The sequence below is a fragment of the Nesoenas mayeri genome, assembly GCF_963082525.1.
Source record: "Nesoenas mayeri genome assembly, chromosome: 5".
In the NCBI taxonomy this organism is placed as follows: domain Eukaryota; kingdom Metazoa; phylum Chordata; class Aves; order Columbiformes; family Columbidae; genus Nesoenas; species Nesoenas mayeri.
Window position 1 is genome coordinate 50104326 of NC_137548.1, and position 72089 is coordinate 50176414.

Below are 72089 nucleotides of genomic sequence, written 5' to 3' on the forward strand. Positions count from 1 at the left end.
AGTTGAAACAACTTGGCCAACGTCCCACTAGAAGACACAGCAGCTGGTTCCACCCTACAAGCATCCCTACTCACTAGCAGCAGTTATAAAAGAGCCCAAGATGGAGATGGCTTTGAAGGCACACACAAAGGCATGAGTCCAAGGGATTAGCATCCCTAAAGCCTGGCATACTTAGTCCAGTTCTTCCACACAGTAAAAACAGGCTCATCCTAAGACACAGCAAAAGGTCCTTACTCCAAAACTGGTGTGAGGTACCTTTGGATAGATGGGATGCAATGACACAAGACCCTGCTTCTAACAAACCCATTAAGAGCCTGAGCCAATCTGGTGCCCTGGAGGCCACTCAAGCCCAGCCCAATGCCAGAGCCCTGCTCCTTGGGTAGCTAAGCCTGCAGCTTACACGGGCAGGTGGTTGCTTGCGGAAGCTGTTTCTTGGGTGGCTTTGCTTACCTTTATGGCTCCTGGTGAAGCCAAGAAGTGACACAGCAGTACTGCTTGGGCTAGAAAGGTCTGCAGGAGTGAGCTGGCCTTTAGCCCAGAAGAGAAACCTGGTCTGCTCCTTCTTACCCAACCACACTGCAAGTGAGGAGGATGAAGCCAGCATTTATCCAGGGCTGCTCTCTAAAACTCAGCCTTTCATTCAGCTACCCCTGCCTTGCCTCTCACGTCTCTCTCCAGCAATGAGTCATTGCTGCCAGCTCCTGCAAACTTAACTCAGATGTTTGCCAAAGCCTTCAGCAAGCACCATGTGCTCATCTGTTTTGGAGGCATCATCTCTGCTAGCTTAGGAAAATGCTTCTGTGAAAGCCCCCACAGACCAAAGACATGAGAACTGTTCCAGCACCTAATCAGCATCTTAAAGACTTGTAAGCAATTTTGTCAGTTGACTGAGCTGTGAGGTCTCTGGAGCCCCAACCCCTCTGTAACAGGGTGTAGGGCACTTGAAAGATGTGGGAGAGAAAAGCTTATGCATCAGTTCCAAGGACCTGACCAGACCAAACCTCCTCAGCTATTCTGTCATTTAAGTACAGGTTCAAAGCTGGCACTCCTCCATCTCGGGAGATGCAGCCTCAACAGATAATCAGTATGATGTTGCCTGATGCCTTCTCAGTGGTGGTGTTCACACTTGCCCGAGACCCACAGCACAGTCCAGCCTTGCCATAACCAGCTGAAGAGATCATGGCAGCCAAACATGAGCTGATGTGCCCAAATATAGTAAAAAGCTTACCTCCATGGACTTCTGCAGCTTCCAGCTATGCAGCTGGAGCAGTTCTTCAGAATAACTGCATGTTCTGCTTAGGCAAGCTCATGCCACAGAAGCAGGACTGAGATGGGCAACAAACTCTTTGTCATAAGGAAAAAGATTGTGCACTGTCTGGAAAACACATCTTCCAGTTCAGGTACTTCTAGAACAAATGCACCTTAAATAACTGTTGGGAAAATCAACTAAATCTACTCCAAACCCAGCAATTCCTGCTCCAGACCTACATTCACTCTAATGGAACTGTAACCCTGATACCACTTTCAGACTCTAGAAGTTCAGCTAGCAAGCAGGGAACACATCATGAAGTCGTAGTGACATCCTGCCTGTCATGACAAGCAGTTTGTTATCCTGTACCCAAATTACCAGCACCAAGTCAGCAAGTGAAAATGCCAAGTCTAAAGTAACAGATCCACCTGAGAGAAGTGATACAATCTCTTTTTTGCTAACCCGAAAGATCAGATCAGAGCTGATATTCTGTGCATGGAAGATATGTCGTAATTCTCCTGAAGCCAACCTCCTAGAAAAAAGATGCAGTACTACATTAATACACAATTTATACACCATTTCAAGCTGTGGTGTCAAGCTTTTAGCACCTCCTTTTGCTCCCAACCTACCTACAACTTTCAGCATGGACTTGAACATTAACTTGAGTTGGGAGTTCCTTGTGACTGTCTTATTGCAGTAAAAAGCTAACCAATGGTGCTTCCAGCTCCTGAGATGGCCATGTTACTGGCGAGCACTGTTTGACAAAGAGTCCTAGCTGCCTCACTTCTGCTGGGTGCAATCCACAAAAGGAATGAAATTGGTCTGCAACCTGCCAGCCTCAGGCCACCACCTATCAGCCACATCTCCTAACATGCTAGCAATCTCCAGTTCCAGCTCCTGCCCACCTAACCAAATTTCTTAAGTGCTGTCCTGTTGTAGCACTGTCCTACCACCTGCACCCACCACTGTACCCTGGCTCCCAAAGAACTTTTAGGTCCATTTGCAGAACCCTAATGACTCCTAGCACATCTATGTCTGTCTTAGCCATACATAAAATAGGACTATAACCAGCCACCCCAGAAAAGAGACTGTCAATATCTGGAACCGCTTGAAGTGATCAAAGCTGTGAAGTTTCAACTAGACACTTCCACCAGGAAGAAAAGCCTGTGTTTAGCTAAACACAGATACCAACTGCTGAACCACTCATGAAACAGCTCATCTTCAGCACCCTTCTGTGCATCACAAGTGGCCCAAGGAAGCAACAGCATTTTGCAACTAGAAGACATTTGAACAAGATACAATAACACATGACTCTACCAGACCCAGATCTTTCATGAGCAGGCTGGAAAACCTCGCCCTGAGGGGTGCAGAAACCTCTCTGAAAGGGACATGCTGGTACTTTGGCTTCCTGCTCCTGACCAAAGTGCTGAAGTGTATTCTGGCCAGTGCTGCTCTAGCACACCCTCACCAAGATCTGCCAGGCTCTTGCAACTGTGAAGACCCCTCGCCCCTGGTGCTCCCCAGAGCTCCTCAGCTTGCTTGACCATGGCTCCTGGTCCTTGACTGCGTCTTCTGGCCCCCAACCAGAAATTAGAAGATACACTCAGTGGTTAGAGCCATCCAGAGACCAGTCCTTGAGAGAGCCCCAAACACAATGTTACTTCTCAACTGAAGACTTCTAACGGATAGAGCTATCCCATCCTTCACCAAGGGCCTGGTGAAGGATGGGATAAGCTCTATTACAGAAGAGAACCAGGTTTCTAAGTGCAGAAACACCACCAAGCAAAGGCCCCCATCAACACACTAACTCTTAAGGCTTTTAGTCATCTTCTAGAAGGACAAAGTAGTCCTGTGCTCTGCCCTGCCTGCTGTTGCACACAAGCAGCCAACTTAGGAACAAAACCCATGCTTCCAGGCTTCACAGTTGAAACAACATAGTTTGGGAGGTTTAGTGGAAGTCCAGCCCCACCATGTAACACCAGACTCGGCATCTTCAGCACTCCTCCAGCATGTAGACAGGCTCTGCTGCAAACAGCACACCCAGCTAAAGGCAGGGCAGCTCTTCCCTCAGGTAGCTTCTCCCACTCAAGCTGGAATCAGCCCTTCTCCTGCAGGAACTGATTGCCAGGCAGCTGCAGCCACAGTGGGGTCTGTGCCTTACAGCAGGTTGGAGCAGGCACATACAAAAAGCAAGCTGTTAGCACAAGTCCTCTCTTGCCCAGGCCGAAAACAAAGGCAGCAACTCCAAGCAGTAATTCTGCTGCTGCCTGGCATCATGGAGGATGAGATATGGGACAGGAGGCTGCCCACATGGATGCTGGGAACCCCTGGGTGGGCTGTGGCTTTGTGCCAGTGATGATCAGAGTTTCTGTACTGCTTTTGCCATCTGAGGCAGGTGACTCACATGCTGCCCTTGCTGCTCCCAACCCCTGCCAGACTTGGCTGGTGAACCTGGCTCCTCTTCAGGCCTGTGCTAGTCCATGCAGAACAGCTCCCTGCTGTACTCAGCTGGATCACCTTCCCCCTTTGATGCTCTTAATTCTGGATGCCAGCTACAATAGCTGTGCAATATCCTGGGAGAGAGGGAAAGGCAGTGAGCACCGAGCCACTCAACTGCAGTGAGCACAATGCCTCATCTTGGCTCTGTGCAAATAAAAGGCACGTGGGTGAAGCTGGTCAGACCCCAGGCAAAAATCCCAAAGGACCAGGGCTGAGCAAAGATGGGCTTCCCAACAGATTAGCCCTTATTCAAAACAGTCTTACCCACTCTAAACCCAAGAACTGGAAGTCCGAATCCTTTAGTCTTAGTTGTTGAGCAGCCAGACAGCTGTCTGCAGTGCAGGAGAGCCCTTCTACTATGTTCTCACCAGTAATTAAGCCATACACAGGGCAGACAAGGATTTCCATACCATTATACAGTGCTAACAGGCTTCAGTCCAAGGTATATGTGCTATGCAGGTGTTAGCATTAGCTAGGTGCTAGAGGGGTGCATAAAGGCCTAATTCTACATCTGGAGCACATAAACATTTGGGAGGTGCTATGCCAGAAACAGCTGCCTGGAAAAAAAAAAAAAAAAAAATCAAGGAAGCAACAAACTGGCACCAGCTGAGGTAAAGCCCGCTCTCAGATTTCCTCAATCCTTCTTGTCTTCCGGACATCACATCTGAGGCCATAAAAAAATCCTACATGGATGAGGTTGAAGGCAAAGCACCCAGAGGAACACTGAGAATAGGCCTGAACTGGTTGCACTTTTCCACCCCACCAAAACTTGGGGCCAGCAAAGAGTTTCAGGTCGGGGTTGGGGGGAGGGGACACAGGGACACGATGACAACTTACCAGAGGCAAAGACAGCTCTTTCCCTGAAGGATACCCCACCCTGATCGTCTTCATAGGCTACACCATGACCTTGGTCCCTGGAGAGCAAATCTCAGCACCCTTCCCTCCCAACCATCCCACCAGTGATCCTCCTGGAGAACCAGCAGCAGCACCCTCTGGAAGGAGGACACAGCCACCAAGACAGTTTGTTGAGACCATCAAATAATAATTTACTGTGATTCAATCTGTGGCTTTGTACAGTTGCTGGGGTGGAAGGAGGCCAAAGAAAGAGGGGACAGACAAAGAAAAAAAGAAAAAAAAGTCGTTTGCCACAGGCTTGGGTGAAGTGCGAGATAGTCCTTGGAGGTGCTCATGCTCCCCTGTCTTCCTCCTCTTCCTCTCCACCTCCCGCTTTACTCCTCCTCTGAATCCGTTTGCTTCTTCCTTTGCTTCACCTCTTTCCTTGTGCTCTGCACAGTGGAAACCACTCCAAGACACAGTCCAGTCAGCTGAAACCAGAACAGGACACTCATTAGCACCCATTTGCCATCAAAACCAGCAGGGGCTGTTTCCATTACCCACCCCTCACGTTTTGGAATGACCTTGCTAGTGCCCACAGAGGGAAAATAAAGGGCTATACAGGTCTTGGAGGGCTGGATGTGGCTCAACAAAGCACCTGCATGTGTGCTGAAGGGAATAAGCAAACCACCTGTGGAGCAATGGGTGAGCCTCTGCCCAGACCTTGTTGTGAGAAGGGGCACTGTTTGGTCCATCCTCCAGGGACAATGGGAACCACAAAGTGAGTCCAGGGTAAATGCAGCCGATCTCCCTGGCTCCCTGACCACATATCTGCCATTCTCCCCAAAACCTAGCATGTCCTTGCCTTGCTTTTCCTTTTGTACCCTGATGCTTCTCCCTCTCTGCTCTTGGCCACTACAGCTAGAATAAGCTAGCATGTCTTGCTTCCAGATTCTGCATGAGCAGAAAAGATGTGGGCAACTCACAGGGCATGCACTCTTAGCAGATCAGAGTGCTTCCAAGAGACTCCTTGCCATCTCCCTTCTTGTCCCTCTATTTGAAGGCAGTGCCCATGCCAGTGCTGGCCAGCAAGCTGTGACAGGGACTGGGCTCCTGGCAGTCAGTGTCAGGGAGCAGCAGTGTCTGCTGAGCCCATGCCATCAGCTGTGAGCCGGAGCAGGAAACGAGCCCCGAGCTCACATCCTCATCCGGAGGAAACATTCCTGAACATCTGGAGGACCTGAACATCTGGAAATCCTCCCTTAGCAGTGGTAAGTGTGCTTGGGCACAGCATTCAGCTTGGTCCCCAGGAGATACTGGGTGCATCAGCTGGGAGCAGAAGGGTGGGGGGGGTTGACTTTTTTTTTTCCTTATAGGAAGAAAACACTGCCAGCATTTTGGTTTTTTGTGTGTGTTTGTTTTCAGGGAACACATCAGCTGTGCTCACAGCCTTTGGCTCAAAAAGCAACAGAGGAAAACCAGCTGCCCACCTCCACCTTCAGTGAGACCCTCTTAGCACCATCTCTGGACAAAACACACTTCTCTTTAGGACTCCAGTAGTTGTCCAGGTGCTTGGGAGACTCCCCAAAAGATATTAAGGGCAATGTTCATGCAGGCTTTTCTCCCACGCCCTGGTCCCAGATGTCCTCAGACATACATCTCCCGGGTGCGCTCATCCCCAATTGCCTCTCTCTCTACATTTCTGCCAGAGAAGGAGCTGGTTACACTCAGATGTTCCCAGGTGCTTGGCTTAAGGCCACCCAGCTCATGCAGGGACATTGACAGGAGCTCTCCCTCACTATTATCCATCAGGATTGCATGATTTAAATAAGCTCATCATTTAGAAAAAAACAACCAAACAAAAAACCCAACAAATAAAAACAAAAACAAAACAAAACAAACCCCACAAACACACACAAAAAAAGAAGAAAAACAGGCAAGTGGAAGTGGACAATCTGAAAAACACTGTTCCTGGCTCCAGCACATACAATTTATAAAAGCAAAATATTCCCCTTATGGCTAACTCTCAACATTGCATCAGTTCTGAATATCCCAGGGGATATATCTAATGGGGAAAACTCTTCTGAGGAACTTTTCTGAGGACTTTCACAGTGAAATAGGTCTGCTCTGAAACTTTAGGACAAGGCAATTTACATGAGTGCATTAGGGGCTAAATGCTCAACCCAGCTCTTCATCTGAACTCTTCTAGGGCCAGTCTGGTGAATGTGTGGTGAGCCGCATACTTTGAACACCAGTTTAACTCCTCTTTCAGAGGGGCAGCATGGGAAGAAGCTTTCCCAGGGAAAGCACAACAAAACACCTATTTTTTTAATTCAGTTCTGTAGAATTTTGTTCCACAAAATGAGGGAGAAAAATAAACCGTCGTTTCCTCCTACACACTTCCTCAGAACAGTGGTAATTTTGACTTACCTATGTTTTGACAGAAAAATGCTATTTCAGTCAAAAAGGTGTTTCATTAAAAAATACCCATTGCTGAAATTGTTTCTGCTGCATCTGTTTGCAGATGCATACATTTGCAGTCACCTCCTGTCCCACTTCTAATATACCCCACTACACCCCAACTCCTGCTTCCAAAACTCACCGTAGTCACGATATCACACATTTACAGTTCATGCAGCCAGGGCCGCTCTCATCTGGGGGATTCAGCTTGCGCAGCTTGTGCTGACGGATCTCACGCACCAAGGTATAGAAGGCATCTTCAACGCCCTGGGAGAAAAGCATCGCTTGAAGCAACTGCCACTTGAGAGGGGACAGTAGAGAAAAGAGAGGGCTCTGCTCCCCAGATAGGTGTCCCTAGTGCTGTCTTTCATCAGTGAAGATTGCAGAGTTAAAGGCACAAAACCAAGTCGGGCAGACTAACAGGGATCTTAGTGTGGCCCCCAGAAAGTGAGACTGAATGAACAACCATAAGAGCAAGGAGCTCTTAAGTCCCTGAAATTCATCAGATTTCAGCAGCTTGAAGGGAGAGAAGAGAAACACCACCACTAGACCATTAAAGGTATCAGCTGCTCCATTTCCACCCTTGTGCTCTGGGAGCACATGGTCCCTTCCAGCACTGGTATATTCTGCCTGCAGGTCTGCCAAAACAGACCATGGATGAGGTTAGCCAAGTCCCCTGAGCTTAGCTGACTTGCAGTGACTACACAGGTTATTCTAGAGCCCTGGAGAAAGCCCTGAAAAGGCATCATGCCAGAGCATGAATTATGCACTTCTCTGGATTGGAGGCACAAGCACAGACAGTGGAGGATTTCCTTATTCAGCATTTAGCCTTGAGGAAGCAACTAACCCCGGCCCTCGCACCCATATGTCTGCGAGGTGGTATCTGCCCATTCCTGCCTCTCCTAGACAGCAATGAAGAAAAAAGAAGAAAAAGACTTTCTTTAAAACTGTCCTCCTACCTGTCTGGTTTTGGCAGACGTTTCTATGTAGGGGATCCCATAACTTCGGGACAGGTCCTGTGCTTGCCGGGTCTCCACTGTCCGGGCTGGTAGGTCACATTTATTCCCCACCAGTACCATAGGAACATCATCTGAGTCTTTCACCCTCTTGATTTGCTCCCTGCAAGAGTAAGAGGTGCCAAAGTGAAGGGAGAAAAGGCCTCAGGGGGAAGCTCTAGGACACTCCCCACCAGCTTCTTCATCAAGAATGAACAGCTATGCTTCATTCCTGCGAAGCATCTTGTGTTGGGCTTTCAGGAGAACATAAATTACCACAGCATATAAGTGAGTAAACAGCAAAATAGCTAGGGCACTTTTGGAAACAAAAACTAAACATACCTCTGCTCTTTAACTGCAACTGTTTACAAAACACAACTTGAAATTATGACAACCTATATTAAGACATGAACTTAAGATAGTTCAAGCTAAATAAATAGGAATACTCAAGCAGTTACCTGCATTATTTCCAACATTTTAGATCAAGTAATCCCCCTTAATGGGGATTTAAAAAAAAAATCACTTGCATCCAGAATTTGCTGAGCTGATGAACTAGCTTTTGGCAGCTGCAACCTTTTCTGCAGATGCATGGGCAGTATTTGCTTCCTTTTCAGTTTAGTTCAGGTCACTCAAAGTTGAGAAACCAATTGGGAAGCAAAAAAGCTGTAATGCTTGCTTCTTCCTTCTAACCTTAGATTTAAAACTGGGTAGGTGAGGATGAGATTTACCACTTCTAAAAATCTTAAAGGCCATCATGGCCATAAACAATCCATTGAATTCCCTCCTGATAGATGATAACTTCCTTTGCTTAATAAATCATTTAGCATCAGATGCAGACCAGCTTTTTCTTTTTTTCTTGCTCATGCATCCATAACATTTAACATGGTTTTGTTTAACTAAAAAAAGCATTATTAAAATGCTGATTTCTGCATTTTAATTGAAATCAAATTTCTATCCAAAAGCAGCTGAACATGTATCTCACACACACACACAAAAATCAGTCATCTTTTTTTAATCTAGTAGAACATAGAAATAAAGTCTGACTATATGTATGATATGCCATAAAGCCACTTAAATGTTCCATGTAACATCCTGATCAGCAAACAAAAGTACTAAATTTAGTGCATAGGCTACACTTAGCTGAAAAGAGATACCTCCTAATGATTACTAACCAGGGAGAGCCAGCATTTCTCTGGGGAATGTCATTTTAAAAGTGCAAACACAAAGAGTACAGGCAAAAAGATGAAAGCCAGTGATTTACATCATGAGTAAAACCAGGGCTTGAAATCAAGCCATCCTGTGAGTGAGTCACAGGCACCAGCCCCCAGCACAAGGATGAATGCTGCTGAATCCCCCAGGTGCTTTAGGAAAATCCCATCCTTTGTCCTCTGGTTCAGCTAAAACAAGCCAAATTAGTCCAACTCTATGGTTATTACACTGTTAGCCAAAGACTGAGACATCTCAACAGCTTGGTGCAGTGCCTCTGACTACAGGGCTAGGAAGGGCTGTGCCTGTGCTTGGAGCTACAGGATTATCTGTGACCCAAGTTTATGATGAGAGACTGGGGTACATGATTCCTTGGTGGGCAGTGGACAGAGTGGGGACAGGCAGAGCCATCTCTTGCACTCTCTGCAAGTGCCTCCCACCACAGCCAAGCCTCAAAAAAAGGACATAAAGTAGAGTGATTGCTCTCTAAGCTAACATCTGGGTAACCAGGGAAGACTCCTGTTGCATTTATATTATCTCCTTGGCTCTACAGATCCACAGGGATGATGGCAGCAGGGGGGAAAAGTGGGATGGATAACCTCGGTGAAGACAAAGCAGGATCATGCCAGGATGGGGTCCGTTTTCTGCCACTGTCCCTCCAGTACATCCTCTTGGGCAAGTCACCTTGCCAGGGCTCTTACTCTGCTCCTGCTCCGTCTTTGCCCTGGTTGAAACCAAACTCCAAAAGGCCAGGACTGCCTCTCCCCACAGGCATGCAGCCAGCAGACTGCAGCCTCTCTGCAACAGCTGCCAGAGGGGGAAGCAGCCCTCTCTGGCCTTCCCAGCCTCCTTTCCAAGCTCCGAGGCCCAGCAGAAGTTGCTGAGATCAATTGAACTAACAAAGCAATTCCATTACTTAGGGAGGGGAGTGAGGGGGGTCATAGAGGATCAGCTCTCTCTTTAGTCACTATAAACACTTAAACATTACATTACCTAGGCCCAAAGGCCACAAGCAATCCCTTCAGATGGGTTTTATTGGAGTCACTGACATTAGCCGTCTGCTCCAACTCTTCTCTGGGGAATGGCCACTTGAGCTAATTGTATTTGCTGGCAGCCAGTGCTTCCACTGCAGGGCCTGATCTAAAAGGGAGGGCAGAAGGGTGCAGCAGCAAGGCCCCCCCTTTGCACAGGGCAAGAGAGAAGGGGCACTTCCCAGGATACTGACCTGTACTGGTGAATATCTTCAAAGGACTTTGTGTTGTTGATGGCGAAGACACAGAGGAATCCTTCCCCGGTTCTCATGTACTGGTCTCTCATGGCACTATACTCCTCTTGCCCTGCAGTATCCAAGATGTCTAACAAGCAGGTCTCTCCATCAATGACAACCTGCTTTCTGTAGGAATCCTGCAGGCCAGGAAAGGGAGAGAAAGGGAGGAGGATGTATTAAGGGAGGGCTCAGGTCCAGCCAAGTGAAGGTATGCAGCAAGTGCATCCCTGGGAAAGATACCAGGTCATGCTCTGCCTTGGTTTATCTCCCATTAAATAGCTGACTCAAGCTGTTTCAAAAATGGGAGGGAAAAGAAAAAGAAGGAAAAGAAAAAGGAAAAAAGGAGCAGCTGTGCAGGTTTTCCCTTCACTGGCAGAGCCACAAAGGAGACAGCCCCTGCCTTGCTCTCCCTGTTACCAGCCCTGCCTCTGGCACACCAGGGGCAGCTTTGTCTCTACCATACCAAATAGCCATTGACAACTCTTTTCCTAAGTTTTACTTTGTCCTGGCTGATCTCTCCTGTTGCTGCCATGACTGGGTGCTGGAAGGGAACACCCAGGAAAGGCCTCTCCAGCCAGCCAGGGTTTCCAGCCACTATCGGTGATCTGTGGGGCTGGAAGATGTTTAAGATCACCTGGAAATCCAGCAACTCCAGTGCATCTCAGATCAGGCATTAGAGGTGATGTGCCACCAGTAAGGCTGCAAAATGGGCTTGATGGTAAACCTCTTCTTCTAGCATAAGAAAAAAAGATATATCACACTGTGAGGAGGGTGTTTCCCACAACCAGTCTGTGCCCAGGGGGCTCCAGGAGAGGTAAGGACTATCCATGCAGGTCCTTTCAAGTTCCCTGCAGCAGAGGTAATTGCAACTTAAGGCAGTTGTAAGAAGGCCTGGAAATCACCCAAGGTATCCCTGAAAAGGTTTCAGTTTCAAGGAAGGCTCTTCCAAGTACCGCTCCTTCCCATCATGCCTTTCCCCTATTTCTAATCTCATCAGCAGGGATGCTGCTGGGGCAACCTCTGCACAAAGAACAGATTGATCCCTCTCCAACAGCTGTCTCCCAGGTATAGCGCAGCATCCTTGACTCTCAGCAAGAGCGGGAAGTCAAAACGAAAGGTATAAAAAAAGGTGCAAGTCGGCAATATGACCACAACAATGTTTTGCAGCCACCCACAGAGGCTATGGTTGCAGTTTAAAATTAATTCTAACATCTGCTGCTCTTCCAACGATGACAACAATGTTATCAGATGAGCTTTGCAGGTTTGTAGACAAACAGCCAACAGAGCAAAGGTCACCCACAGGACCAGCAGCAGCATAGAAAGGAAATGAGGCCAACACGGCCTCCACCCTTTGGTTCACTACTACAACAACATCATCTACTGCGGCTAATTAAAATCTTACCTTACGGAGAGTGCTGCAAAAATCAGAGAAGATGTGATCTGCTCTGCCACAACCTCTCAGCCACGACTTCCCAAGAGGGGGACTGCTGACCCACCGAGAATAAGCATGGAGTGATGGGCTGGCTTCCAGCCAACTGCTCTGAAGGCAACTGGCAGGCTGCTCTGCAGGGATGTGCTCCAATTTCTAATCAATAATGTATCTGAAGCCTCCTTCGTGCAAGGTAGAAGAGCACTGCAGGGTCCCAGTGTCTGGCAGGGACCAGCAAAGGGAACCTCCATGCTTGCACTGCCCGGGAGAGCATCCTCCCACCCCTGCGCCCTGCCTTCCATCCATAGGACCAGCCTGTCGGCATGTGTGTTTGCAATTAATTGCCAAGTCTCCAACTACAGCAGGTCTCACCAGCAGCCAGCACACCTACAGAGAAGCGATCCCACACCTCAGCTCGGGTCATCAACAGGCCACCCCCCTAAGGCCAGCCAGCTCACTAAGGGAGCAAAGGCAGTAACAGTCTTGCAGAGGAAGCTTTGCACCCCGCTCCCCACAGGAAGGGGACAAGCTCTCCCCATCTTCACTTCGTATCCATTTTCAGCTGGGATGGCAGCTCAGCCATCCCTGCCATGCTGCCAGGTGACCTGGCTGCTGCTGCAGGTGTAGCTGCCACTGGCCCACATGTGCATCCACTGGCACCCTGCAACCTCAATGCTCCTCCATAGCCTCCCATGTCATACCCCAGCTTCTTGCACAAGAGAAAGTGGCTGGACCCAGCTGTGAAGTGCCAGGTAACAGAAACAATGTCCACTTGGGGTTCAGACTCAGAATCCCAGATGGATTCTGGGAGCACCCCAAGTGTGCTGGGGGACCAGGCCAAGAGGTCAGTTTTTTAAACGCTACAGTCAGGATATGATCAGAGGCTTGGGAAGCCTGTTACTAGCTGACTGCTAAAAGCTGGAAGACAAACTAAAGAATTTCTCAACACAGTCTGACTCTTTACTCCATCCCTGCTAATTCACCACAGGACACTACCACCAGCATACACTTTCTTGGTGACCTGGCCCTCTTGTTTACAAAATAAAGGCCTTGAGGCTCCTCGGCAGCCAAGAGCAGGCGTGCCAGTGTGTGCTGTAGCAGGTCAGCCAGCATTGAGTTATAAAACCAGACATTTGCACTAGTGAATCAGGAGAGCAGGAGAGGAGCAGGCACTGAGTTGGGGTCTTTGCCCCAGATGGGACAAACTCACTTCTCCACCACTCCTGCCCTGAGGAGCATCTTCTCAGTGTATCCCAACCCACTCCCCTTTGCAGCACAGCCTGCACTCAATCCATTTAAGTGATGGGTGAAATGCACATATATATTTTTTTCCTTTTATCCTACTCATTTCATCATTGCTGTGCTGTTTGTTAGCTGGTTGAACAGTCAGAGTCAGTTCTTGGGCACGATCCAAAGCAGCTTAGTCACAGGAGGGTGGTTTGTTGGTCACATTCTAATGGCTGGCAGGTAACTCTCTATGCATCCTAAATCCCCATAAAATGAAGCATAATTAAAAGGCGTCACCCTGGAATGAGTGAGAAGAGGGTGGGGGGTATGTGAGGCACAACCAAGATAGCATGCAAAGGGATCAGGGCTGGTGGGACTTGCAGGTAGAAAAGCACCAGGGGTAAGAGGGGTAAAGAACAGCTTGTGGCTGCTTTAGGAAGATGAGGGGAAGAGCAGAGTGGGGCTGGGGGGAGCAAGGGAGAAGAGCAGACTCCTGGGGCACAGCAGGAGCAGACAGGGTGAGGAGGGTGTGCTGGGAAATGCCATGCAAGGTTTACATTCCCCACTGCCTGTTTACATGGAGAAATTTCCCTGCAGGGTAATTGCAGGGGGCAGGCAGCTGGAACCAAAAAAAATAGGATTCCAAAACCCAAAACATCACTGGCTCAGAGCTGCCTCTGCCCACCCTAATGGTCAAGAGAGGACCCATCCATGCAGATGTCTCCACAGGGAGGCTGCTCTCCATCAGCAGCTCTTTTGCCAAAAAACAACCTGAAACGGGTTTCTGAGAAAAGCACATGATGCTACTGGTGCTGAGCAGGGAGAGGAGCTGGGCAGAGAAGGCAATGACATCCATAAGCAAGGTGCAACACTGAGACCTGGGAGCCCTTAAATTAAATTCCAGTCTCTGCCACGCACTTTATAGGCAACCTTGACCAAATGACGTAATAGCACGTGCTTTTAAGTGTTTTCTCTCCTTCCCATTGCAATACTATTTCTGCCTTTCTACCAAGTTCTCTCTTGCTTGTTTATTTAAGCTGTAAGCTCTTCAGGGTGGGGACTACACATACAACACCTACCAGAATAGATTTCTGATCCCAGCTGAGGCCTTTTAGCCATTATGATAATAATAACTGCAGCAACCACAGCTGCATTTATACACATCTGGTAGAGAATCCCTTAGGACTGCAGACAGGGATATTGCTGTCCAAAAGGCATTACAGAGCTGTAAATTGCCTTCCCAGGGCAGACTTACTCCTCATGCAGAACAGCGGCTGCTGCCCACATCTCCCCTGAACAAAGGTGTAAGTCATACAAGGGGTAATTATTAATAGCATCTCACTACCAAAAGTGAAAGCAGTCAGAGAACGGAATATGGTTTTAAAAAGTTAAAAAAAGGATATTATATGTATATAGATATTGAAGACCAGACCCCCTGCTCTGCACAACCTGGAAGATCACAGGGTCCCTGCCTGCTATTCTAGGCATGGTGCAGAGCTAGGCAGGCCAGTGCTACCATTCACACCAACTATGAGACTCACATATCAACCTTTTAACTCCTCATGATGGAGCAGAGGTAGCACTCTGGGAACCACAACAGTTCAGCTGCTCAGCACATCTCTCTCAAACTGCACAACATGCATAATACAACCAAGCTCTGATAAAACACATTTCATCAGTAAATCTCAAAACATCCTGCACAAGTCAATATATTTACTCTGATTTTACAAGAGGAAAAATGGAAGCATAGACTCAAAATGGCTCTACAGTCCCAAACCTTTAACCCCTCCCTACACTGTAGTCTCATCAGAAAGGAGGACTTCCATGCTGCACCTCAGCCCCTGCTCAGCTATACCCACTTCTGCTGCCACCCCCTCTGCTTGCTTCTGCTGCCTCCCTCACCATTTCTCTTCAGCAGACACCGCTGTCCTTCTGCAGGAGGCACAATTCGGTCACTGCAATCTCCTGAGCATGCATGTAGTGACTCAGAACAGTTCTGCAAAGCAGAGGAACGTCCCTGCTCAAGTTCAGACTTGAGACCAAGCTGAGCATGGTTGCAGGCAAGGTGGAGAAGAGCAAAAGAAAAACAAATAGACAGACAGACCCCACGCCCAGAGCTGCTTACCTCTATCGTGGGGTCATATTCATCAACAAAATGGTTCTGAATGAGCTGTATTGTCAAAGCACTCTTCCCAACACCACCAGCTCCAACCACCACCAGTTTATATTCAGTCATCTTCCAGCTGACCCCAGCTCAAGATTTCCAGGAGCACAACCACCTGCAAGGAGAAACACAGCCACCATGTTAGGAGGAGTCCTTCCCCATTGCCACCTGCTTCACAGTGGGTTTGAGCAGTCAGCGCCCCTTTTCCGGCTGGAAAAGACAGAAATCTGCAAAGCGTAGCCTCATTCCTAGGGTACTGAGCATTCCCAGTGACTCCTACACATCCCAGGAGCACCCAATGCTGCGAGGCAGAGACCTCAAGGTCTGGGATCCAGCATGTTGTAACAGAGAGACACATAATTCTGCAAGGCAGAGGTGAAGGGGCACACCCCTTAAGGATTTAATGGTCTTTTAAGTAGCTTGACTTCAGCAGGGATTGAGGATGGGACAAGGTAAATCCACTTTACTACTATTCTGCAAGGCAGAGCGCCACCCTCCCTCCTTGGGGTGAAAATCAGCAAGCCACCATCAAGGATGCAATGTGCTTTTAATGTAGCTTTATGAAATTGTCCATGAAATTGCTGCCACAGGGTATCCTGTTCCAGGACCATGCTAGTCTCTCATCTAAAGCTCACAGACATACCACCCTGGAGAACCTGGCCTGGAAACAGGAAGATGGTGGGATGGCCTGTGTGCCCCAAAAGTCAAGGGCTTTCTTAGCTTCTTCTCACTCAGCACACTGACTACTCTGGGAATCTGGCCTGAGAAAACTGCACTTATTTCAGTCTGTCACTCTGTACTGTGCCTCCAGGATCCACTGTCTTTCTTCTGCTTTTATGGCCTGCTAGTCTGGCGTCTCAAACATGAGACAGCCTCACCTAAAACCATGAAACTTGGTCTAGAAGTACAGCACAGAACTGCAGCATCCACAGCTATTTAACCTAATATTCTCCATTAGTACTGACGGTTACTTTAAAATGGCCAAAATAATCAATTGAACTGAATACAAAACTAAGTTTATCCTGTGATATGCTGCAGTCCTTCACCTTGATGGTCTGGACGCAAACTTCACACATTCCCCAAGCAAATCTCAAGAGGTAAGGGAGTGTTACTGATAACAGAGGTACAGGCTGTATAAATCAAAAGTAAACCCTAAAGTAACCAATTTAAGAGGTCTGGCTTTCCAGAAGTGCTCAGCACTGTCTCCAATTTGCCTTATCTCAAGCTGGCAACCCAAAATCATTAGATACATTTGAATGACTTGGCCAATGCAATTTGGATGTCAATGCCCATGGGAGCGGGGAAGAAGTCCTAGCCCCCCCAATACACTGTTACCTCCATGTCTTCCCCTTCAAAGCTGCACTAAACCTCAAGCCACAAGGCATGTTTGAGATGGCAGCACATCCACACCCTCTGCCTGTCCTCCAGCTAACTATGCCTCCTGCTGTGCTGGCCATTGCAACAGGGAGGAGGGCTGTGGCAGGAGTACCCTTGCTCCCACACGATGAAGCTGGCATGTCCCACAGGGGAGCAAGAGATGCCATCAAGAAAAGTGCTAACTGGAAATTATGACTAGGGTCAGGATGAACAAATCACATTTCTGCATCACTGTGTACTTGCCACTGCCCTTCAGCCAGAGAAAATTCATCCCTCCTCACATCCCCCCTCAAATTTCTGCTCCAACTCCAACAAGAAAGAGGAACTTTAACTCAGGAAGATTACAAAACCCTGAAGGTTTAAATAGAAATCCACCCTCATTGGACTGCAACCCCTGCCACTGAAAGTCACCCCAGGGTCAGATACCCATCTGTAGCTGTCATCTGCGAGCTCTGGGGAAGCTACCCAAAACACAGTGGGTAGGGGGAAGACAAGCTCACAGTACCCGTGGCCGGTCACCATTTGATGCAGCCTGCAACACCATTGCATGGGGATTAGATCTCCCTGCACCCCAACACTTAAATCACTCCACCATCCTTCCCATGCTCACCAGCCCCGCTCCCAAAACTCTGGAAGCTGGTACCCAGTCTGCATCTGATACATTTGCTAATGCAGCAAAGATCTAATAGAAAGGAGATCAGAACTTTCTGCCTTCAATCCCCACCTGACAACAATCTTAAACCACTCAGCCAGTTCAATCACCCACTTGAGCTGGGAGCAGTCAGACACAACTGCCTCTTGCCAAAATCATTTTCTGAGCTGCTGTCTCAGTAGCGGGAAGGAAAACAAAACTCATGCCCTTCTCAGCATCCAGGATCTTGGAGAAGGGCAAGGGAGGGGGTACAAAAGAGCAACCAGAGAACAAACATGATGCTAAGCAGGACCTTTGGTTACTGTGCCATTCTTTACTGCTGGAACAGCTGAAGGTCATTAAATATGGTGGAAAAGGGGTGATGATGCAAATACAAGGTGCAAATGATGCGATATGCTGAAACCCCTGAAAGTGCCACTGCTTCCCAGAAAAGTCCAATGTGCCTCTGTTCTGGCAGCCAAGGAAGAGATGCAGATTGAAAACAATGCTACAGGAGACAATCTAAGTGATCACTCTAATTGACTGTGTGCACATTGCTCTGCTCCACTAATGCATGGCCCCACATATATGAGTTTCTCACGTACACTGCTTCTCAGGGACAACAGATCCCCACCCCAGGCTTCTTATGTCTCTTGGATGGGAAGAGACAATTACTATGAGGCACAGTGACAGGCTGAAATGGGGACTGAGGAGCAAATGCTGACTAACCATTTCCATCAACACTGCTGGACAGGAGGGAATCACCCCTGCAGCAGAACAGCTTCATGGCTCAACACATAGGCATCTTGAGGGTCTAAAGAAACTCTGCAACTAGCTCCTCCTATCTTTCATACAGAGCAGGGAGATCAGCAGCCCCTAGCAAAACACACAGCAGCTGCAAATAAAGGCCTGCAGTGGCTGCAACAGACCTTGCTCTACATCTGGTGCTGATGATGGAACAGCTGCTGCAGTGATGCTCCAGGGGAACTGCACAAATGCTCAGGTCTATGAGACTTGCTAAGGCAGTAGAAAAAGCCTAGACTCAGTGTGGGGAGAAGATATGAGTCCTCAAGAAGGAGGTCCTCCCTTGAGACCACCCCAGTGGAAGGCACTGCTTGGCCTGTTCCTTCAGAAGACACCCAGGCCACACAGTCACACCAGCCTCCCTGGTCCACATTGCAGCAGGAGCTGGAGGCCTATGCTGGTTTAACTGAAAATGAGTTAATTTTCTTCATGCAGTTAGAAACCTTTCTTTTTCATAGCTAACCCAGTCATGATTTGAACTTAGTTTGAGAACAAGAGATAACACCCAGGGACAGAGTTAATGTTTTTAATTGCTCTGATCTGAGAGCTAAGGACGTTCTGAATGTTCTGCTCACAGGCATGAGGCATTGAGGAAGGAGGGCAGGGATGGGACAAAGCTTGACTGACATCCAAACTGATCAATAAGAGTATTCCATCCCATTAGCATCATGCTTCATATGAAAGGAGAGTCAGGATCTTCTGGTCTCGGAGCTGGGGAGTTCTGTTTGGGATGTTTAGTTTGGCCTTTTCCCATTTTGCAGAAGCCTCTGGGCCTTCCTGCCTTTTTTCTCTCTTCAGGATCAGCTGTTTGGGACCGGGTGCTGCTTCCTGAGACTGGCTGCTCAGTGTGGACAGAGTTCATGAGGAACTGCATTGAATATCCTTTATATTCAATTTCTGTTTTATATATATATATATATATATATATGTATATATATATATGTATATATATATATATATTTACTAGCAGCATATTAGTATTTTGTTATTTTATTTAACTGTATTCATCTCAATCCAAGTTCCTCCCTTCTCTTTTGATTCTCTCCCCTATTTGGGGGTAGGAAGGGGGTGAGTGAATGGCTGTCGTGATTGTATTGCTAGCTTGGTTTAAACCACGACAAGGCCAAGGCAGTCACCCACAGCAGCTTAAGGGTCTTCCCCTTGCTCCTGACCCCAGCTAAGCAGGGTCAGCGGAGGAGCAACCATACACCAGCAAGCCCTGCATGTCATCACCCCTGTCCAGAGCTTTGAGCTCTGATTCCTCTAGAGAAACACAGACCCATATCTCCCTGCTCCACACCCAACCAAGAGGAGGGGGGAGATGAGGGGTGTGAAAAAGCTATTGCTCCCCACCACCCATGGCCAGCACATAGACAATTTGCATACAAGAACTCTGCAACGTTGGTGTTTGCTCACTCACACCATACCTAGAAGATGCTGGTGCCTTAGCTAATTCTTCACCACCCTGCACACCACCCACACCCCAGCTATGGCAGGAGAGATTCTGCAGCTTACAGAGGATGGTGAGTTCAGCACACCCAACTGCTTCATACCATTGCTGTAAAATGTGTCCTTATGTAAAGCAGGAATGTGGGGTATGATGGACAGCTCTAGTCATGAGAGCTGCCTGAATTAATGTGTGCTAAAATCAATGTACAGGTGAGATTGCTTCCTTTTCCACAGGATCCATTATGCAAGCTCTTCACAAGGAGCATGAAGACTCAACTGCTCATCAGAGCACATGCAAATGCCACATCAGAGTGAGCCTGGCCAAAGGCTGTGGAGAAAGCAGGGATTTCTATATGGGCAAGCTTTGTTACAGGGTTGAGAAGCTGGTCTTACCCCTAAGCTGATCTTACTAACAGCATCTCATAGCTCCCCATCAGGCTCTTTGCTCCTGAACATAGGAGGAGCAAGGCTGACCATCGATGCACACACAGGTTTCAACACAGGGGTGACTGTTCCTCAATGCCACATGAACATCATCACCATATGGGCTGGTTCTAGGAACAGCCATCCCAAAGACAATGTTTCTGGCTCTCCTAAAAACTAGAGGCAGGGAAAAAAGTGACACAACTGGAGAAGAGATGGTAACAGATATCCCAATATTTCAGGCTCAGTCTGGGGATATACCAGATGGAGGTTTTTGGCCTGTTGGTTGTTGTGAAAGCTTTTCCTGATGCGAGGATTTCCAGAGGAGGACAAACAATAGTCTCTTTTTCTCAGCAGCTAACGCAGAGCCCAGACAGAGCTGATCACAAAATAACAGAGGGTAACACAAAAGCACAGCCTCCTAGTCCCATGCTGAGCAGGAACAGAATGGCTTCTTCCATCCTCTGCAAGCTCTTAAAGATCTGAAAGCCTGACCGAGGTCGCTGTCTGGTGTTTTCTCTGCCTATCCATAATTATCAGTACTCAACTGTTTCATGCCCCAAAAGCTGGGCAGGGCTGTCGAACAAATAGCTAGGTGAGACAGCAAGGAAGAGAGATGTTCAGGAGCACCATTCAGGAAGAGGAGGGCTGGGATCTGCATGCCAAGCCACTGCTGTATTTCCTGACCTCGTGGATTTTCTCCTGTAGTGAGAGGGCTCCTGGCATCCATTCAAAGCTGTCTAGGAAAGCTTCTGCATGGCAGCAGCAGCTGCTTCCAGCCCAGTGGCCAGAGCCATGCAGCTCCAGCAACAAGAAACATCTGCCAGCCTTGTGCAGGAAGACAGAAGACCAAGTGTCCAGCCCCAGTGGGCACCAGCATCCTACCTTTGTCTTGCAGCGAGGGGATAAAGGTACAGGTGAGGGCAGAAGGTACGTCTCCTTATCTTCTCCCCTGTTGGCACACACTGGGCAGCATGGAGGCATTGCCCACACAAGCAAGGACCAAGATGCTTGGTGCAAGTTTTCATGGGATGAAAACCTAAAGCAGGTGCAGGCATCAAAGTAGAGGTGCTACCCAGAGAACCAGCTGTGTCCTGCAAAGAACAACTTGGTGTTCTTCACTGTGTCTCTTTTCCAGTACAGAGTTTCATCTGCAGGGAGAGAGGTGATTTTGGGGACCTGACTGTGAAACCTCTAGAAACTCACTCAGCAGAAGCAGAGGTGAGGAACTCAAGGGGCTTGGCCCCATCAGTACATCACATCACCACAGTTTCAAGAAAAGCTCAGGTGTCAAGCGAAACAGATTTGCAGTGGGTTTCCAATGCATTCACCATGAGGGAGGTTCTGACACCCTTCCAACAGAATCACTGAAGGAGCTTTCTTTGTGTCTTCCCCTTCCTCAGGTCACCTTGTTTTTCCCTCAGGATGGACACCAAGTCAATTAAACAAGCCAACAGATGGATTTTTGTGCAGCACTGTCGTACTGACGCCAGCTACAACAGAAGTTTTACAGCTGTTCATTACAGAATGTTTACCCTCTACCTGTCCATTGAGAGTCTCTGCATTTAAAGGCATCAGAAGGCAGTCTCACCTCTGCAAATCTCTTTGGACATGTCTCAGACTGGACACCCTTTCACCCACAGGAACCAAGCCCTGTCCACAGGAACCATGTAACCCTTAGACCACAAATGCCACAGTGTTTGATTTTATTTCCCTTTGGCAGAGAAGCCCTGCAGTCCCCTAGAACAACAGTCATCTCAGCCCTTACTGGCAGTACACCATACATGCAAGTCAGAAATCCTACTCGGTGTTTTTAGAACACTGATAATGCAAACCTTGCTGGCTCATCCCAGTGACTGTCCAGGCTCCTCCATTTGCCCACACACAAGACTGTCACTAACATCACATAATACAGGCTCTGGAGGGACTGAAGGAACCTCTCCAGTGGCATGAAATGCCACCTTTCCTTTTCACTCAAGGGTCAAAATTCTGATGGCCTGCCCAGCCTGAAAGAGATTAGCAAAACAAGGCTGGCAAGCTGATGCTCTGTTACAAATCACAGCCTATCAAGTGCTTCATTGTAGTTTACTTCTTGCTATTTAAACTAACAAGGGGGCTGCAAATCTAACCCAACATGCTTGTTGCTGGCTTGCTTGCTGCATACTTGCAAACTCAGACAACGCAGCCCACAGATAAAAAAGAGAGAGGGATGCCAAAGATGGAATAAAAGTTGCAAATGGTGACTCTGCTTTGGAGAAATGACTTGGAGATAATAAATGCCTTCAGCTTGGGAAAAAAAAGAAAAAAGCCTAAGAGAAACAGAATGGCTTCTTCCAGCCTCTGCAAACTCTACAAGATCTGAAGGAAAAGGCAGCCTGTCCCAAGAGACAGACTACAAAAATATTGCTCTAGATGAAAAAAAAAAAAATAAAAGGGGTAAGGAATCTATGTGGGAGACTCAAAACACAGGAGAACACATTCAAGGAGAAACCTGGGAGGAAGAACAGCAGAAAGCTGCGGGTAGGTTCGAGGCACAGGCAGGTTTGGAAGGGAGGGATTGCCTCTCCAAGCCAGCCATAAACAGGTCCCAGCAGCAAGGTACAAGCCATGGTTTTGCACAAGGTCTTGAACACGCATGGGTGGGTCCTTGCACCAGGCCCAGGCCTTAATACAGCTTCCAGCTAAAGCACCTCTGGCAACACAACCTCTCTGCCAGAGAGTATCCAATCACAAAGTGCTTGTGAAGCCCCTGCTTGTCTTCCCTCTCCAGAATCATAAAAGCATTCTGTTGGGAAAGACCTTTAAGATCATCAAATCCAGCCATAAACTTAACACTACCGAGTCCAATTCTAACTACGTCCCTAAGAACCACATCTACACATCTTGTAAATACCTTCAGGGATGGTGACTCCACCACTTCCCTGGGCAGTCTGTTCCAGTGCCTGACAACCCTTTCCATGAAGAAATGTTTCCTAATATCCAATCTAAACCTCCCCTGGGGCAACTTGAGGCCATTTCCTCTCATCCTATTGCTTGTTGCTTGTGAGAAGAGACCAACACTCTCCATGCTACAACCTCCTTTCAAGTAGTTGCAGACAGCAATAAGGTCTCCCCTCAGCCTCCTTTTCTCCAGGCTAAACACCCCCAGTTCCCTCAGCAACTCCTCATAAGACCACTGACCAGCTTCACTGCCCTCCTCTGCACTCTCTCCAGCACCTCAATGTCATTCTTATGATGAGGGACCCCAAACTGAACACAGCATTAGAGGTGGGGCCTTACCAGCACCGACTACAGGGGGATGATCACTTCCCTGATCCTGCTGGCCACACTATTCCTGATACAAGCCAGGATGTTGTTGGCCTTTTTGGCCACCTGGGCACACTGCTGGCCCATATTCAGCCACTGCCAACTATCACCCCCAGATCCTTTTCTGCCAGGCAGCCTTCCAGCCACACTGCCACGAGCCTGTAGCACTGCATAGGGCTGTTGTGACCCAAATGCAGGACCTGGCACTTGGCCTTGTTCAACCTCATACAATCGGCCTCAGCACATCAATCCAGAAGGTCCAGATCCCTCTGTATGGCCTTCCTACCCTCCAGAAGATCAACACACCCACCCAATTTGGTGCCATCTGCAGACTTTCTTAGGGTGCAGAAGAGACAGAAGGCCAAGAAAACAAGATAGTACCATCCTCACCAAAACTGTTGCCTGTTTTCTGTTCTCCGATTCCTGCTTCAGCTGTCTGACAGCTGAGTAAAAGGCAAAGTTGCACAATCACCAGCTGTTAGCAGTAAGTGGGTCTGGCTACTCTGTTCTTGCTTTCCCCATCAACTAATAAATATTCTTAATAAAGTTCTTTGTTCCCTATTTAATCTAAGATAAACAACTAGTAGGCAGCTATACCTAAACCACCTAAACCACACAAAACAGCAAACAAACTACACAAGTTAGTAACACAATAAACCCAAAGAACAAACCAGCTATCCAAGAGCTTCCCCTCTGGATGAAGGAATTGTCCCCCTCAGCCAATACAAGCCACCAAAATTACTATACTCCAAAGAAAGATTAGGACGCCCTTTATCTTAGGAGCTTATAAACTAAGACCGCTCATGCCTGTGTCTCCAGCATCATGAGCATGGCCTGGGGAGCAGCAGGCCACCAGGAAACTCCAACAGGTGTTGGGACATGCTTGCGAATCATGGTGGGATTGTCACCTCCCACCATCACCACTCTACCTTTCTCCCTGCGAGAAAGGAGCCCATCCCACTGTAGTCTCTGCTGAAGAACAAATCTTCCAAGTTAACTTCCACAGAGAGAGAGAGCAGGCTGCTCTGCAGGTTACTCGCTGACAGACCATGGAAAGTTCTGAAGGAAACAGGCAAGCAAATAATCCACTGCTGGACAAGGACCCTTAAAAAATCACAAGCCAATGGGAGAGACCACCTGGGTTGGCAAACAAGTCACTAGCTGAAAACACCATTTGTCTGCATCTGGCAGGGCCAGCAGTTTGAAGAAATCAAAGACAGCTTTTAAATAATGCCCGTGATTTATGATCTAACACTTAAGTGCTGTTTAAGACTCTAGCTGAACAAGAGTAGCCTACATAACGAGAAGACTGGAGTTTTGTCTGAAAGCCTGGTAAAGGTGGATGCATGAAGTCTTGCAGTCAGGACTCAGGATCTAGTGTTGACTCTGCCAGTGCATGTGAGAAAGCAGTGCGGGGGAGGAAAAGCTCTCACTGCCAAGATATAGAAGATTGCAAACTGCCAGGCTCTTCTGCTTTCATCTCCTCTCCAGCCTCCCAGGGCCAAGCAGGTGGTTCAGAGGCAGACGCTTTCCCACCTGCACTGGCAGCTCTCCACCTCAACCTGGAAAAGAGAGTTCTCCCAGGCCTCTTAGCCTTTTTCAGAAAATCAAATGAAGAACATACTCTGCGCAACAGAGAGGCCAAGATGGAGCTCAAGAGAAGAGGCAGCTTTTAACCTTCCTTCGCATTAAAATTCCATATATAAACATAAATGTAATGGGTGAAATCCAGTGTGGTGCACCTTGAACATATGAAGAGATGGACAGGTACCCAGGAAAGTTTAAAACAAGACCCAAATTATAGACAATAATAACTATAACTGTTAAAATGTGTGGTAGGCCAACCACGAACCCAGGCTCTGAGCAATCTCTTGACTTGTTAGACTTGGTACCAAATTATATTGATTTTCCCACAAGATATAAGGCACAATAAAGCAGAAACTTGGACCAGACAAGCACATAGCACCTCTGTAAGTGGATCTCTGTAATTACAGCTATTGACAGGGACAGAGAATATCAGGCTTTGGGGCAAATGCTGCCCAGTAATGGGGTGGGATTACAAGAGATGCTGTCTCCAGGCTGGATTCCAAAGGTAACTGATGTATTCAGCCTGGTCATCTTGGTGACAGAAGGAGCAGCTGCAAGCAAGCTGCTGGGCAGGTCACAGCTGTCTGGCTCTCTGCTGCAATGGCATAAGAAGAGACAAATTCAGATCTCGTCACTAAGCTGCAAGAGATGGAGCACCCGGTGCTAGCACTGGAGGTGGTGGCCATGCATGAACAGAAACAACATCCTCCTCATACAGACAGGCAAGGGGATTCAAACAAGCAAAGGGACCGCCCAAAGTCATCAATGGGTGGTAAGGCTGGCAACTAAATTCAGGCAATGTGACTTCCCATCTGGGGTCTTCATGTGAGACAAAAAGCTCACAGTAGAGGTTTTGGATGGGAAAGCTGTTGGTCTCCTGCTGTGCCTTTGTGTTGGGCTGTCAGTGCTGGCAGCTCCCTCCCAGTCTAGCTTCCCTGGGCAGAGATCGTTGGGGAGGCAGGGCATATCAAGCAGGAAAGCCCAGAGTGCTGTAAGAGGTGCCCTGCTCTCCAGTTATCCTAATGAAATCACAACTGTGTCACAGGCGCAGGTGGCTGGTAGAGAGGTAGGTGCTCCAATGCACAGATAAGCAATGGCAGATGCAGGTAAGGCTGGGAGCAGAGGGGCTGGCTGAGTACCGCTGCCATTTTTCCCCACTCAAAGTCCAGCTACAAGAAAGGGGGAAGCCACTCGTGCAAGGTGGCTTTGTGCATCCCTTAAGACATGGGCCAGTCCTACCTAAACAGATGCTTATCAGGCCAAAAATGTACCCCATAGTCAAGAAATGCATTCCTCCCGTGAGATTTCTGTTCTCTTCTCCCTCCTCATCCTTCTCTGTTCCTCCCAAACAACCGCTGACAGGGAAAAATTAGGAAATGGGTTTCAGGAAACGCATCCAAGCCATTTTCACTGAGAAGAATTTGCAATGGAAATAGGTCTGGCTGTTCAGCTTCCTGCTTGCTTTAAATCCTAACACATATGTATTTTTACAGCAAATAAATGCATAAGGACATGGGGTATTTGCAGCTAGGAAGTTTCAAAATTGTTTTGATAATGCTGTTAACTTTGTTTTGGTTTGGTTTTCTTTTCTTTTTTTTTTTTTCATTTTTTCATTTCATTTTTTATTTCTTTTTTTTTTTATTTTAACATTTAATGGATAAGAGACTTTTTAAAAGGCCTGGTTTTGGAGCAAAATAATATTACAAGACCACTGGTGAGCTCCGGTCTCCAGGAATGAAATGGTGCACGCAGCACGTGTCCTATCACACTACAGCTCCTGCAGCAGAAAGGTCTAGACAGCAGTCAGGTGGCATTGGGATCAGGTGGAAGGAGGTGGAAGCTGCTGTCTAACAGTAGAAAAGCAGACAGATTAGTATCTTGGGAAAGCAGAAGCCCTGTCTGCTCCTGCCCATGCAGCACTCACCCTCTAAATGCCTAACCAGCCCTGCAGAGAAACAGAATCGTCTCATCTGGGGATAGCTCAAGTGCCCCTAGAAGCCCAAGAAACACAGAGAAGGAATGAGAGGGATACCCCTCTGCAGGGACAGCCACCTCCAGCTGGATGGGACTCAGACAGACATCTTGGGGTACCCTTTGGTTAGTACCCAACTTGGCTCCCCCAGTTTCCAGGCAGCACCTAAGGATCTTTTACTGGAAGGGGGAAAGCAGCTGTGATATTTAAGTTTGGATCAGCAGACTTTGCTGCTCATGGTAAATCTCAGCCACAGCAGGCTTGTTAATGTGATGCCCATGTCGCCTTCATCTGCAACAGTCTGCATTTAAAAAAAATCCAAGCAATGTTGCTGTGGGTTATTTAAATGCATCACTGTCACAGCACAGACCTGCTGCAAATAAGACTAATGATGTACAGATTACAGCTCTCCATACTGAAAAGGGGGCACTCTCCCTCTTGGCTCTGAAGCAACAAAGGGACACTGCACAGGGACTCATCCTGCCTGTCTTGTAAGCATCACAGCATGGACGCAGAAGACATGCTCCTTCAACCCTGAGTAGCCTCCACACAGGTTCATGTATCCTATCACCTGGGAACACATGGCGTAGCAGATCAAGGAAATGGGAACTCCACCCTGCAACAAGGAACCCACGGCAATTAAGTGAGTCGCTGATGGTCACAAATGAAATGCATGGTAAAGCTGGGGATTTTGGCTTCCCCTCATTCAAGCTTCTGACACAAGACTGCTTCTCCTCAATGGCTGTAATCCATTATACAGAGGACCCAAGTGCAACACGTACTCCATCACCTCCATCACAGCCTCCAGCCTCTGCTGGCAGACCTGCATAATCAGCAGAAGCAGGGGGGTTTCCTTCCAGGACTTCCTTGGGAGCCAACAGCAACGACAACATGCAGTATTTTAAATGGCTCGCAGCCAGCCTCCACAGGCACACCAGGGCTGAAAATCACAGAAAAGCAAGATGTCAAGCCTGTGTGAGATGTGGCGCCACCTCAACACTGAAGCCTGACAACCTAATTAACAAATAAGCAGAGCCTCTGAGAGTAGCCAGGCAGTTGAGGTCCTCCTGATAATGCCTAAAGGTTAGGTGTACCTACATTTTCTTGATATTCCTCAGCTGATCCCCAGTCCCTCAGCATGTCCCTGGTAGAGGCAATGAGTAGATACATATTTAGCCCTGGCACTATACTTGACATGACGTCAAGCTCAAAAGACCCTACCCTTCCTTACTTCTTTGGCTTAACTTATGTGTTCCTCTACACAGAGCAACAATTGATGGAGAAGAGGGCAGTGCAGGGTCTTATCCTCACTTGGACCAGCATGACAGCACTGGCAAGTGCTCCCTCCAGTCACATTAACTAGATCTGCTTGTTTGAAAGAGGTACAGATAGGGAGCATGCCATGCCCTGAGCTTCAGGGATGACAAGTCATTGCGGAAATGAGCGTCAGAGAGTTCATGAAGTGAATGGACAAAAAGATACAAGGGAGTGTGGACACAAGCTCCCAGGTGCAAACAGAATAAAGGAAACCTTCAAGTCTTTAGAGAGAATACCTTTAGTAGAAGTCAGCATGGCAGTCAGCATGGGTTCACCAAAGGGAAACCATGTTTGACCAACGTGATAGCCTTCTATGATGGTATGCCTGGCTGGGTAGATGAGGGAAGAGCAGTGGATGTTGTCTACCTTGACTTCAGCAAGGCTTTTTGACACCATCTCTCAAAATATCCTCATGGGCAAGCTCAGGAAGTGCAGGCTGGATGAATGCACAATGAGATCACAATCACAAGCTGCCTGGATGGCAGAGGTCAGAGGGTTGTGATCAATGGTGTAAAGTCTGGTTGGAGGCCTGTAGTTAGTGGGGTTCCCCGGGGGTCAGTATTAGGTCCAATCCTGTGCAGCCTGTTCATCAATGACCTGGATGAAGAGACTGAGTGCACCCTCAGCAAGTTTGCTGATGATACCAAACTGGGAGGAAGAGCTGACTCACCAGAAGGCTGTGCAGCCATTCAGCAAGACCTGGACAGGCTGGAGGACTGGGCAGAGAAAAACCTGATGAAGTTTAACAAGGGCAAGTGTAGGGTCCTGCACCTGGGGAGGAATAACCCCAGGCATCAGTACAGGTTAGGGGCAGACCTGCTGAAAAGCAGCACTGCAGAGAAGGACTTGGGAGTTCTGATCAAGAACAGGTTGATCATGAGTCAACAATGTGCCCTTGTGGCCAACCAAGAAGGCCAAAGGTATCCTGGGGTACATTAAGAAGAGTGTGACCAGCAGGTTGAGGGAGGTTATCCTCCCCCTCTACTCTGCCCTGGAGAGGCCACATCTGGAGTATTGTGTCCAGTTCTGGGCTCCCCAGTTTAGGAAGGACAAGGAATTACTGGAGGGAGTCCAGCAGAGGGCTACAAAGATGATTAGGGGCCTAGAGCACCTTTCTTATGAAGAGAGACTGAGAGAGCTGGGTCTGTTCAGCCTGGAGAAGGCTGAGAGGGGATCTCATAAATGTTTATAAATATTTCAAGGGTGGATGTCAAGAGGATGGGAACAGACTGTTTTCAGTGGTGCCCAACAATAGGATGAGGGGCAACAGGCACAGACTGAAGCATAAGAGGTTCCATCTAAACATGAGGAGAAACCTCTTTCCTTTGAGGGTGACCAAGCACTGGAACAGGCTGCCCATAGAGGTTGTGGAGTCTCCTTCTCTGGAGACATTCAAAACCCACCTGGACATACTGTATTACACTCTAATTACTGTAATGTAAGTTAATTAGGACAGTGTAAGCAATGGCTGGGCATGAAAGATGTGAGGGATTGTCATGTAGCCTGAAACCTTCTTTTACTCTTTCCAGTGGAAACCCAGAGCAGGGTCTCATCCTGCCCAATGATCTGCAAACAAAAAAAGGGAGCTCCTACACCAAAGTTCCCACTTTGGAGAATTTCTTTCTTTTTAATTCTGGTTGTCCCTGCTGTCCATACAACACTCAAATCTTTATCTTCTGAAGCCACTGCCCCAACACCTGTCTGCCATGATGACGCCAAGCTATAAACATAACTTCTTTTTACCAGGTTTGTATATACAGCTTCCCTATTTCCTTCCTGGTGTCCAGACATCTCCCACTGGCCTCTCAGACTTCTTGATCCTGCTGCGCAAACACAACTCTGCAATGCTTGGAAGCACACATTGAGAAGATGCTTAAAAAAAAAACACAGCAGCATTCATTGGATTTATTCCTGGACTTCATAGTGTTCATGCAAATAGTTCTGTATTTGGCCTGAAAAAAAGACATAACTACAAAAGGCAAACTTAGAACTTCAAAGCAGACTTCTCCTGAGAGCCCTAAGCCACTGTGCATGTGTAGTAAGGACAAGGTGTAAGATTTTTTTAGTTTCCCAAAGGATGGGAGAGCACAGCCCAGCCTGAGGAGTCAGAACCAAACACATGAGTCCCAAAACTGAGATGTGACCCCAAAGGATCACCTTAAGGAAAGGGTAAAAAGTAGTGCCCTTGCAGTAAAGCCACTCAAGTCAAGACAGTCAACACTGGCTGATGACCTCACTTGGTCTATTTTGATTTTCAGCTTTAGCTTACTTGGAACACTTATCCCTCTCAGCATCTTGAGACAGTACCAAGGTAGACTGGCATTTCCTGGGAAAGGAAGAGTTAAAAATACACCTTCATTCAGCCAGGAGGGCACAGTCTTCAGAGCAGCTACAAAAGTCAGCAATCATAAAGCAGAAGGAAAAAGGTGACTAAGTTGTTTACTCCTCCCTGGAGATCCATCTGCCATGAGGAACTGCACATGGTGCTGGTGGGCACTGGCACAGAGAACTTGCTCCTGGGATCAGTAGCCAAGTGTCTTCTTAGGACTCACTGCTAAGAGGCACAAAAGATTCCCTCCTTTCTCCTACCACAGATCCTCCCTAAGGAGTTTCTGCAAGGGGGATTTAAAAAAAAAAAGCTTCCTCTGGGTTTATCCATCCTAGTGGAGGTACAGGCATCCATTAGACAATGCCTGGGGACCACAGCAGAGGAACTGCTGCAGCAAAGATCAAGTTGACTCATAGTTCTTTGGCTTTGGTTTTAAATAAATAAATAAACAAACAAACCAACCAACCTGAAAGTCCCTTCAGCCCCCTGGGAAAAATACAAGCACCTGTCTTCAATCTCCCAGTGCATAATAATATAACTTTATTATTGTAAGTAAAATTTATTATGTTTTCTATATGCTATTAGATTGAGGCAGGGGGAAGATCTATTACACAATCACTCTGCAAATCACTAATTGCTGGGAGCATTTCACACTATCAGTCTTTGCCATCAGCGAGGCAGTCCTAACCTTTTATTCTACTGGTTACCACTGTGTTCATCATCTGCCCTCACAAATACCAGCAAAGACACAAGAACTGAAGCTCTGATACTTCAGCCATGCTTTCTGGATAGGGTGTTGAAAATTGGACCTCAGGGCACAAAAAAAAAAAATCTCAAACTCTCTCTCAGACTGTGGCAAATACCACTAAAGGGAAGACTGGTGGGACACTGAGATGGGATGCACACCAAAAGACCACAGACTACATGCTTGTTCAGACTAGTGGCTGCATCCCTTTTCACACCTTCAGGATTTTTTTGGTCTGCTACTATAAACATGAATTGTAACAACTATAAAGTCACTGTTTAAGTGGTAGGTGCCAGGTCCTATGCATGGTCTGGGCTTCCTCTCCAATTCTAATCACACACAGCCACAAAATTAATCCATAGTGCCTTTGTTGACCATTCAAGGCTGCAAGACTGTTTGAGTGATGCTAAATGTCACAAGGCTGTATGGGTTTTCTTCTTCCCCACAGTGGTTAGGAAAAAACAAGCAAGAAAATGGACAGGTGACATGAACTGTCACTGTTGAAGATGATCCAATCTAATCAGATGATGCAAACTTCCTAGCTCTTGTCATGACATGATCTGTCTTCTGAGCTTCGAGTTGGATTCAAAAATTACTGCCTTGCCCGTAGCAGCCGCAACATCAGCAGACTAAAGCTCCCACAACCTTTCCAAAGCTGAATTTGCAGTGACACGTTGCTTCTTAAGGAAAAAAAACACAATGTGATCCTTTCAAAGCAGCAAGCTGGTGAGGAACAACAGGGAGACGGAAAAAAAACCCAACACCTAGCACCACTTCCCCTTCTTTCTCTCATATGGACTTGAGAAGCTTATATTAATTACAAGTTTATATTAATTGCAAAGCATGAGAATCTGAACAAACACCCTCCTTGGGCAACCAGGGCCAAACCCAAGAAAATATTTGCATCTATGGGATGTGCGAGTTATGCAACCAGCAAAATATCAAGCCAGATAAGGCACAGACCTTTCACTAGGCTCTACACAGACACACTCGCAACTCTGTGATGCTGACTCAGACTAAGACAAGTTGCTTTAATTTTCTCTCCCTCGCTCTACCCTTCACAGGAGAAATAATACCAGCTGACTTCATATCCAGTTTGAAGTCACTAGACAATATTTGCAGAGCTGAATCAGAAACCACAGCAGCTTTTGGTGGAGTACTGGAGGGAACCGGGGTTTCCTGCAATGGGAGTCATCTTCCCATCCTAAAGTTAAAATCTTAAGGAAGCTCTCAGTGCAAGAAGGTTAGCTCCGCATGAGTGTACTGTCAGCGGCAAAAATTAACAAGTAAAAAGCACTGTTTTGCCAAAGCACATCCAACCAGCAGCAGGTTGATTGCAGCAAAAAGCTGGTACTAGCATGATATCACTCCTGCAGATGAGGCTCAGGGTTATGCACATGAATAACAGCACAGCAAGGTACTGCAGGTATCACCATACAAACCAAAACCCTTAATTAATATCTATCCTTTTCTGACTTGTTTTTGCCACATGGAAGGAGTAACAGGGCAGGTGCACGCTTGCTGTTCAGTGCTGCTGACAATGCACTTGTTGACCAGGTAAGAGGCTATGTGTGGCAGAAATGCTGAGAAGCTGGCAAAGACCCAGTGCTGTGCCAGATGCCTCTCTGTTGGGACGCTCTTCAGCCATGGACACTATTTATTAGACCAAAGTTCAGAGGGCAAGGACAACAAGGAAAGCATCAGAGCAAAACGTATTCTGTGGCTCTTAACTACAAGGCCCTGATACATCTTTCTTCCAGAATTAAAAGCCTCCTGAAGGTTTTCATATGCTCTACTTTGCCCTCTCTGTTTCCTAGAAGCACCAGTTAGAAAGTAGAAAAGCTTGTGGTGGACACGTATAGCTGGGAAAGAACACGGAGAGATCAGACGTGTTGTGAAATGCAAAATATACACTATATGATGGAATATTAAGTATTTTTTTACCTATTTCTGTAGCATGGTATGTGTACTTCCCACCCAGGGTAAGCCAGATTTTTTTCCCCCTAATAAATTCCCTGCTATTGAAAAGTTCCAAGTCACTGTATTGCACATAGCAGACTTCCACAGACTCTCCAGAGCTAACCACCATTTTATAGGTGTCTGAACTCAGCATGAGTTTCAGTAACAAACAAAAAGTGGGGTACAAAACTGATGCTCTAGTTTTCTTCAGGGCCCTAGGATTTAATGCTGACTACACAGGCATGAGACAGGGTAAAGTGCCTGGCACAGCACCCTCCCCTGCCAAGCAGGCTTGCAAACAGCTGCTAGCACAGGGACTTAACGGCTGAGTTCAAGCTCTGCAGACTCTTGCTGTGGACAGGCTTTTTGCTCCCAAACACCCAGTTCATTATATTTCTGCCACTGGGCTAATTCTTCCCCAACAAAAGGCATGATGGAACAAGTGCTCCCAATCAAAGGGGAAACTCAGACAGTCAAGAAAATTCTCCCTGGGCTACCAGGCTTTATTCCTTCCAGTCAGCTCAGCTTTGTTTCCAGTTCTTTGAATAATAGGTCTGTGTCTCCTCCAACCTGCTCCCTGCAGACCACACCAGGGTCTTCAGAGCAACCATGAAGGTTCAGCTCAAGTGAGATACAAAACTACAGAAACTGGCTCCATCACCCTCAAAGCTCCATTACAACACTTAATAGCACTTCGGTGTTATAAAAGAGCTTTTTTATAACACTGAACAGAAAGAGTTTCACCCACGAAGCGTGGAATACCCAGATGTGAAGCTCCTGTAGAGGCACTGCAGGGCTGCTGCTGCCAGAGGTGCTCTTAACAAAGGTGCTAGAACAGACCTACAAGCCTCTCCCAGCTCTGAACCAAGGGGCATTTTATGCAAGTGAAGACAGAAAGTGGAGGTAGGAACAGGGCAGTTTAGTCCCTGTTTCATCCTTTCATACTGAGGCCAAGCAGCTGCTAGCATAGGCCAAGGCTTACTTCGGTACTTCTCAGGAGCTCCTGACCACATACATGTGCCCAAACAGCAGTACTGTTTCCTGTTGTATTGTAGGGGGAAAAGCTACCGTTCAGATAGTGTCTTACAGTTGCTGTCTGGATGACGTCCCCCTAGCTCTTGACCAGAAAGTAACCAAAATGAATGGTAGCTTCTTGAGCAAAGGAAGAGGCATAGGTTTACCAAACGAGACAGCACGCAGCTAAGACAAGAACAGACTATATTCAACAGTCTTGCTCTCGTTTTGTGCCACCCCAACCTGCTCAGTGTAGCTAGGTCAAGGTGGGATTCACCTCACCTACAACACAGATGTCTCCATGAGAGCCCATTTTTCATCAGTGACAAGAGAAAGGCACAATCTGTCTGACCTGTTTAAGGTGTCTGTCTGCATTAGGATGAGATGAAAGTGCTTATTTCCTCTGCTGCCTGTACAGGGGAGCTGAGGGTAAGCAGCTGGGATATTAGGTGTCAACATCTGGACAGGTGAATTTCACCCTGATGTTCCCCATCTTGCACATAGTCCCTCTCTGAAAAGCTTATGACCTATCTCACACTGCACTTAACATGAAACTACTTCCAGTCCCCAAGGCCTGAAGAGAACACTACAAGTGGTAAATGAGAAGCCCATGCCCTGAAACGTCTACCACCAAGAAAAAATCCATAATATTTCTCCTGTAACAATATTCCAAGTGGAGCCAAGTCATTTTAGGGGCTGGCTGAAGAGAAGGTAGTGCTGCAGGTCTCAACCTGCCTCTGTGCCAAGAGGAGAAGGGAAACATTCGAGGCATCAAATGCTTTGTGCTGCGAGAATGGCATTGCCCCAAGAGGCTGCAAGACTCACTTCATGCCTGTCAAGAGATGCAACAGGGCAGGCAGGGAGGGAGGGATGCACGCATATACGCATGTAGCAGGGCTCTGGCAAGGACGTGGGAGAGGAAAGGACAGAGCACCCAGACTGCATAGTTCTCCTAGCACAGAGACATGGGATTTACAGACCAGCCTTGAGGATTCTTCTCTTTCTTGTAACTTCTGATATACGACCCTTTGGGGCAGGCAAGACTGAAGCTTGCTGAAGACAAATGCAAAATAATGAGTGTAGGGGGAGGATGCCAAAGCAACCATGCACATTAAATGGAGCTGTTGTGCTGCCAGGCTGGCCAGGGGAGAGACTGAGGATTTATTCTCAGATTTGTGAAGCCATCAACCCTCATGCAATAAGAAAATTAAGCTCAGACAGCGATTGCAGGCAGAATAACTTCCCTGGCAACAGTATGAATGAGGAATGAGTTGTTACAAAGGGCTCTCAAATCAAATAGGGGAAAAAAAAAAAACCAGAAAGCATGGAATAGACTGCACAACATGTACCCACAGTCAGACTGAACTGAAGGGTTTGGAAGAAAACAAAAAGTTCAAATTAGGTCCTTGAAAGGGTGACTTACTGGTGGCAGACATTTTTCTTCCATCCCAGCATACAACTGTCACTGAGTCCGTAGGCTCCTGCCTCAGATTTTAAACATTATCTCTTCGCATCCTGATTTCAACAGGCCCTTTCTCCCTCTGCCCCCACAGAGCAAGCCATGCTGAGAAAGTGTGACTGGTGGTTGTCCACCTCCACATATTATCTGCCTGTCACATCCCTGTTCCCTAGCATGAGCTGTTTGATTATATTTACCTGCTTTGTTTGTGGTTTTTTGGTCATTTTTTTTTTACTCTGAAGTTGCTCTAAGCTGTGAAATTGAATAAGCTCATTTTAGATGCAGAATTTGAAATAAAGGAGATGAAAACCTGAACTGACCCAAGAGATGCTTGTACTGCCTGCCAGCCCATGGTCACTGCAGTCAACATCGTTCAAACTTTAGCCAAATTCAAACAATATCTCATAACCCTGTTGTAACACAATTGCAGGGCTTGCTAAAAAAAACCATGTACTTAGTAGCATGCTCTGAAAAGCCCAGCTCTGTGCTACACACTCAGCTTCCCACATCTCCAGAAGGAATACACTTCAGACAATGCTCTTCTTGAAGACCCTAAACAGGGCTACAGAAGTAAGTTGATACCTCTTTCTTTTAAAGTTGCACATCTTCCTCTAAAACTCAGGCAGGCTTTCCTGAGCATCCTGCAATTGCATTGTTTTCTCTTTAAAATGGTAGAGATTACAGCCTAGCTATACACAGCTCAATTTGTGCCAATGGATTGGTGACTACAATATCCAGCTAGCTGCCATGGGCCTTTGGAAGTTCCCAGCCACAGACTACAATATCCAGGGACCTGTACCTTACATGCTATAACCCTCCACCTTTTCTTCTGCATCCATTTAATCTCTAAAAGCAGCCAGTACCAGAGGCTCTTTGCTACCACCTGCCTGAAAGAATCACCACCAAAACCTCCCTTGCTGCCACAGCTAGGACACATGCAAGAACTCAGCAACAACTGCCCTGTTCAGAAGATGTGAACAGGCTACAGGTCCATTAGAGTCAAAAGAAAAAGAAGATGAACCTAACTTTCAGGATTTATACATCTGCATGGGCATCTTCAATCGATGGTTTCATCTGAGCAACCTCCCATTACTCACCTCCAATCCTGAACAGGTTTATCATCGACTTCAAGGTTGCTCTGAATTACCCCAGAGGTGACCATATTTCAGCAACAAACTAAACTGTCACGATACATTCCCTTTTACACTGTTCTTTAAAATACGTGAACCCTGGCTGCCAGATCATTGTTTTGGAAAGATTAGAATAGGTGCCTCAGAAACTGCTTTGAGAAAAAGTAAAGGATTTTTTCACTTCTTAGAGAAATCTACTTTCATGTAATTTTTGTTTGTTTATTTGTGTGTTTTTAGGTTTTTGGTGGTGGTTTTGTTTGTTTTTTTGTTTTGTTGTTGCTGTTGTGTGTGTGTTGGGGGTTTTGTTGTTGTTTTTATATTGTGGTTTTTTTGGGTTTGGGGATTTCTTTTTGTTGGTTGGTTTGTTCCTTTTTTGCCCTTATGCCTCTCCCCACCCCCCATTCCAGGTAGGTTTTTTTTTTTTATCCTCAAAGATTTGGTCAATTAACTGCTTCTTGTTTTTCAGATCTTTCCATAAAAAGTGCCTCAGTGCAAGTGACTAAAAGGGCTCATCTTGCAACCATCTGCCACCAACACAAATCAAGATCCTAAGGCCCTCTGCTTTTTAAATCAATCACCGTCTAGATAGCTACAACATCTCTTTCCAGGTGCCCAAATTTTCTTCCTGCTTTTCCAACCCACTACAAGCCAAGACACTCAGTTTTACCATAGGATATCTATCAATTTCTGCAGACACAAGCCCCACTTAACAGCCTGGAAGACTTACATGGAAAGGACTGCTATTCTAGCCCTCCACTCATCACTTTTAAGAACAGATACCGAAGATATTAAAACAACAGACAGGCCCACCTTGTGTGAAATGATAAAAGGAAACAAAATCCCATCTTCTCAGGGTTCATTGTGACAAGAAAGCACTTCACTCATCAAAAAATCATATTAGCAACATGTCGACAATTGAGTGCTGAATCTTTTTACACTCATTAATTACCAAAGGAAGGGGAAGCTGATCTTGCAGTCAAAGCACCAAACTGGAACAACAATTTCTGTTCTCTTCTCCAGGCTCCTCCTGTTAACATGGATTCCCATTCCTCAGTTCCTCAGCTGTAAACCAAGAGGTAGTAATAACACATCTCCTTTACCTGCCCAGTGTCTGCCCTGACTATAGGCACTGGTAGATACTTGGGGTAGGGACACATTACCCACAAACAGTAAGTCATTATATCTACTAGCAAAATGATGGGAAGGAGCAAGGAAGGAAAGAGAAACTTATGGATTAACTCACTAACTCACTTTCCACAGCCAGAACTTGGTACGTGAAACGCAGCAGTTTTTCACTTTCTAAAAGATATGAGAAGCAGCCTGGCCTGGACACTTCATAAGTTGGAAGAGGGTAGCTGCTTGGAATGTACCACACAGAAAAAGAGTGACAGGAAAGGTATAACTGATGTGGAGTAAGTATTCTCTCTTACCCATACAGATTAATGCATTCATTGTGGAAGGAATGTGGAGCAGAAGAAATCTCATCTGGCCTCTGATAATCAGGTGCAGTAGTTGTGGGGATCAGATGACAAATTATTAAATAAGTGTTATTCAGGGTCTGAAAGTCCTAGCTTTCCTCCTTGCAGGACTCAAATTCTTGCCTGGGATGGCTGATAGGAAAGGATACAAAAAGAAAACCATGACAACAATTGCTACAATCAGACAAGAAAGGCCATTTTCCTCCTATTTGTATCTTCCTATATGCCTGCTACAAAATAGGGAGAGAACTGCTCTCACCCCATGGAGGCATTGCCTTGTTAGACCCACACTGAAGGGCTGCTGACACGGTCTAGAGCCCTATGGCAAGAAGACTGAGGTGGGCTTGCAACAACAGTCCACCTAGGATCAACTCTAAGATCCTGAGGTTTGTGGTGGGCGTGGTATCAAACCAACCTCTTGGAGGCCAAATTTAAGCTGCAGTGCTATGCCCACAAAAAGCACTTTGCTGCAGCTCTGAGTGACTGTCAGTGCTAATGCTCCAAAGCACCCTCCATCTTCAGCCACCTATCACCAGTCAGCACAGTCAGCAGGGAAACAGCAACACTTACAAGGCAGCCAGCTGGTGGGCCTCCCAGTCTGATGTCAACTGATGGTCTCTATCACTGCATCTGCTCAACAGCCTTGTGCAAATTCTCATCTGCACACCAAATCCAGGCTGCACACTGTACTGCTCTACCTCCCTGCACAGTCTACATACCTACAAAGCTCTGTCTCTCGCTTGAGTCTGGGTCAACATTACCACAGTTCATAGAATAACTTTGGTCTCTGAATGACCAGATGAGATAGATAAAGGGACAGTGTTTTCAGAGGACAATGCTTTTCACACTTGAAAACAACTCTTAGTTAGTTGCCTGACAGCTTTAGCCGCTGATCCTTCAGTAATGGATATATTGCAGGGATAGGAACACAGAACTGATCAAGCACTGGACAACAGGTCTGTGTCAACTTTGCCAGCCACTCTCAGAAATATGTCCTGATGTTGCCTCTGAAGTGGTTTTCTGAGGTAAATACTGTGGCTTTTATCCCTTCTGCACAAGGCCTTTCCGTACTTAAAAGGAGCTTATGAGAAGGATGGGGACAGACTTTTTAGAAGGACATGTTATGACAGGACAAAGGGTAAGGGTTTTAAACTAAAGGAGGGGAGATTCAGGCTAGACACAAGGAAGAATTTTTTTTACAATGAGGGTGGTAAAATACTGGAACAGGCTGCCCAGAGAGGTGGTAGATGCCTCATCCCTGGAGACATTCAAGGCCAGGATGGATGGGGCTGTGAGCAACCTGATCTAGTTGGAGATGTCCCTCCTTGTTGCAGGGGAGTTAGACTAGATGACCTTTGAAGGCCCCCTCCAACCCAAATTATTCTATAATTCTATGATAATTTTACCTGCTGTACTGGATACATCTTGCACAGGGATCAGCCAAGAGATTTCCACCCTCATCCATCCACCTCCCCGCTCTGCCACAGACCTGGTAAGACCCTGCACATGCCACTGTGAGCATGACTCACATCAGCATGCACCCTCCTTGCTTCTGTGGAAAAGCCAGAGTAGAAGCACTTTTCCAGATGTAGGTATGACTCTTTCACACCTCTGTTTCCCAACTTCACCAAGGTCATGGTGGTTATTTTTTTCCAGCATATGTGTGTTTTGAGAATGAATATCTTGATGTTTGGAAATTCATGGGGGCCACCAGAATAGCCACATATTTTTCAGCTCAAACTTAATATAGCGGGATGTAGGAGGTACATCCGTACTCCTAAGAGTAAAGAGAACAGATCTGACCCTCACAAACTTGAATAGAAGTCACAGCCACTGCATTGCCCAGCAGAACAATAAGGCAGAAAGAAGAGCACGGATTTGTGTGTACTTCCTAATTCATCAGCAGCTACACTGACTGCCAACGTCCTTCCCCTGCCTAGCCCCCAGCACTTATCCTCACACTCCCTCCTGCGTTCACAGAGCAAGAAGACGGCACATACCTGTTGAAGCAGGTCAGGGAGGAGACCATTTGCCTAAGGCTGCCTGCATGGAAAGTGGGACAACCCTCCAGAAAAAACTGGATGGCCTCCTACAATATCATGTAAATCAGGAAAAGGCTGGGGTAAACAAGATTGGAAGAAACCTTGCATGACCAAGGTTATAATACAAGGTTATATACTCAGCATCCACACACAAGCAGGGAAAGCAAGGGATATGTGTGCACACACATAGGCAGGAGGTACCTCCTGCTTTCACCAGTGTTTGCCAGGTCTGCGTGCTGCACAGGAGTCACACTGTTCACAGTAGGAGCCTAACACGGCGGGACCAAAAATGAGCCACTGTATCAACAGACACGGATCCAAGAGGAGACAACATAAAAGTTAGTTACAGGATTAGCACACATACAAGCTGGGGTCTGTCCCATATTTACCTCCAAGAAACAGTGATGTATTATTTACTTATCATGCTCAACTATACTGTTTTATCTATTTATCATACCAACCAAAGCTTGGTTTCTCAAGCCCAGCCTTCTTTTGCTCAAGGATGAATTCAAGTCCCTCACATAAAACTAAGCTCCTTGACATCTCATTCTTACTCCAGCAAAGCCAGCTGCAGGAAAGGAGCACAGATGCTACAGTCACTAAAGAAACACAAGAGCTAGGGCCATACCAGAAGAACCACTCCGGCTGCTGCAGTGACTAGCTGGGCTAGGACAAGGGATGAAATGCATCATTTGCAGACTCAAATTTCATACATTCAAGCTTATTCTATACACATGGTTTGGAGCAGGCTGAACATTCTCGATGCAAGCCACAGAATTGCTGAAGACAGCATGGAGCATAAGAGAAGGCTCAACACTGATACTGGAGCAAGCCTACACAACAGCAGCTTGTTACCCCAACAAACCACAGATGAATAGAGCTCACTTCTCAGCAAGCCTCTAAAGCAAGATCCCAACTTGCTTGGGGCATAAGCACTTGCTAGCCAGGCTCTCCTTTGGGGATTTTTCACTGGTCTGCTTTTCTTAAGGGAGACAATCCCATGCAGTCCTGCTGCTGATTGGTCATGTTCCAATTCAGCGTGGACCGGCAGGATGCTTCACCTTGCACAACAGCAGCCTCCAGAATGCCTTTTTCCACCCATCTCCTCCTGCAGAGCCTTGCCCAGTGAGAACAGGGAAGCCTGGAGCAGACCCTGCTGTGCACACCTGCATCCCTCATTTTAGTCCTACAATTTGGCTTTTTAGATCTCACTTCTCTCCTTGCAGTAAGGATGACATCCTCTTGCTTTCACTGGCCACAGCTTCTCCCTCTCATCTGCTGTTCTCTCAAGGATGCTAAGAAGACAACATATGGGCATCTTCCCAGAAACATTGCAGAAATGTCTCTTTTTTGTATCTGTCAAGTTATTGCTCCCATACACACACATCTAAACTCAGTTCCACCAGCTACTGAATTTAACTTACATATGAACAGTCTGATTTGTTATGGGTTTAGTTATGCAAAAGGAAAAATCCACTTATAGTTTGGCTCACAGCACTGTATTATGGAAGTACATGGTTTGCTACTGCCTCTGCATTATCAGAGGACAGCCTACCCTTTTAGCAGATAGGCTGGATATTCGCTCAGTCAGCATAACTCCTGAAGCAGATGAGAGCCTGGTGAGATAAGGCAACCAGCTCAGCTAAGACCAGAGAGCGGGTCAGGACTTCTGGGTTCATGGTTCTGCACTTTAAGCACAAAGTCACCTTCCAGCACATAGATGAGCTGTTCCAAGAGCTCATGTTGCCATCATGGACACCGCAGGGAGACCGTACATTAAGACAGCAAGCATGTAAAGACTACTCCTTTCTAGCCATTCAGGCCATTTTGTGTCACACACGACAAACTGTAAAATTATATTGCAGGAGGGAGAAGTTGATAATGAAGTTTTGCTTTTACTGAACAGGTCATTAAACAGTTCCGGTCTCACACTATAGAGAGACCAAGAAATCGCTGGCAACACACAGAATAAAAAAGATCATCTTGAAGCATTTTCCTCTGCATATCTGTAATTATAAACCAAACATCATCAGCATCTCTCTCTCTGCAGTAAATAATTAACTGCAAAAGAATACTCTTCTTTGCCCCATCCTCCCCAATCAATTTTGCTTTACAACAACATGCTGTCTGGACTGCTCGCTGTGTCAATGCACCTGAGTGTTATCCAAAACACTTCACAAGACATAAAGGAGCCATGTCACTATTACCTTCAGTACAGCAGAGCCCTTTCCTTACAAGTACGAGAGGGCATCATCATGTAACTCCTGGTACTTAAAGCAGATAGCTATGACATACACAGCTCAGCTCGTATACTGCAGCAACATCGCTGCAACCATCAGTGGAGGCGAATCACACTCCGAGCACTCCCATCACACTCCTCCAGGCTGCCAGAGCTTAACTGCCAAGACAGAGCAAATTTCCTCCCCGAAATACAACATTTTATATTCCTTTTATTGCTTTTGATAATATCCCCCCCCAATAGATTTTATTCAGGGGGAAAAAAACAAGTTTTCTTCATAATGGCATTTTTAGAGACTTTAATCTTTGAATACTAGATCTAAGTTGAACACTGTGACTGCTTGGTCACACATGATAACCTGTTCACCTCTTGCTATTATACTTTCCCTCATCAACTTGACACTCATACAGACTCTGAAGGTAACAGGTAAGCCAGCAGACCTTCAGAGCACTCATTCCTTTTTCCCTGCTGAAAGATACCTCCTGGACATAACTCCAGAGGGGAGGAAGGATGATGCCAGGAAGAAAGCAGGACTGCTCAGCAGGGAGGCTGGGCTTGGTCAAGGTTGCACACAGATACACAACCAACGAACAATGCAAGATCTGCCACTTGATTGTAGTTTTCTTAGGATTTCTCAGTGAAATTCACTTTTTTTTTTTTAAAAAAAAAAAAAGGCTTAAGGAGAACACAAGCAAAAATGAGAGCTGGGAAAAACCTCCAGAACTGCAGGATGGACCTTCCTGCAACAGCCAGAAAACCCATGAAGAGGCAGGGAAGCACCATCACCAAGCAAATACCTTCATACTCACACACAGGTGTGTTTACATTTACATTTTTATGGGTTTAAATGCATGCCAAGTTTAGTTGGGCTGGCTATGAAGTGTTCAATAAAAATCTCCAACAGGAAGGTAGATAAAAATGAGGAAAATTGGCTAATTCAGACTCAAAAAGCATGGAAAGAGAGGTTGAACAATGAGGCAGAAGGAATAATGGAAGGAAAACCATGACACAAGAGATAGAGAATAATACAGGCAAAGGAAAAATTAAATTAAACAGATAATGAGGATGGTTCAGGAAAAGATAAACCATGAAAAAGTGGAATGAAAACTGGAAGGGAAAGATAAGGAGGAACATGCCACAGAAGAGCAGTTGAACAGTAGTTGGCAAACAGATCTTTTGTTTAATCTCATCTGTATTTGTCAAATAATTCATTTGATTAATACTCTTTTGTGGTCTTCGACCAGCTATAGAGCTGATCAAATATCATTTCATAAATACATTATTAGATTAACACAGGTAACATTAAAAATGTTTAACATATTCTATCTGATGCTCAATAAGCTCTAGTTGTAAGTTCACACTTCAAAACTGTTAAAATAGAAGGCTGATAATAAATTACAATAAGATAAAGAGTGCTTGGAGCACAATGATTTTGCTTTTCCTAGACCGACAAGAAGCACACTGGTATAACATCTTGAAAGGCAGGAGACGAGACCCTTCTACCTCTTTCCTTCATCACTCTCCCACAGGGAATCCCTTGTACAGGTGGTACTTTTTGTCTTGGGTTTTATTTTGTTGAATATCTCCCCCATATTCAACTTCTTTGCTCCATAAAGCTTTTTTACTGCAAGAAAACCTGGGGAGCTCCAAAGGCAGCCTAGCAGGAAGGTAAATTTGGGGTGCACCAGCAGCAGGAGTATGGCAGTGAGTACTGTATCCAGCCTGGAAGCAAACATTTATATTTGTGAGCTGAGCTTTGGTCCTCTTAAAGAGAGGGGAAGTTAGGTGGAGGATGACCACATGAACAATGATGCCTCAGGACCTCTACTCACACAGGGAAAAGCTTCCCAGCACCCTTTTCCAAGCCTCCCTAGGAAACAAGGGGAAGAAAAAAGGTCAATCGGCAATTTTTCAGCCTGGTTTTTTTTCGCTCTCTGGCCCAACACAATAGCAAAGCCACCAAGGGCAGACCCTCTCCACACACATGGTAACAGGTCTGCCAGGGAGCCCCATGAATTGACACCAGACTCTATGAGGAAACTGTGGTCATCACTTTCTAGGCTGACATCAGAGAAACCCAAGGTTACTCCCACTACTGCTTTACCTTCAACGCTCACAGCAGCCAAGAACCAAACTTGCCACAGGAGACAACCACACCCAGAGTAACTTCTTGGGGCCAGAGAAGTGTCCCTCAGGTCATAAGTCCTGTTTAAATATTACAGTGATATTCCAAACTGAGGTCATTATTGCTAATTACAAGATCATTTGTATGTAAACATGTAGGGTACTACCATGCATACTTCATCTCTTTTTAATTAAAAGAAATAACAGGTTCACTAAGACAAAACAAACAAACAAACAACAACATGCTCACAGCTCTCACCCCACCCCAAAGCAGACTTTTCTGTAGTGGTAACACCCATTAGCCTCCAGACCCACTGAGGAGACTCAACAGCAAAATCAATCAGCATCAGACTCCCCAGTGCTGAAACTGAAGTAGTTGGCACGTTATTAATCACACAGGAAAAACACTTGATGATGAGAAGGACCAGACACACATAGAGGAGACACACACGGATTTAAAGTCATGGCTGTGTTACAAACACTTGGGAAAATCACACAAATCACCAGCTGCAAAATCAAAATACTTTGGAGCTCTGCAATGATAAACACATTAGCAACTCTGATCAGGAGAAACCAACATCCACCATACGACCCACTAGCAGCTCTTTAGTCTAACCTGCACAAAACCTCATGTGCTTTTCTCAATTCAAAACCAGTTCCTGCTCCAACCCACACAACCTATCCTTGCCAACCAGCCTGAAGTACATTACGACAAAGCATCTCCAGGACTTTGTATTCCTTCTGCATCTCAAAGACCTACCCAGGAGCAAATTTGCATGGCGCAAGCTAAAGAGACGTGACTTATGTCGTTGAAAAAGTCAGTGGCTTGACTTGGGTGAAGGATTGACTTGAGTCACACCATTCCTGCTGCACCATCCTCCTGCTTCCAGCTGTCCTGAGCATTTCTCAAGCAGCTCCAGTTTGCCAGTCCTCTCCGATTTCTCATCAGCTCCTTTGTCTCCAGGCACGTAGCACTGCTCTCGGCAACTGAAATGTATCCCCAACCAGGACCCATATGCGCCAAGTGAGCCACAAGATGCACCTGCTCTCACTTGTGCTGAAAGGGTTGTGCCCCTGGACCCTGCAATGCCCTTGCACAACAGGCAGAGCGCAAGCAGCCTCCGCACACTGCAGAGCCCTGGCAGTGAGTGTTCCTGGGAGGAAGGGAGGTGCCACCAGGAATGCAGGACCTTGCTCACAGATGCACATACCAGCATCTCTGCCACCTGTGCCCCCCTCTGTGCCTCACCCCGGCCTACCAATACCTGGCACTGACATGAAGCTGGTCTCTCCTGAGGGGTCCTGCTCTGACAGGGGGCTGTCAGAGCCCAGTGGGCACCTGCTGTGGCAAAAGGTGGGGCATCCAGTACTCTCCCTTGAGACAATCATGGAGGCAGTGTGGGGGATGCAAGGGGAGAATGGGAAGCAGCTACAAGGGACTGGAAACCAAGGGTGCAAAGTAGAGGAGGGAGAGAGGGCAGAGATGGCTACAGGTTCTGGATGGGGGGGCAGAAGGGCAAGGAGGGAAGGAGGCTGCAGCTTCGGGGCCGAGGGAAGAAGGGCAGTAGGAGCGCAAAGGGGGTGGTAGGAGGATAGCGGGGGGATAGAGAGCAAAGTGGGTGCCGAAGGGATAGACGGCAAAGGGGGTGCATAGACTGCTGCTCGGTGGTACCCCCACTCCAACCCCACCTCGGCGACCTGCCCGGGGATGGGGTCGGCAGGCAGCGCCCAGGCAACAGTCATGGCGCGGCCAAGCAAGCAAAAGTGGGTCCGCGTCACCGCCCCCAAACGCCCCCGGGCCCCGGGTCCCTCTCTCCCCACCGCCTCCCCCGGGGCACGGCGGGGAGCACCTCTAGCACAGCGGAGGTGTAAGCTTTTCAAGGGTGTGCAGCCGCCCTGCTAACAGGTGGCGGCGGCGGCGATGCCGGCCAGTCCCTGCCAAGCCGGTGGGTGCTGCCCCCTCACGACGGCGCGTCTCACCCCTCCCCAGCCGCAACCTCATCCCCAGCGGTCACTCACCGGCTCGTCCGCGCCGCCAGACGGGATGCGCGTCCTGGAAAGCGGGGCGCGGAAGTTTAAAGCGGGATAATAATATTACTCGTATATTTCTTCCAACGGAGGAAAATCAAACAAGACGGAGGCGCCCCTCCGGCGGGCGAACCGCCCCCACCGCTGCGCTCCTTCCCGCCCGACCCGGCCCCGCCGGGGGCTTCAGCCGCGCGTCGGCCCGGCGGTGAGGTGAAGTTTCCACCGCGGTGGTGGAGGCGCCCCCGGTATGCCGCGCCCGCCCCGCATTGGCACCGGACGCCGGGGCGCTCTGCCACCGCCGCCGCCCGGACAATGTGCGTGCGGAGAGGCGGGAGCGGAGCTGGAACGGGAGCGCGCCCCGCCGGCGGCCGCTGCACACACCCAGACCCCGCGCCCCGCCTACCCGCCGCTCATCGACTGCCCGCCTGCCCACCGCCCCTGATAGGCAACCCTCACTGCCACCGCCCTTCGGGTGGGCCGTGGTGTCTGTCAATCAGACGCTACGGCCTGCCCGCCGCGGCCCGACTGCGGGGCGGCCTCTGGGGCGGCGGCGGCGGTAGGGCGGCTGTGATGTGAGGTCGCCAGGCCGCAGTTTCGCCCCAGTGTGTGTCCCCTGCTGCGCTGGCGCTTCCGCGCCCTTTCTCCTGGGAGCTGCGGTGTTCTCGTCGTCCTTCTTCCGGGCCGTGTCTCAGATTCGCGACGGCCCCTCCTCAGGAGCTCTCTGCACCCGGCGTGAGGGGAAGGCCTGGCGGCCGCTGCGCTACAAACGCCAGGAGCCGTCGCCCGCTTCTCTCGGCCTGGCCTTCCCCGGGGCTGCAGGAGTGCTTTACCCGCGGGGGGACCGAGAGGCGCCGTGGCTTTCTCGGTAGCTAGCGCGCTGGCGGCAGAAGCTACCGCGACACGGCGTGCGGAATGGGAGATCAGGTCGATCCTCCCGTTGTCCCAGGGCCTGCGAGCCGCCGCTCACCTGCCTCCGGCCGGCCGCGGGAACAGGGCTACTGCCGTCGGAAGGGCACGTCCCTCCAGCTAACGCGGCAGAGAGAGCCCTCACCCTACAGGCACGGCCCAGGGCCGAAAGTACCGCTCTCGGCTAAGCTGCCTTTCTCAGCTCCCGCGGAGGCCCGGCACACAGGGCATTTTGGAGGAAAAAAAAAACCAAAAAACAAAAAACAGAGGCTGAGAAAATGTGGTGTTCATTACCAGTCACAGTTCCTAGCTGATAACCCGTAGGCTAAACGCACCTCACAGGGCACTTTTATCTGGCTCCTGGAAATGCCTGGAAAAATGGACATGTCCAAATTATTCTGGAGTTAAATTTAAGCCATGAAAGAAAAGATGCATTAATTGGTCTGCATAAGACAGCTGGAGTCCTACTAGGCTTGGCAGCAGAGATAGACACTGCATGAACAGAATTCCTCCAGTTACAAAGGTCTGAGCATGGTGAGAGCTTTTGTCTGATCCTGTTTGGGTCTCACAAGGAGCACTGTTAGACCAGAGCTAGTAAACCTTGATGGACACAAGTTTTATTCTATGAATACAAGTCTGTCAATGCAGCACTTCCCATTCCGTTACAGTATGTCTGTGTTACCACAAATTTTCTACTACTAGGCACTGTGATTATCCTATTACTTTGGAAAGTGGATAGTGGATTGCATAGTCACCTCGTTATCCAGAGGCATTCAGATGTGATCAAGTTTTGACACAGAATATGATGCCAAATAAAGTATGCATTCCTGCAACTGGAAAAACAGTTCACTCTGACGTATGTTTCAAGCATACTGCCACAATTTATTATTTCCACTAGAAAAGTAGTAATCTGAAAATGGATTTAGAAACCATTGTTCTACCTACTACACTTGTCATTTAAAAGAAAGCTCATGTCCTGCAGAGCTTGTAGTGAGAGCAGATTAAGCAAGTTCTAAGGATACACAATGAGAGAGTTGTGGAGGTTTTTTCAGGTCTCATCAATGTATTGCACCAACACAAACAAACCTGCCAGAGCACTTTCTGAAAGCCAGTATGCAAACAGACAGGTCCGAACAAAAAGCTGAAGCTTTAACCTACCTTGAAACTCTTTGCTTGCTTCTAACAAGCACTCCTGATTCTGAACGACCTCTCAGTTCTCCACAGAAATTAGGATCACAGCTCGCAGAAACACAGCATCTCTCCTGAGCAAGCCAACAACCGGAGCAGCAGCACACACAAAGGTGATGGGTTTCTTCACAGGCAGACACACGTACACATGGTGCACCGCCTCTCTGTGCTACCTGTCTCGTCTTGTTTTAGCCATTTCTGGCAAGCAGGTAGGGTACTGGAGCATGCAGAAATCTTGCTTTTTGAAGCATCCTGAAAGTGGGTGCTTATTTTTCAGTACCTAGGTGGCCCAGAAGAACTTATCAGGGAGCAAAAAACAAATAGGTATTGTAATAGATACAGCTGTGGATGAACCCCAGTTTCATACTTCTTGGGCTTCTCAGTGACCTACAAGAACCAAGAAACACCAGAACATAGGACCAAAACTGCTTCTTTCTTGCTCATTCTTTAGTGCCAGAGGATACACATCAGGATGTAAGATACACTACTTGTTGTTTGCATACTGTTGGAAAACAGAAACATAAACACCTATTGGTGAGTCATAACCACACAATCACATAGAGGTGATGACACAGATTTATGAGGACACTGAGACTGAAGATCTCCTCTCCCCCTTTCTATTTTTGGATATAAAAAGCAAAAGAATGGGTCGAGATCCTCAGTTGTTGCAAAGCAACATAGCTCCATTGCTTTTAGCAAAGCTGGGCAGATTTACACTTGCTAAGTTTATAGCCTGTTCTGTTAGTAAAAGATCATTCTGCCTGGGCAGATTCTTCCTTTCTCTAAACTTGAATTTAATTCTAGGAAAATGGCCTGTCTGATGTCTTTGGAAGACAGAAGCCTTTTTTTTAAACATGCACAGCAACAGCAATGCAAACGCCATCACACAAAGTACTTCAGTCTACTAACTACTCTGCTAACTCATGGTGTCTCCAGCTGGGCTGCCAACAAACTCTTCCAGCTACCTACGAGGCATCAATGCAGCTCCTGTGCTCTGTAGCAAACCTCAAGGCAGGTAAAGAGAAATGCACAACTCTACAGAAATCCTGCAGTGCTCGTAACTATTGCAAGCCTTGTTTGACAGGAGAGGAAGGCTAGTCAAATACTGGTCCTACTGGCATACAGAGCAATAAAAAGGAAGTGGGGAGAATCTCAGAAGATCCTTACTGTCCCAGTAATACTGCCAAAACAAAATCTGTAGTGCAGTTGAAAAGCTGTTCTGTCATTCCCATGCCTTCAGCTTTTCCTTATTGTCTTCACCAAACTGTATGTAGCTTGCAGGTAGGAGGACATAACTCATAGACATGCTTATGCTGTCATGACTTTTTGTAACAGCACTCTAAATTCAGTCTCAGAAAGGGTCATGGATTTTTTTAGGTGCCGTGACCCTGAAAAGAACTCCTTGATATTGTCATTCCGTTGTTAACCTCTGCAAGATGGAAGTCATAGACAAAGGAGTGAGCTTATGTTTCCCCATGAGTTTTGCTTCCCCAAAGTACCATATTGTTAATGATTTTTAATTTATTCCTCCTGCAGATACACCAGATTTAAGAAACCTACAAGTACTATTCTCATACTGGGATGTTTTTTCTTGCTCCTCTCTCCCTGAGCTCAGAGGATGATTAGTGTCATGGCATAAAGCAAACCGATATGCAATAAACTTTTACAATTTTGAGTTTTCTGGAGTGTGCAAATTGTTTCCTTTTAGTATCTGACAATACAACACAAGGAACTTGCCATGGCAACAAGCTTATGAAACAGAAAAAAAATTATCCTCACAAGGTGCTTTGTTGCTATAGCAAGCAAAGAAGCTGAGAAATTATCCTTTCTGTTCACTGGTGGGCCAGGCATCATCTATGTAGCAGAACCTGTCAGTAGAAGTTTATGTTAGATTCAATGCAAGTCGTCTGCTTTGTGGGCCTATCTGATACTTGGATCAAAACTGAAGTGCAGTCAGAAGGAAAGAAGGAAGTGTTCAGAAGAATTGAAACAAGACTGAATTCTCAGAAATACGAGGCCAAATCCATTTCTGCAGCAAGCTGACGCAACTCTGCAGATGCCAGTAAGGGATGAACCAATTTCTTCTGAAATTACTTTGGCTTCCATTCTCTGAGAGTCTCCATTCTTACCCCACTGTCCTTTTTTTTTTTTTTTTTTAAGTGTAATAAATCTCTGCAGATCTGTGAGTATTTTGGAGTTACCCAAGATGGATGGAATAGGCTCACTCAGTCTGTCTCCAAACCCATTCTCTTTGCAAGGATGCTTCTAGGAAGGGCACACTCATTGCTACACAGCTTTCTTCTGTTAGTGAGAGAATTTAGAAATGGCAAAGGGAATTGGCTAAGGGCAGAGAGGGCAAACCCTCATAATTATCACTGTAGGAGGAAATAAAAACTGAGCTTTGTTAGCTCAGAGGAGTACGATTTTGAAAACTGTTTCATGTGCAAGTACTAACAGAAGCCAATGGAGCTTAATGTGCTTAAGATAGGCTCATTTGTAAATCTGGAGTGGGTCTAGGATGTACACAAAATGTTTGCTTTACTCCTGAGCTGGAAAGGATGCCTTCTGCAGGATTGTCTTGAAAAGTGAAGGAAAAACTAGACTATTGATATAAGCTACAAGTAACACAGCTCCAACTGTGTGATAGAATGAAGTGTATGCTCCCCCTTTCTATTTTTAAAAACACTTAAAGTAGAGGCTGTTGATATAGTAATATCAGGCTTGAGGAACAGTGGCCAGCCTTCTGAGCTGCATGAGGGCTTAGCTGAATTTACAGGTAAAATTATTATGACTCATGGACAATTCTATTCTAGCTTCCTGGTGAGGCTGTAGAGAAAATACTGCTAGATCACAAGTCCAAACAACAGACCTTAGAAAGCAGCCTTTGAAATGTATTAGATAAATCTGTGTGGAGATGCAAGGCTAGAGTTTACTCCTGACAATGAATTGTTATACTGTGAATGACTGACTGTAAAAAGACTATGAGTAAAATCTCAGTCTTCTGCAGCACAAGGAAACCGTGAGATAAATGAAAGTAATCTGAAGGAAACCATGCTAAAACTATTCAACATCGTCATTCAACACAGTCTCCTAGAGACTCAGAGAAGTCTATGGGCTAATCCTTATCACAGATCACACCAAGAGAGACATAGCCACAAGAGACATCACAACTGTGAAATTCTACAAACGTGTACCATCATCTCAAGGGCCTGGGACTCTCAGAGATACTTGAGACTTGGAAGCAGAAGTCCACACAGAGGAAAAAAAGACTACCAGTCAGTCCTGGTTTGGTTTCAAAGGGTTTTTTAAGACAGATGCTGAACTGGACTAGAGGGATCTCCTGCAGTAATCCATTAACAAAACAAATTGCTGAATTAATTACTCAAGCCTCAATCAATCAAAAAAATCATCCTCTATAAATCATCCTCCAAAAACATCACATTGCTTCAGATGACCCAACCAATGAGAGTGAACCCGATCAGTGATTGAGACCATGTTGGTTTTAATCCCCAGAATAATGGCAGTAAGATTGGATTAAAATATGCTAAATAGAGTGCTCAGGCCTCTTTGAAGCAAATAATTTTAAACATTGCAGAAGCTCCTGGGTGGGCAAAGCAAATTCATCAGTCCTGGAGGACTATCTGATCCAGGACAGGATCTTTCTCATCATGGATTTCCTTTTTGAAATAAGCAGGGAAACCAGGCAGTGTCTTGCCAGGTACCTGCTCCAAGCTCCACCAAAGCCAGAGAAAGGAAAGATTGCTGTTGACTGAAATTAATTCTGCTACCAGTTGGATTTAATCAATAATGATTGGAAAATAGAAATTTGCAGAGACAAGATGCTCTGGAATCACAGAAGGGAAAAGCTTTGTAATGAGAGCTTAGAAGTGGAAGAAAAAACCCAAACACACACGCACAAAAGACATAATTCAAAGACTAGTAATTTCCACTGACTCGGCATCCTTGTAGAGGCACCGTAGAGATGAACAATTGTATCTCCCTATAAACGATATGCAGTAGTTAGTAACATGAAGCTCTCACCTGAGTGAGGGTGGTGGAATGTTTGGATTTCAGATTTTGATGGTGAGGGGAGAGATTAGATATAGGTTAAATCTCTGAAACTGTATTCACAAGCAGTCACTTTCTACAACTGCCATCTAGTTTCAGTCTGGTCTGAAGCATGCTACACTCTACATAAAGTGTCCCATTTATTCTGGTGGGTGTCCTTAAGTCCCCAACAAATGTTCTTTTTGACTTCTTGTGCTTTTTCCCAGGAGTTATAGCTGATAAGTGATGGGTCTAGAACCTGAATTGCTTAGAAAATACACTGATTCCTTCATGAAATGCCCTGACCTGACCATGAGTGACCAGTGTTGGCAATGGTCCCTGTCTCCTTCCATTCTCTGCTGAGCCTGACAGTTCAGATCAGCAAGGGTCACATAGGGTAAGAGGTCTGGTAATGCAGAAATCTGCAAGTTGGGAGCCACACTGATTTTCCTGGCAGTGGTTTGCCAGTGTATGTATAGCAGCTTTTGTTAGCTGTCAGCTTAAATTGAATGTCAATCATGCCCTTGGAGCCTGATCCTCAGATCAGTGCATTCTGAGGGAGGTTTTTGCCTTTGTCTTCATACAGCAGTAACTCAGGTCTTCGGAATTTAAAAACCTTTTTTTTTTTTGTTAACAAGCCCTTGTGTGGTTTTAATTTTGAAACTCTACAGATAAGTATGAACACTTTGCAGCTTGCACGCTACCAGTTTCTTTATGGGACAGTTTGGATCACTTACTGTGCTCTGGGTCATCTGTGTCACTTCTGCTGGCAGGAGCCAGATTTCCAGGATTGGAAACCGGATGAGTTGCTAAGAGACATCTTGTGCTCTGTGTCATTTCTGCATTCAATGATGTGCAGCAGATTTACCTGTGTAGTTCAAGGCCTTTCTGTACCAGATGAGTTTGTACTGAAATCTCAGAGCATCCCACGTGTTCTCCTGGAGGAGACACTAAGATTATTCTTATTATTTTTAAAATAATTTTCTTACTTCTTAGTCAGCTAATGCTGATTTTCTTCCCCTCAGCATCAAGGAACAATTGCTAACTACATCTGTTTCTCGCAGAAATTTCAAAGCAGCATGATTCAGGCATGCACACATGCTAGAACTAGATAGAATTAAAGACATCTGGGTTTATCCAGTTAAACTAGTGGTTTCTTTTCCTTTTATTGATCCCTGCCACACAGCCCTCCTTCTCATGATTAGACTCAAGCTGCTAAGCCTTCTCTTCTGTCAAGTCTTTCACTAAATTCTGGTTTTCCTTCTGTAACAGGCTGCCCTGAACCTTTGCAAGCAAGTAAAGCTGATGCAAAGCTGTACTTATAAAATGTAGCTACCTTGTAGACAAGACAGGAGGATGGAATTCATCCTTCCCACCATCTCTCTGCTTCTTGGTGCTCTTGAGTCTCCAGTGTACGCTCTACTCTACCCAACCTTAGTAATCTGGTCCCTTTCCATTACAGAGAGCTGCTTTCCTCTGTGGCAGCCTCTTCCCAATGATCTTGTGGGGCATTTCCATCTTCTCCTTCATCCCTTTCAGCGATTACCTAAAATCTGCACTGCTCTAGTAACGAAGTCCATTGGTGACCTCAGCCTTCATGTTATTTATAGCAAAGGTAGACTCTCCTGCAGTGCAGCCACTTGCCATCAGAGCTAGAGATCTTGAGTTATACAGCTTCATGCGAGCTTATGGTGGTAGCAGTAGTCCTACATCAAGTGAGATTCAGACTAGCTATTGGAAGATCACCTTAACAGTTAAGCTATTCTCTTGTGTTACTATCCTATCTAGGCTGTCCTGAGAGAGCCATAGTAATGGTGAGGGCATAGTCCTCCCATGCAAATGCCTTTAAGAGCAGCACAGGGGTAGAAATAATCCCTTCAGCCAGAGAGGTGACATAGTTGATCTCTCCAGGTTACTTCTACACCTATTTTGCACAGATTCTCTTTTTTGCTGGCAGTTGCCTCCTTCTTTATTAAAGAATTTTCTAACCCCAAAGCTGTAAAGTGGACCACCAGCGTAAGTTTTTTTGTCTGCAGTTCAGTCATCCTCTTTCTTCTGCTGCTTCTCCATCACGGAAGATGAAATGCAGAACATGACCTGTAGTCACTTGCACCTTGCAGGACTGGTGCAGAGTCATTGCATGTTTCTAGGTAACTTTTCAGGCAAGCATTAGTGAGCTCAGCAGTCATGTGAGTGTGTGTGTGTGTGTGTGTGTGTGTGTGTGTGTGCAAATCAGTCAGATCTGTCTGATGGCTTTCAGGGAGCCAAAGCTGAACATTTCTGAAGTCAGACCTCCTGCAAGATGAGATGCCCAAATTGACACATTGCAAATTTCTTCTCTGGCCTCAGACTCTTGACTTTGCCTTTTCCACTTTCAGTCAGTGGACATCAGCTGGGGAAATACTGAGGCTGACATGCAGAAACACTGATCAGAAATGTTATGTGAATCCGAGTGATTGATGGAATTTCAGCCACTGACTGTGAAAACATGAGTAAGCTAATCTGCAGGTGTTGTATTAACACTAAGTGATTTCCCAGTCCTCATTAACAATATGCTTTGATAAGGTAGAGGTGCTAGCTATAGTTTCCCTTCAGTAAGCTGTTTAATCATTGGAGCTTACTGGCAGTGGGGTTTGGGAGACTTACATGATCACAAAGTGAAATAAGAGTAATAAAATACCCTCCCTCTAGCTTCTCTGGGATAGCACACAGGGGAGGGAATGGGTTCAGAGCTTTTCCATTCCCCCACTTAAGAAGCACTGGTGTACTCCAGTTAGGACTAAGCAGGAAGCTGCTACCTCTTTAGTGAAGATCTTCTTTGTTTTCAGAAGGACTTTCCTGCAGGGATCAGCACATGCTAGTGAACTTGTTATAGCATGTTCAGCAGCACATTCTTGCTGGCTTAGTGAGGTCTGATCCAAAGCTTACTGCAGATACAGGAAAGATACATGGACTTCTTAAGCAGCTTTTGGTCTACTCTGTGGAGGCAAAAATACAATGGTGATACATACATGGATGAGAAGACTCTACATTACCACCAGATTTCACTCTGAATGGATGGCAAAAGAGATTCTTCAGCCCAGTGCTGTGTGTCCCAGAGCAGTAAAATCAACATGAATCTTACTAAGTAATTCAAAAGCACTTTCTGGTTTGTGAATCATCTGCATCCCAGCCTTTCTGAGGATCTTGGGTAATGAGACGAGAACAGTGCAGCTTCCGTGGTCATCCCTACCTGCTCATGGGGCTGCCAGCCTGCTCTGACCTTAATTTCCAGTTGCTCTTTTAAAATGCTCTCATCTAGAGATCTCAGACATGAAGTAATCCTTCTAGCTTTTCTAGAAAAAAGCTGACTGCCATTAAACCTGTTTTACAGGTGGGTAGGCTGAGCTCCAGTCTGCCTGAGATCACAAAGTGTTGTTTAGGGCCAAACTGCCTGGGCTGACATGTTCCCACAGCAGGGATGACTGCCTAGGAGGAATATTAACCTCGTTCTTTAGAGGGAAAGAGTGCCCAGGCAGAGGAGAGGGCTGGCCATACAGATTCTGTTTATGTATATGCTTCACACATAACCATGAAGCAAATAAACCTCAATGAACCCTTTGTGCTGAGCAATCCAGCAGGTGAGAATGTAACACTCTGCCTAATTGCTTATGCCTGAGTCACCTCCTTTAGCATCTGTTATTGCCTAGCACATTAGCGTGCTGCCTGCTGGATAATAAATTGCTTCATTTGCTGCAGCAGTGAGGACACTATTAAAAATTAACTCTGGCAAGTGCGCCTGCATACATTTTTTGACACAGCCAAAAAAGGGGGAATGAGGAGAGGACTGCTGTTGAAATTTAATTTGCACAAAAGGTGAGTTTTTATTAATGGGGATGGTTCAGGTTTCAGTTTAATCACTACAGTTTTTGGCAATCAATGATCAAAATTCAGAGGGCTTAAGGCACTTGGTAAAGTTAAAAGCAGTGTAAGTAGAGAATACTCAGTAGGCATATTGCAGAGTAGGTCAAAGAATAGGATAAACAGGGATTACTCTGCTGACCTGTTTGCAGAAATAAATGGATTTGTCACATACATGTTATTAACACATATAAGGAATGTGATTTGTAGATGGAAATCTCTTCTGTTTCAGTTCATGTATTACACCAATTTCTCACTGTATCACATTTATATCCATACCTTATCTATAGCAACAGAGCATATTTAGGGAAATGAAGGGTTTGCATTAAAAATCTGAGGAAATAGATCTGCTGACAGGTCCCTCATTTTCTTAGCTTCTCTTGCCTCTAGCACCCACACAGTATCCATCAAATCATCTTGTATCAAACCCTCATGAGCTGCATTTGAAGCTCAGGCAAGGAGCCAGGCAGGCTTAGAGCAGAGACCTTTCTGTCTGTGTGCACTTCCCGCCATCTCTATGCTGCAGTGTGAAGCAGTGGAGCTCAGCAAAAAATACCTCCTTACTTCCTTTGTGTTTCTCCAAGAAAGGGATTTGATCTGAGGTCTGCTGAAATGCATATTAATGATCCCATTGTTGAAACAAAAATTGCACCTTATTCTGAGATGTCATTCAACTGGCTTTGGTACAGCAGGGAGCAGCACAACTCATCCCAAGCCCACAGTTCCTCAGGGCTGTCCCAGACTCTTGAACAGCTCATCCATAGGTGAGTTGATACCAATAGATAGTCTAAATGGTAACATAAGCTGTAACACTAGGTGCAGTGACTATGCCAGCAAATCTATGCTTTGGCTGGCATGCCTTTCTTCAGAAGCATATTCACAGAATCACAGAATGGTTGGGGTTGGAAAGGACCTCTGGAGATCATCTAGTCAAACCTACCTGATAAAGCAGGTTCACCTACAACAGATCACACGGGAATGTGTCCAGGTGGGTTTTGAATGTCTCCAGAGAAGGAGACTCCACAGTCTCTCTGGGCAGCCTGTTATAGTGCTTTGTCATCCTCAAAGTAAAGAAATTTCTCCTCATATTTAGATGGAACCTTCTATGCTTCAGTCTGTGCCCGTTGCTTCTCATCTTGTCATTGAGCATCACTGAAAAGAGTCTGGCCCCATCCTCTTGACACCCACCCTTGAGATGTTTATAAGCATAGATAAGGTCCCCTCTCTGCCTTCTCTAGGCTGAACAGGCAGCCTCTTTTCTCTCAGCCTTTCCTTGTAAGAAAGATGTTCCAGACCCCTCATCATCTTTGTAGCCCTCCTCTGGACTCTCTTGAGTAATTCTTTGTCTTTCTTAAACTGGAGAGCCCAGAACTGGATGCAGTACTCCAGATGTGGCCTCGCCAGAGCAAAGATTGGAGGAGGATAACCTCCCTTGACCTTTTCCTAATGCACCCCATATTGTAGCTGTTCATTTCACAAGCTGTACTGTGATATGACAGCACCTATCAAAGGGCCAAGCTGAGGTCTGTGTGTTTGCACTGAGTCACCTGCCTGTCTCCATGTGGCAGAGGTATTTTAAAATGTCAGGTTTAAGCAGATATTATGCTGCAGCAGGGAAGATGATATAAACTTCCTACAGAAACAGTGTTACACATTTGCTGGATGAAAGGTACTTAGATGTTGCTATGTCCAAGTTGGAGATGATTTCTACTCTTTTTTCCTCACCTGTGGCATTTCAGGGATGGTGACTGAAATATTGCTCCGCTTTTTATTTATTTTCTTTCCTTTATCTCTCCATCCAGACAGAGATTTGTCATTAGCCCTAGTCTCTGGGTATCTTGATCAGTTATCCAAGCCCCAAGCACTAAATCCCTTCTGCTCCACAGTCCTGCCCATTGCATCAAGAGGGAGTGCACCTGTAGAACACAGCAGGAAGGCTTCCAGACATCAACAGAACAGGGTGGTCTCAGGGACTTCTGTTTCTCAGCAGCTAGGATGTTTGTCTAACATTTGGTTAAAAAACAGGCATATCCAAAAGTTATGCTTTCAAGTGCTAGGATACTACCTGAGTCTATTTCCTAGATAGCTGCTGTATAAATGATGAGGAAGCAATTCAAGCGAGATGTCTGGTGTGATACAGGATCTACCATTGCTGGGATGTTGACTCTGTGATAACAGGTTATTTCATTCTGTGTTTTAAGATCCCGTACTCATTGCATGGAGCAGGCAACAGTTTCACTGAGCTCTTGCTGCAGCCAAGCATGTTGCTGGAACAAGGATTTTATTTTAATGATCACTGAAGTTATCACAATGGTTGTCAATCAACACAACAACATTTTATAAATATGGTCTTTGTGGAGGTGGTAGTTTTGGAAAGCCCAATAGATAAAAGTTGGGCACCTTGTCCTGGCTTTGCCTGGGATAGAGTTAATTTTCACAGGAGGCTGGTAGGGGACACAGCCAGGACAGCTGACCCAAACTAAGCCAAAGGGATATTCGATACCATATGACATCATGCTCAATATATAACTGGATGAGCTGGCCAGGGCAGGGTATCACTGCTTGGGGGATTACTGCTCAGGAGCAGTCTGGGCATCAGTTTTCTGGGTTGGTGAGTGATTGCATTGTGTATCCCTTGCTTTGTATATTCTATTATTGTTGTTCATCTCTTCCTTTGCTGTTCTGTAAAACTGTTTTTATCCCAAGCCACAAGTTTTACCTTTTTTTTTTCTTCCCCGATTCTCCTTCCCATCCCACTGAGGGTGGGAGGAGGCATGAGCAAGCAGCCACATGGTCCTAGTTGCTAGCTGGAATTAAAGCATGACACACCTCTTTTTAGGCTAGATAGTGATGGGATCTGAAATTACTTCCTTTGTCTTTAATGGGCTTGGGATCACATCCATGGTTTCATTATTTATTTGTTTTTTTTATTTCACCACCCAGTCTTTTACTTTCCAGGTTGCCACGAGCTGGATGTGTTGTGAGGCAAGTACACAAAGGAGAAAAACATGTCCTGTGCAAACAGCTGTAGGCATATGTCCATTTACTCAGTTCTCCAGAAAAGAAAGGTATGAACTGTGCCTGAAAAATCTGCCATACACAAACCAGGAGCTAGCTGGTAAACACTGACTACGTAGTTGAGTGCTACACCCTTGTATTTCCACTGACTTTTAAGGAGAATGAGAAGGAAATATATTTTAACACTAGTTTAACTTGTACCCTGATCTGCTATTGCAGAGAGTAATCAACTGATAACTTGGCAATTAGCCAGCTGCCAGTGTTTGATAAACAAGATTACCGTGGATGGTCAGTTAATGAATGTTTTTGTGTTAGCACATCCATAGCATGGCATAGGGAGTGATCAGTGTAGGGCAGGAGAGGGGACGTTTGCATGCACTCCAAGGAAGACACATTCTGGCAGTGGTGATGTTGGGAGTTGTTGGGGGGACATGTATTTCACCACACTACTTGGTAGTATTTTAGACACATCTGTCTATATTGGCCTTGAGTACAAAATAGCAAGAGCCAGACACTGGACAGAGTTGTGTCAGCGTGATATTAACTCAATGCATGAACTTCTGCTCGTCTCATTACAGCAATACTTTCAAATGAATCAAGTCTCTGCATCTTGTCATATTAGAAAAGAGCAGGTAAAAATCCAGTACTAGTTTTGTCCCTTTTATGTTTTCCAAAAGTTCAGATCCAAATTGAAACAGAGATTGTCAAAGGTCCATCTCCATTGCTAACAGTGGTGGGCAAGTCTTCTCAGACTGTAGAAAGTGGAGATGAGTCACAGTATTACAGGAGCATCATGACTCCTACAGATAACTGTTTGTGGTCACGAGAGGATTCCCATTCTGTATTTCTGCCTTCTGCTGAAGAGATTTGTTCAGACATGAGGAGTTTCTATTAAACCACTATAAGGGTTTAGCCCAGGATGTCTCCTAAAGTGTTTCAAGAAAAGAGGATACTGTGATGTGGAGTGCTTAAACAGAAGTCCAAGCACACAGTGATTAAGTGCAGAAGAGCTGAAAAGCTGGCCTACAAGCGTGGCTGGAGTCCCTTGTAGCAGAAAACATGCCTTGTTCACTGTCATGTACTGTTACCATCTAGCAGGACTGCTGGCAGATCCAGCCTTGAAAACAGTAGAGAGGCATTCAAGGTAGGTGTGAGATTTGTGTGGACTGGGATGTGTTTTATGGTTTTCAATACTTTGAAATACTACCTGAGCATGTCTTGGTCTCACCCAGCATGCTGAGTGAGGTAACAGAGCTAAATTGTACTGAAACTTCTAGACAGTGCATAAAAAGTGCAGAAGTGTACCAATAGTCCATCTTCTCTCATCACTAATTTAATTTAGCTGCCAGAATACAAAGTACATAGTCCTTTTTCTAAGCACACATTATGCAAAATCAGAGCCAGGGCTGTAAGGAGAGTATTTGGAAATCAGGTCATTTTGAAGACAGGGAAATATCCTTCCCTCTCTAAGAGGACAGGATTCCTTCTGGTAGTCTAGAAGAAGTTACGCATGACAATGACCCAAATACAGATTAATCCCAAGGTTTTCCAAAGAGACTATCTATGGAAAAGGCAACGTGACCTCCTTAAATTCTGGTGAAAATCCCAGTACAGGATGGTGGTGTGTTGCATCACTTTTCATACCTGCGTAGTATTTGCTGGACTCAAATCTAGTCTGCAAGAAGTAAAAGCTGCTGTTGTCTATAGCACGGCTTGCAGCAGGGCTGGTGTAGTGATGCCTGAAAACCTTGGTGTAGAACTGTGCAAAGTGCACACAAACTAGTGGTGAATGGCATGCAAACGGGTGCTTTACCCTTATTAGTTTTTTTAAAAACCCAAATTTCTCCACTGCTTCACACTATATATTGTCACTTACACTGATGGGAAGTGAATATAAATCAACACTACTCTGATTTTGTAACATTTTGTGGTGGCTTTTCATTGGCAGAAAAAGCAACTACACATTGCAAAGCTCCTGGTTCCCCTGCCTGAAGACAGCTAGATGAATTTCGCAGCTAATACCTGCTTGGCAAAATAGACCTAAAAGCACAGTGAGGCCACAGGTTTCTTTACACTGCAAAGCACAAGTGATGCTTCTGAAAAACTACGGCAAAACAGACATTGACCTTAACTCCTTTCCAACACGAATTTATTTTTCTCTTAGTTTAACGTTGAAAACAAAGTTGTAACTCAATCATTGACTGTGGAATTAATCCCAGAAGAAATGTGTGGACCAAGTGTGAATTACAAATAGCATCAGCAAGAGACCTTCTGTGTCCCAAGGACATTAATCCCACAGCCAGTGCTATTCTTTTTGTATTTTTCTTTTAAATCTGCCATTTTTAAGCCCTCTCAACAAGACCTCCTCTTGCTGAGGATTTCTACCACACATTGTGATGCCCCTAAACTAAATGTAACCCCTGTAGCAGTACTACAGTGGTAACAACAGTGGGTTTTGTACCTACCAGTTCTTTAGTAAGAGCAGATGCATGCAGATAGCATCCTTGAGCTTTCCAAAACTGGTAAATAGTTTGACATGAAAGAAACTGAGAAAGGTAGATGGCATTGAAAAGAGACACAAAACAATAATCTTCATTTTATACACAGGTATTTCAAGTTACCATTGATTCATCTTGAGTGAGGAATGATATAAACAGGGGAGTGCAAGCATGCTTTTCTGGCTCTCTTTTTTTTTTTTTTTTCAGATAAAAAAGCTTTTCTTTCCTTTTTTTTTTCTCCTGTAAAAATGGGTAAGGAGATAAATATTACCTTTATTTATTTGTTTGTTTATTCATTTATTTACACTCTTCATTAAAATTAAGGCAGAATTAGGAGATAGAGACAGGATTTCCTAATTCCAGAAGGGCTTATCTCACATTTGCTACCTCATATCTTTCATGCTGATCAATTATCTCAACTAAACTGTAATGCAACCACTTCTGGGTACAATCACTTTGTTGTGAACCAAAACCTGCCTTTCTAAAGCAATAGTACAAAGGAAGGAAAGCCCTCTGGTGTGGCACCTGCACTGGGTATTGCTTGAAAGTAAGTGGGATTCCACCAGAGTTCTTCCCTTACAGCAGACCTGAATCTGACCAGGGCTTAAGCTAATGAAATATTCCAACACATTTTAAGCCTGTCTCAAGCTTAGCTTTTCTCTAAGAGAGCTTTTACCATGAGAAGGTGTCATTTGCTCTTTTTGTTGCCTTCTAGTACCCTGAAACTCTACCAAGCCAAGGAGAGGGTTTGTTTCCCTTAAGAGAGCATGCAGCAGTGAGAGGAAACAGGCTCAGGACCTAGCTCAGGAACTCTGGGGCACACAATCACCTTCAGACACAACGCATGCTTTCTGTAGGACTTTGGTGACACCAGTAGCTTGGTTTACTTTTTCACAGAAGCAAGGGCAAATTAAAACTATGATCACCTATCTTTCAGTGCAAGTTATAATACTCTATAAAAACAGCAAATTTTTTTCTAGGTCTAGTTCACCTTGAAAAGATACAGCTTTGTACAAAATGCTATATGTTGCCTGACAAAGCTTTCCTTTCAGATTGCAGTTCATGAATTCATGTAAGCCTGTGAAAAGGAGCAAAAACAAATGCCCAGATTCAGTGAGTCAGAGAAGGCATTTTTTTAACTCTCACCCTTTCTTTTCATGCCAGGTGCTGTGACAGCAAAATAAATTCAATTCATAGACTCCTGTCATCCTTCAGATCTTTGGACCTGTTCTTACTCCTTCCTAGCCTCATTCATCATTTCTGAGGATAGAGCCCTAGCACCTGCCATGGTTGAAACTGTTCTTACCTCATCCTCTGAACACAGTTACTTTAAGCACCAGAAATAATGAAGTGAATGCCATAGTCAAGACTTCAATCAAAGCTCTTTTGGCAGACCTGAGCTGATTTTTTTGAAAATGCCATGCTAGTTGCTAGTTCTTAACCAACAGAGGAATTACCTAAGGTAGTTGGTGTTCTGCTTATCATGCAATACAAGAAGATGGGAGAGTTTTCCAGCAGAGTAGCAGTCTGGATGGGGGTGGCAGCACCATAATATGAATTCCTCACAGAATCTCAGATTAGATTTCTTTTTTGTCTTGTTGTATATATTGAGGAGGAATATCCTTACTCTGTATTATCTACACAGAATAATGAGCTTCTGGAGGCACACCCTTAACCGTGCATGGTATTAATCTGGTAGTGTTAGCCGTAGTGACACCTTTTTGTCTAAAGTTTAAGAATAGTTGAAAATCAAACCCAATTGGAGCAAGCCTGAAGATCACCTAGGTGTGGACTTACGGCTAAAGTAATTCCTGCTCCTTTGCTTTCAATAGAGATATATCTTTATTGAAACACTGTAGCAGTGGTAGGATGACTAATGAAAACTGCACAGAAAAGGAAGTTATCTAGGGGGAACACGAAATTTCAGTAGTTGAATACACTTTACTTGGGGACTGAGTAATTTCTGCCTTTCTGTACTGAAAGAACATCTTAAACAAAATTGTCACATTTGGGATGATGCTACAGAAATAGAGTACTGCAAATGCATGCTAGTTCTGAGGAAGCTGAGAGGCAAGAGAGATACAGGTTAACATAGACCTATCAGTCTGTCCCCTAATACTATGTAACATTTTCGAGCAAATTTTGACTGCAAGCATAAGTAAAGATATGGGGAAATGTGGCAAGAGCTTACCAGAAGTGGATTATACCTAACTCTAGTAAGAGGGCCCATCTTCTAGATGAAAAAAACCCTACTGGTTTGGGGCCTTAGGACTGCCTTCAGTACTATGTCCCGAAGGAAACTGGTAGTTCTGCCAGAAAAGGAATTTTCACAAGACAAAAAGGTGATTAGAGGGCTGGCTAGTGGGGAGAAGAGACCATGCTGCAAGGCAGACTATCAGGCTAATCTTAATTTCTGTTGGTGTCATTTGGAAAAAAAAAAAAAAAAAAAAAGCACGCTAATGACATTTGGTAATGTCTAAGGGGTATCATCAGAGGAAGATGGGAAGAAGGGGATGGGGCAATAGGAACAATAAAATGTAATGGTACACAGTGCAGGGTCACGTATGTGGGACTTCCATTCTGTTTGCTTTTGCAAGCTGGGAGGACAAAGAGAGTAACCCCATCTTAATAAATGTTTATGAGCGACCAATTTGACATGACCTAGATAACATGACCCCAGGGTATACCAGATATTTACAGTACAAAAAGGAGAGTATTTCTTTTACTACACAAGGGAACTGGAATAAATTATACTGTTCTGGTTACCCATCTTCAAGAAAGAAAAGCTGGGAAAGAAAAAACAGGAGGATGAAAAGAATTGCAAGCCTGTCTTTAATGACAGGAGGTTTTGAGCTTGGCTTGTATGACTTAACAAAATAAAAGTCGAGAGAAGATGACATTGGGCCCTGTAAATATATCAAGAATGCCAATATCAGAGAGGAAGAGTTATTTTAAGCTGAAAAATAATTTGGCAAAAAGACAAGTAGGTATAACTTGGCAATAAATAATTTTAGTCTATAAATTAGATGCTTTGTAATCTTCAGAGAGAGGCATTAGACCAGTCTTTCAGAAGGAGGAAGAGACTGACAAATACCTAAATGACTCTGATGTGGTTACCTGCAACAGCAGAAAACTGGTTCCTCTGACCAGAAAGCCCCTTCTGGTCCTGTAGGTTGTAGTAAAATTGAATTCCTAAATGTTAATAATGCAAGTGGCAACAGTTATTAGCTGTTAAACATATTAATTAATGACTGGGATGACTGGATGTTGCTTGTGATTTGATAAAGCCAGGAGGACAGACAAATCTCTTATTTGTAATATTAAAGACTCCAAAGGAACAGTGTGTCCATCTAGGCTTGGTTTTCAGAGAAGGTTTCACCTGATTCCTGTTCATTTGGGTAGCACCAATATAATTAATCCAGACTAACCTGTTTTGTGGAGTTCCTGTGATGGTGAGATCAGAATCAAGTCCACCATCCCCAAGTAGGTCCAGGGTATGCTAACTGTCAAGATGTAAAAATTTTAAACATTTCTTGTCAAAACTGAAACATAACTTTTCCCTCCTATAAAGTTTCACGAATGTACAACATCATTCCTGGATAGTGATCACATCAGCTCCACAGTTATTAATTTACAGGTTTCTCACTGACCTCAGCTCAGCTCTGGGAATGGTGCCAGCACAATTACAGTAACTCTGAACAGGGCAGACGTAAAGCTCCTGTATTTACCCTGACATTGTGCCAGATTTTTCTCTTGCTTAGTGATGGAAAGATATGTTTCTTCTTTTATTGGTTTCAAGTAATTCAGACTGGGTTGGCTGTAACAAGATTATTTCCAGCAAAAGAAGGAAAAGAAGTAAACTACCACGCAGATGTGTGCATACAGGACATGCTCCATAGATAACCTTTGGGAAATGTGTCCCAAGAAGAGGCATGGGGGGAAACTGAGTCAAGGTGACTTTAGCTAGTTACCTGGAAGATAAATGACAGAGTTGGGAATAAAATTCAAGAGGCAGATGCTTGATTCAGTGTTGTTTTCACTGAATCACATTACCTTCCTGGAGCATGTCAAGGCCTGTTGCCTTCCTTCCTGTGACGGTGGGCAGCTGGACTGCAATGACACCAGGTGGAGCTGAGTGTGCTCATCATCTTGGAAAATCAGGCCCCTGGTGATTTTCTCTGATGTTAATTGACTGATGGGAGTCAACAGACAGTATTTTCCAGACCGTAGAGTAAATTCAGTGTTGTTGCAGAGGAAATGCTGATGCAATCTACCAGCAGCTGCTGCTCTCCAACATCCTCACAAAGGTACAGTATATACTGAAGGTGTGAGTGTGTGCCAGTAGGGTATTCAAAACGCCAGCCTAAATGGCAGGCAGGACTCTGGACCTCCTACCTTTCTGCCCTCAAGAGAAACATTGCTAAGGGCTGCTCCCAAGAAAACATAGAGTACCACCCTGAAAGTAAGCCCCTAAAAAAGCAGGCTTTTCATGTGGGGCCACTGAGAGTGTGATCACATTTTCCTATGTGCCTGTTTTATGAATCCTGTATCTAAAGTGTGGAAATGTGGATTTCTCCTAAGTGTGAGTGAGAATGGCAAAAGCAATGTTCTGAATAATTATGTGGTGATAAGTCTAAAAGATCAAGTAATGCATGTGTTCAAACAGGCAAATTTGATTTATGGACAGATGAGTCTGGATGATTGAATTAACCTGGTTTAATGAATTCCTGCCTCTCAGTGGAGCTGTGAAAACAGACTGCATTGTCCTTTAGTCCCTTGCTTTTTAAAAATAAATCACATTACAGGAAAGCAAACATGTTTGGTTGGGAGAGTGGAAGGGCTATTAACATGGTCAGTTAAAATGGCTCTCCAGATGCACAGTAACTCATTAAACCATAGAAAGTTAATCCTGTACATTAGCCTCTCTGTGCCCTGGTTGCACACTTGGCACTGATGGCAATGTGATTTTTCTTATGTCCCAGAAAATTCCACACCACCCCCTAGCCCCGAAATTAGTAAGTATTCTTTATTCATATTGTGGTTGAATAGTGAAATAAGAATAGGATGATGCCATGGCAATCTCCAACCAGGAGGTGGTGAATGGGGAAAGAATAGAACATTGCTGCTCACAGAACTGCACCGAAGTTGCACTCTTGCATCAACAGAAATGTCTCATCGTGTCTCCAAAAAAAGATGAACCACATCCGTTGGGTCTAGATTATGACAAATTTCATTTTGCTGTGTCTAATCTTTTGATTGCTCTGGTCTGGAAATTTAGTAATTTAGTATTTTTGTTTGTTTTTTAAATGTAAAATGATTTGGTGAAACCAGCCTTGTTACATGTCACAAGTCATCTTTTTCAGTCCTGAACACAGCCACTTACCACTTGAGCTAAAGGAGTGATTGCCTCAGGGAGGCTGCTCCCTGTGTGCAGGCTAAATGCAGGGGTGTGCAATCACCTTCTCGCATGATGGTATTATTAATCTGTCAGCCCACAAAGAAGGTTTGAGATGCTGTTTGGAACGGAGATGCCCTCAACCTGCCTCCTACTGTCACCTTGACTTCTTCAGTGGCCCAAATCCCATGCTGGGCCCTGCTGCGTTTCCGTCGGGTTCCTGTTCTCAGCACCGTGTCCAGCCCTGCCTTCCTCACTTTGCTCCTGCTGTTTACATTTCCACGCGTCCCCCGCAAGCATCCTTCTCTGCTCTTTACAGCCAGGATCCAGTCTTGCCTCGGAAGGACCCCCAAACTCTCTTCCTCTGCGCGCAGGCAGCGAGGAGGCTGCGTCTCCCCTTAGCGCCCACAGCACACTGCGGAACGTGCCTCCGACTGTTCGCGCTGCTCTCCCGGCGGGACGGGCGGCCGCGGCAAAGGGCGGGGCCGCGGGAGCGGGCGGAGCGCCGGGGGCGGAGCCGCGAGCGCCGGGTCCGGTGCCGAGGCCGCGTGGTGGCGGTGGCAGTTGCTGTTGCCGTTGCCGGGCGGCGGGCGGGCCCCGCGTAGTCCCCCGGCCTAGCCCGGCCGAGCCCGGCCGGCAGGTAGGAGGAAGCCGCCCCCAGCCCAGCAGTCAGGCTCGCGGGCAGGGGCCATGGGAGGGCTTTGTGTGTGTGGCTGGTGTGCGAGCTGGGGTAAGGGGTGATTTCCCCTTTGTTACCCGCTGTTTGCACAGTAAGTTCAAGGGCCTTTTAAAAAAGGCCTTTGTGGTGGCCACGTGGACTGGTGTGGTACACGGATAACACGTCCCAGGGCTTAAGGACCCCAAGAGTGTGCATTGTGGTAGCAAGACTTATTTGGAGATGGAAACACAGATGGTCTCTGTTTATGTTGGTGTTGATAATTAATCTAGTAAGTTTAATGGTGTGTTTAAATCGTGTGCTTTGGTGGAGCTCTGACGAGAAATGTGCTGTTGAATAGTCACAGGCGCTTGCAAGTTGTAGAAGTGTCCTTGGGTATTCTGTGTTGAGAAAATGTGACCCCTACACAGCATCTCCTCAGCTTCTCTTGAATAACTGAAGAGACTTGCCAATGCCAGGTTTATAGCCTTTAAGCTTTGCTCAGCTTCTTGCAAAAAGGGGTCTATCCTACTTTAGGCCCCTTTGTGGTACGAAGAATGGTTTGGAGGTGAACCCACTATCAGTAAGAGACTCACAATACTTGCCCATAATTTTTAGCAAACTAATAAATTTAACTAATTAGTTAGTTAAACTCTCCCTTTGGCCTATCTGTGAGGCCTGTGCTTTCCTGGCTCTGCACCCATCTTCTGTAGTCATTGTTTCCCGATATAAATGTTCCTGCCTATTATTTTGCATTCTGACTGCTTTACAAAGCAAGTTTTTCTGATGAGCGATACAGTGAAAATGTAGTAAATGTTGACTTCAGCCTTTTACCTTCTCTGAGCCTGATGGTGATGTCTTCTCTTAATGCAGATTCAACTTACACCTACAGCCTAGGAAATGAGTGAGTAAATAATTATTCAGTAACTAACTTTTTTTTTTTTTTTTTCAAATATGTAGATTCTTCTGTACCAAATCCTTCACCTTCTCATTATCTCCTTGGGAAATTATTTTCAGTTACACTTTCATTAAGCTCTTCTAAGCTGTACTGCTTCCTGTCCTATTATACTTTTAAGACTTACTGAGCATGGACTTCTGCTGTTACAGTAGGTAAAGTATTTTTTTATTATTAATTATGGAATGCTCAGAGTCTCTAGGTTTGTGGGTTTTATGTTTTTGTTGGTTTTTTTTTCATTTGTCTGTTTTTTCTCTTGAAGATTTGTGTTCTTACTGTTGTTTTAGCAGGGTATGGAGCAATCGAAGAAATTGCATTATGAGCATCTGCATCCTTCAAGATACGTGATGAATGGCTGTGACTAGTAAATGAAAATCTCTGTTAGGAGAGGGATGGGAAACTAAAGACCCATAACAGTAGTGACATTGGAAAAAAAAAAAAAAAAAAGGTAAAATAATTTAGCTTATACAAAAGACTGAAAATGTTTTAGAACTTTTTTTTAGCTTACTCTTCCATTTCATTTCATTTTATTTCTCTGCTATGTGTTATTTTGTCTGATTTGAATTTGTCTGAAATAACTTGGATTATACATGCAGAGTTCATGCATGTCAGATCTCAGAGTTGCTGTCATTAACAGGTTTTGTTTGGGGACAGGAATGTGTTGCCTTAAGTCCCAGATAAAGACAGCAATACTAGGTTAAAAGCAGTATTTGTGCAGGGTGAGAAGGTTTTACATGTGACAGGAAAGGACAATAAAGGCAACACTAAAGAAAAACTAAGTTTGCAGTGAGAGAGGGAACATTTTTTGTATTGTCCATCTTTGCAACAATTGACACTGCCTTGTATATGATATTGTTTAAAAGTGGGTAAAGTTTTGAATCATCACTTAAAGAAAATCAATCTTAAACCTTTTGTGCAGTGTGACCACCAGTTGAGCAAAATCGTTGACAAATCAGTTTATTCATTTACACTTATAACAGAATATGTCCAAAGGCCTTACCCACAAGCACTAACTCAGGGAGATGATTATTACTTGGGTGATGAATTAACCCTGAGTCACTCATTTTTATTTTTTTTTATTCCCCCCTAAAATATGATTTAATCATGCTGCTTTTTAAATATATACATTGCCGGCTGTGTGCTGAAATAGTATTGTTTCTTTTTCCAGATGTTAAATATACTGCCAGTATTTGTTAATACTTTAAATTATACTGGTAGATGCTTTTATCTTGCATTAGCCCGATACAACTTTGTACTTGGGTCTTTCCCCTACTTGCTCTGTGTGAAGTTGTTCATGTGAATGAGTCTTTTCAGGATTTGGACCTGAAACCATGGTACTGAGTTACTTTCCTCTTTGAGCTTGGAAAATATGGATAAGTGCCCATGACACTGTATGGGAATGTAGCAGAAGATTAGCGAGGAGGTTGGTTAAATGTAAATATGTTCAAGTGACTTGCAGCTGTCTGTAGAAAAAGCACATCATGCTAGTTGTCTTACTGACCTTGTGTGCTTGATGAGTAGAACCTCTGTGTTAGATAACATAGGCCAGTGAGAAACTCTAGGCACCTTATCACTGTCTGAGATTCCTGCTTTGTTTTGAGAAAGAGTGGGAGGCTGCGCCTGCCTGAAGCCTTGAAATACAGGCGAGCTCAATAGGCCCAGTGGTCTTCTACCAGGGCTGAACTTACCAGCACCTGCATCCCCACTGGTGTCACCTCTGCATGGGAACTTAGGTGCCACTTCGGAGATCCCCCAATAGGGAGGTAACAGAAATAAAACTTGCTCTTTACAAATGTATTTGTGGCCTCTGGCTCTTCTTGCGACATGCCTGTGTATGTGTTCGCAACACAAAGCGGATTTTCTGTGTCCTAAAGCTTGTCTTGTTTTCCTGACTGTATCTGTTGATCCTAAAAAGATACTGATTCTGCAAAAATTTGCTTTGTCTGTGTCCTTCCTCTGTGTGTCCAATAACATGCTTAGCAGTTGCAATTTAAGTAACTGCTGAGTTAGGCCTTTTGAATGCAAAGAGGGTAAATAAGTGTGACCTGGCTGATATTTTTTAGAAAAACTAATTTTTTGTGTTATTGTCCTTTGAAGATTAGCAGAATATCCAATAGTTATTAAGATAACCTGTGGAGTATTAAACATGATATAAAATTTTAATTCAGCCTGGCTGGATGCACTTACCTGTACATCTGTCTTCTGAAGTAAGAATAGGATATTGGAGATAAGGCCTAATAAGAAGGATATTAAGCATTTCCTGACAAAAGACTTCATTAATCTGGTGCCGTGGTTTAAATTAGTATCTCTACCTTGGGAATAGTTGAAAAGAATAACATTATAGTTGAATACTTTAAATTTTAAAAGAGCTGAAATTATGTTAGAATTGCTGAAACTAATTATTTTCCCCAATCTTCTGCTCCAGTGGCATCTACATTAAAGGCAGGATCTGTGTGTGTGACAAGCACAGATATGTTGGTTCTTGTGTACCTTGGCATTAGCTATCCATGACATGACCTCTACATAAGGACAGGAGGATTTTGAATAGAGCAGCCTTGTTTCCTTCTTATTAATATCTAGACACTGTTGGATAAAAACTTGTGGCCACGAAGAGCCAAATGCAGCTTCCTGATCTCTGCCTACCTTACTAGACGTAAAATGGTGAGGGAATTATTCTTATCTCCTCCATTAACTGAAATGATCATAAGATCATTTGGCAGCCTTCTGGCAGTGAAGGTTTAGGCACCCTGGAGCTCTGTTTTTCCATAACCCCTGTTATCTACC

At 45.6% G+C, this 72089-nt stretch overlaps 1 protein-coding gene across 1 annotated transcript; it reads right to left on the reverse strand.

Annotated features, from left to right (window-relative positions):
* Positions 1-7189: 7189 nt before the first annotated feature.
* Positions 7190-46796, reverse strand: HRAS (HRas proto-oncogene, GTPase; the record flags this gene model as incomplete). Its single annotated transcript, XM_080345450.1, has 5 exons — positions 46735-46796; positions 15292-15445; positions 10469-10647; positions 8002-8161; positions 7190-7309 (listed from the first exon to the last, which is right to left on the reverse strand). The coding sequence occupies exons 2-5, from the start codon at positions 15400-15402 to the stop codon at positions 7190-7192; spliced, it is 570 nt and encodes a 189-aa protein (XP_080201576.1). The 5' UTR covers positions 15403-15445; positions 46735-46796.
* Positions 46797-72089: the final 25293 nt, after the last annotated feature.